Here is a 72,089-nt window from a genome sequence, read left to right as displayed (position 1 = left end):
AGTTAAAGAATTACTGTAAAGAAAAGAGTAGCTATATAAAACCACAGTTTATACTGAATCATCCAAAACAAATCTGCAAGAGTAACTCAAGCTTGCTATAATTTAAATGTGTTTTACAACAAAACATGCTCTGGATATTATTTATACCTACAGTGAAATTGGGTAGTAAACATAAATATTATTACCAAAGGTAGTAACAACTGGATCATCACTGAAGTCCTGAGGGTGGTAAAACTTTGTAAAAGCCATTGGATGTTCTTCTGACTGAGCTCTTGAAGCAGGCAGCTTCTGTTGCGTAGTTGTTGAAGGGAGATCAGGGCCTTATTTTTTTATTTCACCCATTTCTTAATTTTAGAATGTCTCTCTTTGGAGTAAAGACCCAATATATAGGGCAAAATGACAGATTGCGATGGATGGTCTCCTTCAGGAAAACAAACTTTTGGGGGGTTTTAGGGTTGTTGTTTGGTTTTTTTTGTTTGTTTTTTTTTTTTTTTTTTTGCAAGGCAAGTTTTATCATATTGCAAAAATTCTTCCAGACAGATGCAGACTTTCTTGAGAGATAATCTGATGATCCTGGCTCTGGCTTTCCTCTTTTAAATACAGCTCAGTTGATGAGTCAGCTGTTCCAAGGTCTCTTTTGACATCTGTTTTGACTTAGAAATTAATGTAAATTACAGATATGATTTTGGTTCATTCTTCCTTTTTCCTGCTGTTTTTAAAATAATACATTTCTAGTAAGAAAGGAAGCAAGAGAGAGGCCATTTGATTAGCAAATGTCAGTGAAAGATGTAATTATTTACTTCTGCCAGAACAACTTAATTTGTCTTCCTGTTGGCTTCAAAGGAGCATTTGGCTACTTTTGTTTTCATAGAGAGTAATTGTCGGGGTTGTTTTGTTGGCTCAGCTGGACAACTGTGCAATAAATGAGAGAAGATTCAATGAATTCTCCATTTCCAAAAAGTCAGACATTCAGAGAAACTATCTGAGGCATTTGTATATCCTTGTAATTGGAAACCATATCTTTATACTTAAGGAAAAGCAACTGTTCTCACACTACTTAACAAAAGCAGCATGATGAGGATTAGCTGTCACCACACCACTGACTGTGGAGATCCTACCACCAGAAGAGCTCCATGAGGTGTCATGGTCATATTTCAGGCACAATGCCTTCCGAAAGCAGCACTTGGTGGTCACATGTCAATGGCACAAGGCCTTTGTGTTGGCATACCTGCATGAAGAAGGAGCAGACAGAATACAAGAGGTCGGATCTGTCAGTGTTGCTCGTTCTGTGAAGCCATTCCAGAATTGGAGACTCTTGAATGGAGAAACTCCACTCTCAGCAAGGAGCTAATTCCCATTTCAGTTTTGAAAAAGGGGCATATACAGCTGTGAAAATATAAAGTCAAACAATGGAAAACTTGTTTGTTCTGATCTTCTCACAAGTCTTACTTGTCTTTCCAAAATACAATATGTGTCTCATAGCCATAGTGCAAGTTTCATCCACAAACTTCAGCATTTGCATGACATGTATTTATGCTAGTATCCCGGTTTAGCAGTAGCAGTCATTTTTTCTCCTTCTTAGTAGCTTTTGCAGCGCTGTGGTTTTGACTTTCGACCTAGGAACAGAGCTGATAACACCGATGTTTACCCTGACCAAGGACTTTGTGAGTCTCATGCTCTGCCAGGGAGGAGGAGAAGCCGGGAGGAAGCAGGGACAGGACACCTGACCCAAACTAGCCAAAGAGGTATTCCATACCACAGCACGTCATGCCCGGGATGTAGAACTGAGAGTCGCCCGGAGGGGCTGGAACTCTGCTGGATGGGGGGTGAGGTATTGGTATCGGTGGGCGGGTGGTGAGGTATCATATTCTCTTCCCTTGTTATTTCTCTTATCATTATTATTACTGGTGGCAGCAGTAGTGATTTGTGTTATACCTTAGTTACTGAACTGTTTTTATCTCAACCCGTGGGAGTTACATTCTTTCGATTCTCCTCCCCATCCCTCTGGGGGGGGGGGGGGGGGGGGGGTGAGTAGAAACTGCATGGCTCACTTGCCGACTGGCTTAAACCACGACAGCTAGAATGTCATTGTGGGTAAAGAAAATGAGTAACATGAATAAGTATAAGAGTCAGAATCTCAAAAGAAACTGATTTGTGATGCTATTGTACACTTCTCTACAACATTCCCCAATAGAATTAGAAACTGGAAAGACCACTGCATGTATTTCTCTTTTCATTCCCACTCATTTCTTTGTGGATGATTTCTATTGAAGTTATTTGTGCTAAGCACATCTGTTTTATTTAATACTTGAAAACTGGCAAATCTTAGAAGTTTCTATTCTTCTGGACAAGTACATATAACCACAATGATTGTTCTACGATTTAAAATAACTTAGAACTGCAAATTCAGGAACAAGACAAGAAGATGATGTTGCAGCACTAATTTCCATGGTCATACATCTTGCAGAAGTACCATAAGCTTGTTTGTAGTAATCTTTATTTTGGAAGTAGATGAAAGAAAAAACAGGAGTATTAACTACAGATCACCCAGGAGATAAAGAACATGTTCATAATGCATAAATGAAAAAATACCGACCGATAGTTAACAAATTCTTATGTGCATCACATCATTATTTATGGATAATAAACTGTTCTATTAGTTGCTAAGCATTTAGTTGGCAGCAGATGAAAAAGAGGTCTGCTGTTGATTCTGGCACAGAAACCTAACATTACTCAGCAACATAATTATGAGCATTGTAAATACCGCATATGGAAAAACCTACAAGCGGCTCTTTGGGTGTGCAAGTGATTAAAATTCCATGTACTTCATTGTGTAAGGTCAACTGTAAACACTCATTAAACTTGAGTCTATGTCATATATCTCAGCTGCTTAGCCCTTACTTCTTGCTTCTATCTCTTTTTATTTTTCTGAGAGAGAATCTTTAACATAGTCCTCTGGTTATAAGGTCAACTACAGATCCCCAAATGACCTTCTGGCTCACTTTACCTGCTTAGATGGCAATGGTCCTGTCTAGGACGTGAAATGGAGTGTGCTTTCAGCTGAATAAAAGTCATGGCAGCAAAGGCCTTTTGTATCTTGGTCACATAAATGTCTGTGTATAGTATTTGTGTCTTTGAACATCATTTTGAAACAGAAGATGATAGATTTCTGTGAATGTAGAAGGGTTATGTTAACACTGGGGTTTTTTTAACTTGGAAAATGAAAGGAAACTAGTGGATGGTGTAAAAGAAGATAATTCCTTACTTTTTTTGTATTTACCCCCTTAAGGGAAAAAATGCACTCAATTTTGGCAGGTCTGGGACTTCAACCTTATCTAGAAGCCTGGACACCCTGGTACAAAGCAGCCACCAGCAGCCTCAGAGCATAGAAAGACCCATCCAAAAGCACCTGGGCTGTGAGTCAGTGACAAATTCTGTCATTAGTTTGTAACATGTCATTGCTTATATGACAAATTGGCTATAAATATATCTTCACCTGAAAACTAATTTTATTTTGGGTATTAATCTCTAAATGGAGTGGGTTTATAGATGAACAAAGAGCTATTTCTTTTTGATTGAAAGTCTGTGTTAAAAGAAAACAAGCTCAAATTCTCTGAAGGGAAGAGGTATGTTTAGGACATCTGTAAAGGCCATCCCAAGCCCTGGCAAAGCTCCTGTCGTACCTTGTGCAGCAATGCCCACTACCTGAAAACCTCATCTCCACCCCACTCCAAAGAAGGTAGCAGCATTTGTTATAGAAGAGTACAAGAAGTGGCCATACCACAATAATGACAGACTCACAGTAATGAACAACAACAAGATACATTCCTCATTACATCTTTTCATTCATTAAAAAAAAAAACATTCACACATAAAAAAAAAAAAAAAAAAAAAAAAGAAAACCAAAATAGTAGCAAGTTAATTTAAGGTAGGCTTTTGGTTAACACAAGCAAATAACACTTAGTGTGCTTATTTAACTAGGATTAGTTGTAACTTTGATAGTGTTCATTGTAATCAAATGTTGGCTTAAATTAATCTAAAGTACTTGAAATCCAAGGGTTTTATTTGTGGAGGTTTTAGTGTGAGTGTTCAGTTTATATCCAGGATCTATGAGTGATGATTAGATTGAGAAACACATATGAAAAGTGGAGTCAAGTCAAGAAATAAGGGTCCTGAATTAATTTTAAGCCTACAGTCACAGTATCAGAAAAAAAGCAGGTTTAGTTCTGATGTAACTGATAGGGAATGGGCTGCTACACCGGAACATGAACCCATTAAACTAGGTAGAGACGTGCAGAACCAGGGAAAAGTGACTTGATCTGCTGTAGCCCATAGGAGCTAGATAGCTCAGGCATAGGAGTAGGGGAAATACTGTGTCACTGTTTATTAGTCAAATATTCTGTCTCTGGCAATGGCTAACACTATATGCTTCAGAGAAAGGACACTTATAATAGGGGATCACTACGCTTCAAAGAAAGCTTCTTTCCTGTAATGAAGGATGAGTTGCCATCATTCAGCAGTAAACCTGTATTATGCAAGTATACATATTTAACTCATGCTGCAGATTATTATTCTATTATTAGCAATGGAGTAGCATAACAGGAGACAATAATCACTATATATAGCTGGATTTAGTTTTGAACTTCACATACAGGGCCCATTGCCTTATACACATGAGAATATTCAGGTGTTCTAGATCATATAAAATGTGCTGATCACAAAAAGAGGAACATGTCTAGTGTTATGACAGCAGCTAAATAAGCCACACGCTTTATGGCTCCGTTACCTTTAACTGAATTCACCCTGACATCAACTGAGCATGTGGCCTGGCTAATAATGAGGTTTCAGACTTTCACCTCCTCCTTTTCCCTCTCTTAATACCTGCAAAACTTGTTAAACAAAATGTGCATTCATTTCCCTTCTCAACATGTGCCTAATATTCCATCTTTCTGGTGAGTTTCTTCAGCATCTAGTGGAGGGGCAGATTTGGTAAGGGGTGGAGAATGGGAAAGCCACTGCCTATCCTTCCTGGTGATCCTTACCCAGAAGCGAGCAGGAAGTTTCACTGTGCTTTGCAACCAGGGCACCCATGTGGTGGTGACAGCAAGAGGGATCTGGGTCCTGCCCCTTGTCTAAGATCTGCTGTCTCCTGCAGTAGTTGATAAAGGGCAGGACCTGCCCTTGCCTACTTTTCCTCAGCTGAGTGGGCTCCAGGGAGGCGCTCTGGGCTGAGCCTACAGGGATATGGGGTGGAGGAGTGCCTGCTTTCTGCAGCTTGCTTGGATTCTTTTGGCAGCCCAGCCTGAGATTCTTCATCCATCATTCAAGAGAATATTCACTCACAGGATGGTAATTGTTCTTAACAGCTTCACTTTCCATGACAGAAGATGCCAGGGGCAGCAGGAGGGTGCTGTGGGGTTGTGGGTGACAGCCAGGCTGTCAGGGCATCAAGGGAGCACTGCCCCCCTTTGTGTAACGGGGAGAGCAGGGCAGGGCTGGTGCTGGGGATGGGGATCCCAGCGAGGTCCCAATATTGGGGCAGGTTGAGGAGGTGACAGGACTATGGTGGAGCACAGGTCCATGACATGTGGGGCAAGACCAAGGGTATAAGCTCTCCCCTTAAATGCTCTCCCAAGCAAGGTGAGGAGAGGCCAGCTGAGGGTCTTTCTCCCATGGCTGATCCACACTGCGGTGTACCAGGACTGGCCCTGCGCGCAGGAAGCCAAAGCTCTTGGGAGAGATAAAATGCTATTTGATGTACCTCAGTGTGTTGGGTTTGCATCTGATCCATGCCTTTGGTGCTGCAGGGCAAGGCTCCCCATGCCACAGTTATCCTTGCTCCTTCTGCACTTGCTGAGCTTTTCCAGGGGCAATGTGGTGGCTGGAGGCTGGCAGGACAGTCCCCTATCACCTTCCCTTTTCCCACACATCTGTGCCCAGCCAGGCATTATTTGCTCTGGAATATTTCTTTTGCAAAATGCTGTCATTGAAGTGACACTGGTTGACAGACACTGCAGTAGGTATTGCAGGGTAACTCAGGGAATATCACTGAGATCTTCAGTAAATGTCTTCTTGTTAAGCAAAGTAGTATCAGGAAAGGAAAGGATAATACAAGAATAACTGAAGATTAGAGAAAAAGAAAGACAAAGCCCCTGAGCTTTTTATAATATGGAATTAACCAGGAAACAGTCTTTTTCAATAATAGTCTCCTACTGTACAACTAAATTGTGAAAATACTGCCATCATCTGGATGATTAAAAATATAATTTTTCTTGTTACTATTCAGAAAAAACATTTAAGAAAGCAATAGAGCAAATTTCTCCCTATGTAAAAAATATGCCAAATCACAGCAATGAATAAACCATTAGTTTTAGAGATAGAGGACTGTGGCTGTACCTGGGATGGTCTATGTATGTAATGACATGAGGCTTATGGGCTGATTCATGTAGTTGTGTGTTGGGTACTGTTTGGGGAGGGGGGCGGGGGCACATAACAATCAAGGAGCTGAAAAAGTGCTTGTATGTCCTAAAGGCTTTTACAGATCTTGTCTATTTTTGAGAGAAATTCAAAACAAAGGGCATGAAGCTTCATAGTTTTTCTCAATGTAAACTTTCTTTGTAATCATGTTTTTTTGAACTTGGAATCTAATTCTTAAATGCCATTTCCTCCACACTCCTTTTCTTCCTATATTTATTACTTCCACAGATAGCCAGATTTGTAGGTGTGCACACATTTGAAAATTACTAGTATTAAATCCTGTCACAGACTCAAATCTCATACCAACTTTGGGGTGTAAAACTTGTAAAAACTAGGTTTTCGAATATTTTTAGGTATTGCAAAACTTGGTTCTGCTGATTATTTCTGCATTTGGCAGAAGGCAGTGGTTTAATTCAATTTTAAAATATGAATGATCCTTTCATGCATGTACTTGAGCAAGTTTGTTAAATGAACTGAACCTTGACTGATACCTTAAATTAACAAGGTCACAAATGACTTAAAGACAGGAAATTTCCTTTTTTTTTTTTTTTTGTCTGTTAGAGAAAAGCACAACCTTCCCACATTGAAAAAGACAGACTTATTAATTCCTTAACATTTGAAGTCAATCCAAATGGCAAAGTGAAAAGATAGATAAAACCCAGAAACTCCATATTTTATGTTCATTCTTACTAATCTAGAAAATATATGGCTTTCCAAGAAAGGCAGTGAAAATGTCCTGGGAATACTAAACAGATAAACTGTGTAGTTTCAGAACAAATCCTTTGGATTTGTTGCAATATTGTGCATTCACAGGGAAGTTGTAAAATTATTGTTCCACAAACAGAAATAAATCATCCTGGATGGTGTTTCATTGATGTTATAAGTTTTAAAGTAGTCATTAGGAAGTTTGAGTTCTGCCAAAGTGCAGGGATAAAATTGTTTCAAGTACTGATGCTGGAAAGGATGGAGCACTTGAGGTTGTGAAAGAAGGAAAGCTAAAGGGAGATGGTAAAAGAGCAAGGACGCTTAAGGCATCCATGAGGAAGGGGAATTCTTACTTAGGCTCCAGTTCAGTACTGGTGTCTGTTACTCCAAGAAGGTGAAGCAGAAGCAACCTGCCTCTGAGAGCCTTCCTAAATATTGTCCTGTCTGTCTGAACCCACTTTGCTAGGCCTTATGAAAAAATAAGCTCAATGCATATGTTTACTTAATTAAAGTGTGCTTCCAATGCAGAGGAGTGGTTTGACTGCTCAGTGTACTGAATTGATAGGCAAAATTCATTTGAATACAGTGAGTGCATATTTTAGTGAACTTAATTAAAGGCTTTCAATGCAGGCAAAGTGGTTTTATATCCTTTCTCTTTATAGTTCACTTAAAATATTCCAGAAAAAAAAAAAAATCTGACTTTATGTGTCTGTATGCTTTTGTCTTGTCTTGCTAGGCCCCCATAGCATCTCACTCCCTCAGCTCGCTCCCAATGGACTAAAATTAATTTAGAAGTTAATGTACTGCTTTGAACAAAAGGAGCCCTGAAAGTACTTAAACCTGTACAGATTTATTTCTGATGCTATGTAGAGTATATGGGTATATTTATGAGTTTGCATGCCTGATTATAAATCCTACAGTTGGAAAATTATGCCCTTCAAATGGCACTTGCATTTTTCTGCAGAAAGATGTATTGGTTAAACAATTAGATATCTGTTCTGAGGACTAGGAATGAAACATGAAGAGCCAGATTTCTGACATAAAATTCCGTTTAACTGGTAGAGTTTTGTTGGTTCATATCGGTAGTTAAGTAGCTTGTCTTAGAATTATTTGATAATTATTTAGGGTATCTTTTCAATAATATGCTAATTCTTGTAATAGAAAAGTAATAGGAAAGCATGCACCTCCTATCTGGCAGTCAGATCTCTCATTATTTTGTCCTTAAATCCTTACAGGTCGTCAGCGAAAAGGCAGGATACCCCTCACTGCCAAAAGTCCAGGCTAGACCAATAGCAAACATAAGTCACATTTTCCTGAATGTTTGTTAGAAATATGTGAAATAAACTGCTGGTTATTTCCTTTTCTGCTGGACAGATGTGTTTACAAACTACTAGCAAAATAAGCTGAGTTGGCAGCAAGTTTACCATGAAGGCAAAATAGCGAATGCACGTAGAGCTATCTTAGAGAACTTTGAAGGCACTACAGGAGAGAATGGAGAAAGTTGCATTTCTGAGTTCATTTAAGTTTTGAACAGATAATATAGACTTCGAATTATTTGTGCGTTTACTCTCTATGTATATTTTCTATGAATTTTTCAAAGTGGTATCCTGTTAATATCTAGGCAGCATGTAGGCAGACTGAGCCAAAAAGACAGGGAGAAAAGGGATTGAATAAGAATGCTTTAATTCTTGTAAAGAATTTATGTTTTCTCCTCATTATGAAGGATAAAGTTACAGTAGGAGAAATAAAAAAAAATATTAAAAGAAGAAGAAAACCAGAAGCAAATTCACAAAAATTCATTCAGAACAATGAATGAGATGGAGGTAGATGGAGTATATAGCGCCAAAGACAGACAAAAATATGACAGTGGCTCATCTACAATTGAGCAGGCTGGTATGACATTAAAAAATATAAAGCTATAATGAATGAAAAAATCATTAGGAAGATACTTTGTTTGACATGCCCCACACTACCACTGGTGAATCACACCATGAGAACTGAGAGGAAACCAACCACATAAAAATCCCAACGTACTAAAAGACAAAGTCTCTTCAGACTTCTGTATTAAACTGGATTTTTCTGTGTCACATCTTCTTTGTTATAATGATAGTTGCAGTAAAACGTTATTCAGAGAACTGAAATACCCAGATGCACAATAAACTGAAATAGAAAATTGCATACAGAATCTCCCTATCTTATCTTTCTACATTAAAGAAATCTTGAACAGATAGTATTGTCATCTTTCATTGAGGTCAGATAGAACATAAATGAATTATATTTATGATGCTGAAAATCAGCCCTTGCTATGATACTAATTATTTGCAGAATAAGTATGTTTTGCCACTGAGAAAAGCAAGGATTATACCTACTAATTTTTTTTTGTTTGTTTGATGTTTTTTTGTTTTGTTGTGTATGCCATGTACTTCTTACACAGTGGAGATAAAAAAGCCCATTACACTCATAACTGTCCTTTAAATTCATATTTTTTGCCATAAGGATATTGCTATTTCTTGTGGTAAGAACTACATTTCTAAGTGGTCAATAGTGTTTCTTTTTGTTGAGTAGTAGACTAGACATTTTCAATAAGCTTCATTTTAAAACATTTTGAAATTGAAGCAAAGTTCTGTAGTACAGCAAGTAGTCTGCTTTATAAGGAGTTCACTGGCAATAAAAGCTTTAAGAGAGACATTTCAAAGTTGCACACTAAAAGCAACTAATTCCAGTATTGCCTTAGAGAACTGAGGTTTTGTTTAATAGCCTAGGTTGACGGTTTCAGCCACAATTGGAAGTGTTTTCCTGACTTTCATAACAATTGTAAACTACTTCAGGAAATGGTTCATTTTTGAGCAGGTGATCAAAAATGTTTATACAGAAATGTATTGCAGAGTCCACAAAATATTGTCTGTTGGCAAAATAGAAGGTGGTCAGTAAACCAAAGGCTTTAGGCACTTTAGTGAATCCCATGTCCAAGAGAAAGAGCCTCAAAATGTCTACCTCATGGGTTGGCACCTGGCAAGACTCATACACATGCCCAAAACAGCTGTCCCACTGTCATGCTCTGAGGCACTCAGACTTGTCTCTAACACAATCTTTCTTGGAAAATGTGATTTAAACGTCTGTCTGCCTATCTGCTGTGTTTGGGAGCAGTTCAGGAGGTGAGCTTGGGCTATTCCTAATGATTGCTACCTTGGGTTAAACCACCACAGTTCCTTCCAAAATCTTCTTGTCACATCCAATTTTATTTGAAGCAGTATCTCTGTAGCTTGTACTGTGTTATATAACTTTTTAATTAGTAGCTTTCTTCATTAGCTCACCCATGCAGAAGTGAGGTCTCTCTTAGTGCAGAAGATGTCCAAAACCTTACTCCATACTTCATGAAAGTGTCAACCTGTTAAACAAAAAGGCAGTTAGGATTCAAGTATTCTCTGGACAATTTGTTAAGCCCTTCCAGAGGAGAAAGCAAATTCCTCTGGCTATGGAGCTGAAGCACTCTAAAGGCATTTTAAAAGGGATAGAATTTAATATATATATATATATTTTATGTTTCTTCCATATTCAATTTCACTCTGAAGTTTTAACTCCAAAGTGTGTCAATCTGTTAAAGGTCTAATAGAATGTTAGTTTCAGCACTTCAGCCTAGAAAGTATATCTTAAAACCCTTCTGTCTGATTCTGGAAGAGCCTGTGGCCTATAGTCAAGAATTATAGTAAAGAGGTCAGATGCTACTGAAGACTCTTTAAGCTAAACTTTATTCACCTCGCTTTTGCTACCTAGGCTCAATCTGGTATCTCCCATATCTCTTCATATCTCCCATAGGAAGATAGGCTGAGAAAGTTGGGGCTGTTCAGCCTGGAGAAGAGAAGGCTGCGAGGAGATCTCATAGCAGCCTTCCAGTGTCTGAAGGGGGCCTACAAGGATGCTGGGGATGGACTCTTCATCAGGGACTGTAGTGACAGGACAAGGGGTAACGGGTTAAAACTTAAACAGGGGAGGTTTAGATTGGATCTAAGGAAGAAATTCTTTCCTGTGAGGGTGGTGAGGCACTGGAATGGGTTGCCCAGGGAGGCTGTGAGTGCTCCATCCCTGGCGGTGTTCAAGGCCAGGTTGGATGAGGCCTTGGGTGACATGGTTTAGTGTGGGGTGTTCCTGCCCATGGCAGGGGGGTTGGAACTGGAAGATCTTAAGGTCATTTCCAACCCTAACTATTCTATGATTCTGTGTGTCCTTAGAGCATATTTACTACTGCCAGTCCTGCACAAAAAGATGGTAGCTGCAGTGCCTGTGCCCCTTTTTTCCCATGACTCATTTTTAGAGCTGTCGTGGTTTAAGCCCAGGCCGTAAATCAGAACCACGCAGTCTACTTCCCCCCACACACCTTTCTTCCCTCCGCTCCTGGAGGGACGGGGAGGAGAATCAAAAGAATGCAACTCCCACGGGTTGAGATAAGAACAGTTTAATAACTAAGGTATAACACAAATCACCACTGCTACCACCAATAGTAATAATGATAAAGGAAATAACAAGGAAGAGAATACAACCGCTCACCGACCGGTACCTCACCCCCACCCTCCAGTAACCCAGCCCTTCCCGGAACTCTCAGTTCTACATCCTGGGCATGACGTGCTGTGGTATGGAATACCTCTTTGGCTAGTTTGGGTCAGGTGTCCTGTCCCTGCTTCCTCCCACCTTCTCCTCCTCCCTGGCAGAGCATGAGAGTCACAAAGTCCTTGATCAGTCTAAACATCGGTGTTATCAGCTTTGTTCCCAGGCCAAAAGTCAAAACCACAGTGCTGCACCAGCTACTAAGAAGGAGGAAAACTGACTGCTGCTGCTGAACCCAGGACAAGAGCTTTTACCAAAATATGACAGTTCTAAACCCGCAGTATTCTTGAGCGCATCTGAACCAATTCCTTCTCATTCTCTAAATGAAACTCACTTCATAGGTTGCAGGATATACTGGAAATAATCCAATTTCAAATGGTACTTAAACCATTAGTAGCAAATTTTCACAACAACTTTGCCTTCTCTCTGTTAGGAGAAATGCTAGTAACAGGGCTTAATCTCCACATATATTATATGGAAAATCTGCTTTGTAACTCCAGTGGGAACGTACCATCAATGTAGATGTTGCCCTTTGACTTTTATGCTGTAGAACCACAAGATGTATGGATCAACAAGAAGCTGATCTCTTCAGAAAATCTGATATACTTTTAGTGAACTTTTATAAAGGTCCTACTGCGTGCTAATGAAGTGACAGGAGGCAATTCATCCTGCACAGTCTGACACTCTTGAGACCAAAAAAACTCAAAAGTGTAAGGCACTTTCTAAATCTCTAAAATAACAAGCATGAAAAAATGAATCACTCAGGTCAAAAGAAATTGGAAATTGGGAGGAAGTAACTGTTCTTCCCAGTTCCTAAGGAAGCATAGAGAAGTCTTTCTACTAGAAAATGTATCAACACTGGAGAACTTTACCTCATCTACTGGTCTTAAGTTTTGGCATCTCCTTATCTTTGTGCATTTGGTATGTTGTAAACCTTGCTGTGATTAAATCCTACTGTGGGTAATCCTTTGACATCAAATTACAGAAAATCATTCTGCTTAATCATTTTGAAAGTCAGGCATGTTTAAAAAGACAGACACTATGAAAACTAAAACATTAGAGACATTGAAGAACTTTAGGTTGGAGATAATATCTCTTTTTATTTAGATGCAACTATAGACTAGCTCTGGTCCAAAATCTATCTCCTTTCTCAGCACATTTCATAAAATCAGACTGTCAGCCAATAAAACTGTACCGCAATTTTGTGAAGCCTATGGAAGCAAGAGGAGGTTTGACACAAATAAAAAAACCTGAGGTTTAATCTGCATTTCTGAGAAAGATTCTTCAGGTGAAAGAAGAAAGCAGTTAATTGCATCAGCTTAGGGCTGATTTGCACAATGAGGATCAGTTACTGAGGTATGCACCCAGACCCACACAAGCATGCTGGCCTTCTGATGGTATTTCCTACCTGGGGCAATACATCCAACTCATGCAGGTTCATGGGGTGCTGATGACTTGCCTCTGGCTACCTCCATGTGGGTTGAGCAGGCACCTTAACAATAAAAGAGTGTTAATAAATAATAGATTGTGCATAATTAATATTGTGCATAAATAATAAGGTGTTCAGTCTTCCTCTCTACAACAAGTAGAAGGTGGGAAAGCAAAGTATGAACCACAGGGGATGTATTTCTGCTTTTCTGTTTTCACAGACAGCAGTATAACTTGTGTCTAGAAGTTTGACAGATCTTATATGGATGTCCCGTTTGGATGGAAGTGTTCCATACTTGCATTTTACTGCCTGTGCACTTAATATTGATAAGAGTTTTGCTATGTTGGAATGCATACATAGGTTTGCAAAAAGATGAGAGTGTTCAGAGGGTAGGCCTATGGAAGTGAAAACATGGAAGGAGACTTAACAACTAAATAGACAGCTAGATTAAAGGGTGGCATCTTTTCACTGTGTTCCTACCTCTACTAATGCAAGCTCTGCCTCACTTCCACTCAAACGTGTGCGCAGCAGTAGGTCAGTCTCCTGCAAATGGGCTGTGTCAAAATAACATATACTAAAAGGAACACAGGAACATTTAGTACCTTATTCCACCATTACCCATTAGTGCATCACACCTGGCACTAATGTAAATATTATAGTCTCACAGTATTTAAACAGACATTTCGAACTATAAATATGACAAGAGAGAAAATAGGCAACCAGATGTATAGAGCAATGACTTATTCTCCTCATTCAGAGGCTGACTCTCAAACAACAGGTGTTTTCTCTTGTTTGTTTTTCTATAGATATGTAAAAAAAAAAGTAAATTAAGTTGATAAAAGAATAGTTTGGTTGTCTGAGTGGTGGACGGAAATGTAGTACTAGGGTGAAACACTCTTTTTCCTTCTATGGCTTTACGCAAGTTTTTTGACCTCTCTGCCCTCTGACAGTCAATCTGTGATGAAAATAACACCTCCTTTATTCACTATAATATTTTAAATACTTGATGTTTGCAGATTATTTAGAATGTCAAGCATGAATACAATTCCCCATGAGGGGCAAAAGATAGTAGCCTCCCACTGCTGTAATTTCTGGGGTGAACCTGTGTCCTGCTTCCACCCATGTTTACAACAGGGTCATCATTTTCTCTTTTCATTTGGTCACTCCTGATCTCTTTGGTTTGGAAACAGTGACATTTCCTGAATTGTTTTGTGTCTCATCTACATCTGAATGACTAATTCAGCTACTTTAGACATGTTTTTCCAGTACAATTAGTATTTAGGTAAATTCCTTTTCTTATTTCAAATGTAGGAAAACAGTAGTAACTATTTTTGCAAACATGTAATTCAAACCCAGTTTTAATCTTACAAGAGATATGTTTTTCCAGTTTTGCAGTCTACATTCTTGGGGTTTTTGTTGTGTTTTGGGGGGTTTTTTTGAATAATAAATTCAGAAAACTTGGTTTATAATCATAAAATTGAGGGGTTGGGGAGAGAGAGATAAAACCAGGATATTTCCATTTTGAAGGAGGAGTGATCTTTACACTCAGTTTGATTATTTCCCAGATTTCACCTTGACAGGGTGGAGGGTCAAGAAACTGAAGTATCTGAAGCATGTTTTACTTGCTGAAGGAAAACCACAGGACCAAAGCATTTTTCCTTAACCTTATTGCTTTTTGGGTTTCCTAATGCAAATTTTCTCTGTGAGTACTGACTTTTGAATACATGAATTCGTATGATCATAGAACAAGTGGTTGTGCCAGACTGAGGCTTATCTTCGGAAGGCAGTTGTTAGAAAACCAGTGACTGTAAGTCATCTGCAGGGAACTCAAGTGCCTGTAACTCCAATAACATAATATCTTTCCCACAGTGGAGATGAATCATAGAATCATAGAATCATAGAATCATAGAGTAGTTAGGGTTGGACAGGATCTTGCCATGGGCAGGAACAGCCCCACACTAAACCATGCCACCCAAGGCCTCATCCAACCCGGCCTTGAACACCACCAAGGATGGAGCACTCAACCTCCCTGGGCAACCCATTCCAGTGCCTCACCACCATCACAGGAAAGAATTTCTTCCTTAGATCCAATCTAAACTTCCCTGTTTAAGTTTGAACCCGTTACCCCTTGTCCTGTCACTACAATCCCTGATGAATAGTCCATCCCCAGCATCCTTGTAGGCCCCCCTTCAGACACTGGAAGGCTGCTATGAGATCTCCACGCAGCCTTCTCTTCTCCAGGCTGAACAGCCCCAACTTTCTCAGGCTCTCTTCATACGGGAGGTTCTCCAGTCCCCTGATCATCCTCGTGGCCCTCCTCTGGACTTGTTCCAACAGTTCCATGTCCTTTTTATGTTGAGGACACCAGAACTGCACACAATACTCCAAGTGAGGTCTCCCGAGAGCAGAGTAGAGAGGCAGGATCACCTCCTTCGACCTGCTGGTCACACTCCTTTTGATGCAGCCCAGGATACGATTGGCCTTCTGGGCTGCGAGCGCACACTGAAGCCGGCTCATGTTCATTTTCTCATCGATCAACACCCCCAAGTCCTTCTCCTCAGGGCTGCTCTGAATCTCTTCTCTGCCCAACTTGTAGCTGTGCCTGGGATTGCTCCGACCAAGGTGTAGGACCTTGCACTTGGCATGGTTAAACTTCATAAGGTTGGCATCAGCCCACCTCACAAGCGTGTCGAGGTCCCTCTGGATGGCATCCCTTCCCTCCAGCGTATCAACCAAACCACACAGCTTGGTGTCATCGGCAAACTTGCTGAGGGGGCACTCAATCCCACTGTCCATGTCACCACTGACAAAGATGTTGAACAAGACCGGTCCCAACACCGATCCCTGAGGGACACCACTCGTTACCGGTCTCCAGCCGGACATCGAGCCATTGACCACAACTCTTTGCGTGCGGCCATCCAGCCAGTTCTTTATCCACTGAGTGGTCCACTCATCAAATTGATGTCTCTCCAATTTAGAGACAAGGATGTCATGTGGGACAGTGTTGATGAAGGTCAGGTTGTGATGGTTTAGAGCTCCTTATACCTATGGAATTCATAGCCAGTTTGTTATCTGCATTGTAGTGTTTTTCACTACTAACAGTTGCAGAGATAGCAAAATACAGGAAAAAGTCTGGCCTGTGGAATGCATCAAAGACAGAAAGATCCATGTGCAATCAAAACTAGACCAACCATCCAGGAAATTCTAAGAATACTGGAACGAACCGGTACCAGTGGCAGACTATTAGTATTCACAATATTATAAATGTACTTATCTGGCTAGTGCCATGTATTGAGTACTTACATATTGCTAGACCAGTACATATTTTTCATTCATTTTAATTGATATTTTTACCCCAGTTATGCAAATTACCTAACTGTGTTTATTTTTGTACTTTGTTGAACCTGGGTCATAAGGTTGAACAGCAAATTATCATCGGATAGACTTGCTACTTTTTGCTTTATATTAGAAAGTCAAATTGAGAGGGAAAAAACCCAAAACACCTTTTCAGAACAGATGAGGAAAAAATGGCACTTACATAATTTACATTCTATTTATCACATGATCTCATGAGAAATACATGTAAGTGTTTTCTACCCAAATCTTGAGAAACCAGACAGTTTTGTGATGGTGGGTCACTGAACACTTGGTGACAGTGGGAAGCTTCATGATTTCATAGTCACTGCAGCTAAATAATTTTCAATTGCATTAATAATCAGTTGCTCACTACCATTACCTAAACATGTCAGCAGCTTGCACAAATACATGTTCATCTGAGTTGCAAATCATGTGTAGTATTTTTCCATCCAAAAGTCTGCATGAGCTCAGTCTCTATAATGCCAGGCTTGATAGCACTGAAAAAGGACATTCTCTTCTAAATCATAGAACATGCACAAAAGATGACACGCTATGTTATCCTAGGTTGTATTCGAATTTTCAATAAAACAAGATTTAATGGCCAGAGTTACTTTCAATTTACTGTAAAAAGTATAATGAATGTTACATTTGCCCATATCAATACCTCAGAATCAGCATTTAAATTACTAAAATTACTTAGGCTACCTAGTGGAAAACATTGTAACATAAAACTAAATTCTCAACTACTTTGAAATGCAGAATGCAAAACCTGGAAGTAAGAATGCATTTTGAATCTCCTAATGCTGAATCTTCAAATGTTTTTCCAGGCAATACATGAAAGTGATGAAAAAAGTTAATAGCTAAAGTTCTGTGGCTTATTCTTTATTATGCTGACTGAATAATGTATGAGACAAAGACCAATATTTAGTAGACCAAATATTAGGAACCTAAATCCAGTCTTAAATCCAGCGACTTCACTTTGAAGCCAGTGTGATGTTGGGTCTTCATAGATTTGGGCTTTGAACTTTTTACCATTTGTGAGTCATGAGCCAAATTTAGCAAGGGATGCCAAGAATAATAAAGGCTTCTACAGATTCATTGGCCTGAAAATGAAGATTAAAGAAAATCATTAAAAAAAGCAGAACTGGTGACAACCACCATGGAGAAGGCAGAGGAACTCAACAATTTTCAATGCTAATTTTTCTTCCCACATCTTTCAAGCCCCTGAACCTCAAGACAGGGACAGGGCAAAGGAGTCCCTCCCACTGTAAGAGAAGATCAGCTTCCAGACCACCTGATGAACCCCAGCATACAAAAGTCCATAGGAGTCCTGAAGGAATCATCTGGTGTAGCTGCCAAGCCACTCTCAATCATATTTCAGAAGTCATGTCAGTCAAGCCAAGCCCCAGTGACTGGGGAAAGGGAAACCTCACACCCTTTTTTAAAAAGGGTGAAAGGAAGGACTCTAGGAACTACCAATCAGTCAGTCCCTGGTCAGTGCCTGGGAAGATCAAGGAAGACGTGTCAAAATACATCAAAGACAGAGAAACAATTAGAGACAGCCAAAGGCAAATCATGCCTGACTAATGAAGTGGCCTTCTACAGTGGAGTGACAAATAAAGAGGTACAGATGTCATCTATGTAGACTTCTGTGAGGCCATTGATACTGTCTTATAAAGGAGCTTTATTAGAAAGACAGAGACTTTTACCAAGGTCTGTAGTAACAGGACAAGGAGCAATGTTTTTAAGGTGAAAGAGGGTAGATTTAGGTAGCAAATAAGGAGGAAATTTGTTAAAATGAGGGTGGTGAGACACTGAAACAGGTTTCCCAAAACAGCTGAAGGTGCTCCATGGTTGGAAGAGTTCAGAATGAGGTTGGACAGGGCTTTGAGTAACCTGATCTAACCCACCATGGCGGGGGGTGGGACTAACTGATTTTTAAAGGTCCCTTCTAAGCCAAAACAAGTTATGATTCTATGAATATGTAAAAGGGCACAAAGGGTATACGAGCCTCTGTAGAAGAATAGAAAGTCAACATATTATGAGAATTCCACAGGCAATCACTCAGATCCCATTTCAGCCAATCTATGACTGTTTTTATCACCTGAGGATCTCCTTATCATACCTATATTACATCTTACATTTACTTGACTACATAATTATGATCCCCACTCTCACAGGCAGAATGGCCTAAATATAGAGCTGGTATCATCCTATTTTTATGCAAACAAACGTGTGATGTCTCTAAGGGTCCTTTCTGGCCTCAAACTCAGTTACACCAAGGCTTCCTAACCTTTTTTGGGGCATCACTGCCTGTGGTAGCAGCAACAAGCACCACCAGTGGTGGAAGAGCCAGCATTCTAAGCTCCATGATGTGCTATGTGCAATTTTTGAGTGGCTGAGTGCTTCTAGTTCTACACATAACCACAATTTGTATTACATTATCTGACAACAGTGCATCTCAAAGGCTACAACATGCACAGATTGTTGTGTGCCTAAGTTAGGACATGGGAACATACAGCGACTCAATAAGTCTCTCAGAACATGCCATGGATTTTAATGGATCCCTATCATTTTCCCGTTCAGGCAATGGTATTGACTTTAAGGCCAGCATGGCACAGTTAAAAGAGTGAGGAATGAAACAAGCATTTGTAGACTTTTCTGAAAACAGTTATTTTTTTGTAAAACTAGCTCTTCATCTGCTTGATGGATTTATGTACCTAAGAGGGACAATATCCCTGGTCCTAAGGGCTACCAACCATAATCACTGTGTAGTGAGGAGTCACGACATGCACACTGAAAAAGTATGCAGAAAGATTAGCAGGCTGGGGTCATCAGTCATAGGTGAGAGATGTTTAGAACTTCCCTGAGTTTAAATATTTCAGGTCCAGGTGTTTTGGGGATCTTTTGATATGCCAATGTCTTACTGTAGGATTAGCCAGAGGAAACAATGACAGTCTTAAAAGCCTTCACAAGTCAGAGGTGCTGAATGACTTGTGTACATCACCCTAGAGAGTCTCTGGAAGAGCAGACGACTGAACTCAGATCATGTCAATGATAAGCATATGTGTGAATCAACAGATCATTTTTGATATCTTAGGTTGCCTCTTTAAAGTTCTGATATATAGAAGAGTTCAGGTTTCAGTGTGCTATTCAGGATATAGTGACATCATGAACCCATGGAAATATTGTAAACGTGCACAAGACTTTCAGTTTTATAAACCTAAACCATAAGTCATATGTACGTAATGCACTGTGGAAAAATGTAATATGGTTTCAGCTTGAAAACATAAATATAACAGATTTAGATAGGAAAAACCCCCAAACAAACCCCAAAACAAAAAACAACTCAACAACAGTTTTTGATCGAAGAAAAAGTTTTAGGCAGAATTGAGCCAGTAAAACGTTGCTTATTTTCCGCTGCTATGCCACACACTGAATGAACTGGGTAAAGCATTGTGTGTTACTGTGGAGATCTTTAATTAGTCAATTAACAAATTATATAAAAAATATATATGATTATATTATTTTTTAAGTTTCTAAACTAGAAACTGGGACTACTTCTATGGCTCAGGACAGTAAAAATCACTAACCTTAAAATGGATTTGTTTCTACCCACAGAGACCCAGGTTAGCTGTATTCTCCCTTTGCTCCTACTACCTATTACATCTTACTGTGATCTGGATTGTGAAGCACGTGAAGCAACATCTGTATTATGCATGGGGCCAGGAAGCTGTGATTGCAACATCTGGATGCTACCTCTGAACAAAGAGCAATTGCTTGCTGAATCTGGTTACAGTACAGTTGAATACTGCCTACATTGAACCTCATACTATAATTGCATCATCAAATCTCAGGTCCCCCTGTTCTCAAGCATCTACTCCTCAGTAGCCTGACCTGATTGATTCACAACTCAGCATATAATTACTTCATTTTATCTTGATTTTTTTCTGGCAGAATGTGCCACCATCTTCCCTAGCATGCAGCAACACAATTGATGGTGAAATTGCACAACACAGTCCTGTTTGTAGCTGGAGGTTTTGGTTAGCTATTAATTTATCAAATCATAGTTTTTCAGCTACACTTTTCTGCTGCTTTCTTCTTACAAAATTAATCTTGATTGTATATTATCTTTCTCTTCTTGAGAGTTTCTGCTTCTGCCTTTACGGAGAATTTTAAGAAGAGCCTTTTTTATTTCCTTAGACAGTCTTATAACGCAGTTGTGGATGCCCCATCCTTGTAAGTGTTTAAGGCCAGGTTGGATGGGGCTTTGAGCAACCTGGTCTAGTAGAAGGTGCTCCTGCACATTGCAGGGTGGTTGGAGCTAGATGGTTTTTAAGGTCACTTCCAACCCAAATCATTCTATGATTCTATGCATTTGGAGCTGAATGCTGTCAGGTACATACAGCTGTATAACATACTATACATTTGGGACCTATTTTTTAACACAAAAATATGTAGCTAAATGTAAACTTATAAATGCATATGTATAACTCTTGCTTTGGATGTTAAATCTTGAACCATTTTAATCTCTGGTGAACACACATATGTCAATACATTTTTTGTTAACCAACTATAGCAAATACAGTTCTCATTATCTGGTGAGAATTTCAGCCACAGGTTCTGGTGGATCCATCTTAGTTTTCTTCTGAAAAAGTAACAGCCACAGAACGCATGTATTGGCATCATCTTGCACAAAATCAAGATGCTTAAAATGGATTTAATATAGAACAACTGAGCCCATTTGCTAGGGCAAATTGTATTGAGAAAGAATTTATGAGATTAACTGTGGAGGTGGGCTGCCTGGACCTATTTTTAAAGAATTCTATGAGGATTCTGTCAGTTATATCATTCTTTCTAAGTGGTTATTTCACATTTTCAATATTTCACAGCCAAGGTCTTACTCTTGAAACTGGACTTGAAATTGAGGTTATTTTCTTCTGTTACTCCTCCTATTCTTTTCTAATTACCTCAGTCTATTTTCCCCTTTTCATTCAGTTTGTTGAACTCCTAAATGCCATCTATAATAGCTATGCTGCTTTAACTAATAAAACATTCCATTGAACTCAGGTGTGTAAGCTTTATTGCCCCAAAGTCGATAATGGGTTTGAGATCATCTCAACGTTGTGGCATAAGCAGATTGATGGCCTTATGCAATTGCATGTCAGGTTTTCTCTTCTGTCATTAAAGAAGTGCAGAAACAAACTGTGTGTGTATACTAAATCATTAATACTGTATATCATTAGCTGTGATCTGCTTCTTGCTGTGTTGTTTCAAACAAGGTATTTTTTAATTTAGAATGTATAGGGAAGTAAACAATGTCACAATGTACCATGTTTGCAAGAAAGCTATTAATATACAAGCTGATATTTACAGTTCTAACACGATCCATGTAATAAAGTTTCTACTAATATTATAAACACAAAAAAGTGACCCAGTGTAAATATTGAAACTGCAGTGATCCTCGTCCAGCTTAGGCTAGTGTATATGGAGCTGGCAGAGGCAGACAGGACTTCAAGTCTTTTAGCCAGCTTCTGAAACAGGCAAGGCATGACCTAGCTCTTATGGAGAAGACATACAGCCCATTTTTCCATCATGTGATGTCTCAGTTACTCTAGGCCAGTTGAAAGGCTAGCAGCATTTTCAGACTTTCATCTTGTATAGGCAAGACTCTTAGATAAAGCATCTTACAAATCTTTCTAACACATCCCTATTTTAGATAAAGCATCTTACAAATCTTTCTAACACATCCCTATTTTAGATAAAGCATCTTACAAATCTTTCTAACACATCCCTATTTTTCAGCAGCTCTCAGTTGTATTTTAATTTTTCACGGCAAGATGTTTTTGGCTGGAGTGACTGATTATCTTGGTGTAGTTTAAACAGTACTTTTAAAGAAACAATTTTTTTTAATGGCTTATGACTCTCAATAAACAGAATGAGTCATATTAACGGATGTGGTATTGCTTGTTACCAGATGTAAGCATACTGCTATCATCTTGTGACTTCGTATGCAACCTAATTGACCAGCATATGGCTATCATTTTATTTGTTGCTCTGTTTAAGTAATGCAATCATTATGGATGTTCCAAACACACATTTGGAAGTTTAATGCAGTGGGCAAAGCTGACAAATGTTGTAAAACGGTAAATCATTTCAGAGGGTCTGAAAGAGTTATGAACCACATTTTAATGGAGTATTTACTGCTGTGGGAATCTTTCAAATGTCCAAATAGGAAGTAAAGTAAATCAGCTACTGTCATGGATGTAAGAATACCACAAAAAGTCAATCCCGTTGGCTATAAAAAACGATATGGACATACAAATCAATCTGTTTATTGCCAAAGCGTTATCAGCCGGGCTTAAACCATGACAACAATATAGGAGAAGTAATGACCAAGAATTCCTCTTTCCTTCTCCCCTGACTGCTTCCCTCTCTTTCCTGCCTTTTGCCTGCCTCCATTTCCCTTGGCATCCCACCCCTTCTTCCTTCCCTTTCTTCCCTCCCCTTTTCCCCTGGCATAAGCTTTAGGCTATCTTTATTTCTTGTTACAGAAATATCTGGAATTATACATATAAACTCAGGTTCTCTATGTGCTTGTGAAAGACAGAAAGTGTTAGGTTTCCATATTATGGCTGAACCATTAGGTTTTCCCTGTTAGTTTTGTGTAATTCACATGTCATTTCATAGAGTTTATAAAATGAAAGGATTATCACAGTTATTTCAGTGAGCTTTTATCTAAAAAATCCAGTGTCATTTTAAAGACAATGACTACTAGGATGAACTATGACAGGCCCTACTAGTTTTTCTAGCCACTAAAATATTACTCTTGGCAAAATCTGCAGAGTTTTTTATTGTTAATAATTACTTAATACATTTTTCCATTATTAGGATTTCCATAAAATCTACAGGTTTTGATAGCAAATATAATGGCTTGCTATATTGGAAACAGCTCCTTTTTCTTATGATAAAGTATAACTGAAGCTTTTCTGAAGTCCTGCTTTCTCATAATATTTCATACAGATTAATGCACATTATTTTCTGTATGTTCTTACATAAAACTGAGAACATTTGTAAAGACCAGATAGAAATATGTTGATTGATTGCTGGTTTTAATTCCTGAATATAAAAGCAGAATGTGTTTGACTCTCAATGTAATATACTCAAGGAAAGCATAAGAGCTGGTTAGACTTAAGAGGGAAAGAAATTCTTAATAGCTCATACTTGTTTAGCACTGAATATATGATATTAGACAAAATCAGCTATTTGTCAGGTACTGAGACAACTACAGAATTGAAGAATAAGGCCTAGTTGCTTTAATCTCTTAGTTTTGAAATCAAATGGACACATTTTCCATTGAAGGCACCCCATTATGCTTTTCTGGGTTGGTAAAACTGCAGAAAATGCAGCAGATGTGGCTGTTAAGTACCTAGTATTTGACAATCTTGTGCTAGGAACGGAGTGGCTCAATGACATCCCTCTTTCCTAGGGCATTGCAAAATGTGCTAATGTTCTTGGTGCTGAACTAGTAACTCAAAGACTGGTACAGCCAGTGAATTACTGGAACAATTTTGACATTCTTCTAATATGCCAGAAATTGCAGTTGAGAAGAAATGAAGGATTTTGAAATTTTTTGAAAGATATCTTCTGGTTTGGCAAGAATAGATGAGGTGATTCACAATTATTTTTATTGAAGTAGTTCTGTCAAAGTGTTAGAATTCTTTAAATTACATACTAATGACTTAAATATACTGGATAATAGACTACAGTGTCATCCCATTGAAGTTCAGCTGTATCTATAGTTATCAGAATTTTCACTAAGTAAAAATAGATATGTATCCAAGAAGCAATGGTGTAATGCATTGTTCTCAATGTGATAGTAACTTTTTATTTTAATTAAATGAAGTGATGATGAAGTTATATATATAAAAATAAAGTCATTTCATGAAAGCCACACATTCATTCAGAAGACAGCACAGTGCAAACACTAAGCTTGAACTTAATACAGGTTTTATCTTTTGATACATATTCCCCATTATTTTAGCAACATTAATCTTGCTTCTTGCCTTAAAATACAGTGCAGTATATCTGTTCCAAAGAACAGAAACAGAGTCATTAGAGAAAATGTTGAAGAAAAATTGAGAAATTATACAAAGAATATTCAACTGTATGTATTTGGAAAATATTTCTGATTAAAATATTCTAATTGTGAACCTGCCAAATGGTTTCACCTTTTACTGTGCCGCATATCTGATGTGTTTCCATATTATGGCTGAACTGTGCATACTTTTTCCCATCTTCAGTTTATAATTAAAGCACAATCTGCTTTTTTACATATATAAAACTTTCATTCTCTTTGATTTCTCTGCTGGTTTTGATACTGTAATACCATTTCTTTTTTTTCTCTGATACAGTGTACTTTGATGTGCTTTTCTGCTTTTCTCTGTATGTGTTATCACCAGCTGCCACATGACTTATGGAGAGCTGCTGGTTCCTTCCCAAATTCTCTCTGACTTGTATCACTCCAAAAAGTAAACTTTTCACAAGTGGTCTTCCTAATCCCTTAGTGTCAATTAAAAAAAAAATAAATTCTTAAAACTTGATAAATAATTCAGGTTTGTGGTATTAAACACCTATTTCCCCTTTATTTGATCGGGGCCTATTTTAATGTAGCACTTACTGACTTTTAAATGTTAAAGAATGCTTTCAATACATTTATGACAAGGTTTACAAAAGATGCTGCAAAGCTTATTTCCACACTGTACGCAGCCTCTGGCTGACACAGGTGCATCCTGGAGGTCTTCCTTCGTCATGTTATACTGTTTTTTCTTTGCTCTTTCCTTAAGAGAATTATCTAGGAACTAGGGACTTAAATGTCCTTGAAGCATGGGTCCCAGTGGTTCTCAGCCCTCATGCTTGATTTGTGAATCCCTACCCCTGGAGTAGTATGAGAAAAAAATGCAACCTAGCCATCAGGAAAAGAGAGAGGGAGATGTCTTTGGAACACTGTTAGTCTACGCCTGAGTAGTCAAAAGCATGACTTCACTCTCAGAGCAACAGAAATGGTTACAATGGGTTCATTAGCCTCATCAAATGTTCTGAAATTAAGTCCTAATGTACACCTGGAATTCTTGTAAATGCTGTAACTTCTGCAGCTGCCTATTTTAATATTCACAGAAAATAAATCCTACAAATTGCCAATTTGAAACCAGTAAAAACAAACAGGAACAGTTCCCAAGAGGCTGTTAGAATCTGGGGAAGAAGATGAAAGAATAGTTTGGTTTTGCTAAGTCTGACAAAATCATGGTGGCAAAGGGGCACCTTTGAGAGAGTGTCCTTTTAAAAATAATTTCAAAGGATAGATACCATGGTGAGGGAATAATAGCTTAAAACAGAAAACAGTGTTAACCAAGAGGAAATGGTTTATGAATAAATTTAGTTTGGAAATTGCAGAAACATTCCTAACTATGAAAGTAATAAGGTATTGGAGAAGCCTTTAAGCAGGAGCAATAGGAGCAAGAATCTTAACTGGCTTTACGATAGAATTTGTTCACCTGCTTAATGGCATGGTGTGACCACTCTGGTTATCAGATGACTGAATTTAGTGATCATCCCTTTTTAAAAACCATTCATTTCAAAGTTTCCCCACAAAATATGACATGGTGAGTCGAAAAAAATTAGGTTTTCTGACTGAGAACCACTATTCAATATGAACAGAATTCCACCCATCTCCATATCAATGAAACAGAGTGCTCTATTGTCTTGTTGCCTGCTGTAACAAGAGCCTGTGCAACACATTTCATTCTTCAAGCACTGCATGGCAGCGCTGGAAAATAACTCAAACTGCACTGGTATGTTCACAGAATCTATCAAGACTACTCTTTCTCAGGTTCCATATTTTTCAAAGATACTTATGTTGTGCTATAAAGCTTCAACTGCTAATCAAACTATTTTTGTGTATGTATCTGCTTTCTGTTTACTGAGATAGAGACTCCATATCAAAGACGACAGATAATTAGAATTACATAGTGATGTGAGACAACTTCTGTAGGGAGAAATGTCTAAGTTGCTTGATTGTTGTGTGGTTAGATTTTCTGCCTGTCTCCTTAAGTCACTAAGGTATCTGGTTATGAACAGTGCTAGCACGGCTGAGTTACAGTGCTTGATGTGTTTCAGCAGGTTAGGGAAAGATGAGCTGCAGAATCAGATGCTCCATCCTTGTCAAATGTCAATCTAGAAGCTTTAATCTAAATTTTTTTATCGAAAAAATAATTTAGATAAGACTTTATCTAAATTTAGAATAAGTATTTTATTCTAAATACTTTGGTTTTGTCCAGCTTCTATGCTATCAAAATGATAGTAAAGCTTGAAAATGTGCCTCTCTGAACCACAGATTGAACCCCTCATTTGAAAATCAGAAAGGCTCATAGACTCTGAAAGAAGAAGATGAAATCAGACAGCTCTTACGTTTGTGATGCTGCTTGAAGAATATGAGTTACTTTCCCCAGATTGCACAATTATGTATCTTAAGATATGTGGTAAGACAATTGGATTGATACACAATAACACAAGAAAACATTGTTCTGTACCAAAATGCTGTCCACGGTCTAATGCAGATGAGGCCAAGGAGTCATTTGAGAATTCATCCAAATGAACCGAGCAATTCTGTGGCACTTTGAAAATAAAGTTCAGAAAAAAATGTATGATTTATATTTCAAAAGGAAAGCACATGCGACTCACGCTGCCCTGTATTGCATTAGGTATTGATCACAATCAGCTACTTTTTGTATGGCAATTCTAATTTTTGAAACATTTATTAGTAAAGTGAATCTTTATAAGTAGACAATATTCCTCTTCAATGATGTTTAGATTTTCCATTAAAAGCAATTAGTTCACTGCAAATAGGTAAACAAGTACCCTCCAGTGACTACCTAACAGTCTGAAAATACTCTAAGATATTGCATTAGGAAAAAACTTCTGGTACTGAAGGTACATTTGCAGGCAGAAATTAAAATGGATGGGGTTGGATTAGATGTATTAAAAACAGAAAGCTTCAAGGATCACTTGATGAATACCAATGCTCCTCCCACACTGAGCAATGCACACCTACCTCTTTTAAATAAGCGTCTGTCTACACAGAGCAAGCCATCAGATGACACAACTGATGGCTTCACACGTCAGCTTCACAAGAACTTACTGATATAAGCATCAGATAAGGATTTAAGTAGTCCTATCTTTGCGTTCTTTATATATGTGTTGCTTCAGAGAGAAATCACCTGCAAACTTCTTGAATGGTAAGTGTAATATAGTTTCCATGAAGCTCAGATTCTTCCGCTCAAATTTTTGTTTGTCCTAATATTTTTTTTTTATTTTTATTTTTTTTTTTTTTTTTTTGCTTTTAGGGAGATTTCTACAAGGTAGAATGAATATTTGGGATTCATATTTAATGTATATTTGCCATAATTTCAGTTAATTGAAGAACTGTATGATACATAGTAAATTTTAATAAAATATTTTTTAAAAGTAGGAAAAAACAAGTAATATACAAATAATATGACATCCTTTCATGTTCAATATTACTTTACATTTCTTTTTATTGCCAAAACATTTTTACAATCTAGTTTTTCTTTTGGCCACCAGCCATTGTCTTTTTTCCCCAGTAGATCCATATGAAAAAGCATTCTAAGTATTGCATCTACCTTATTGGTAGATATTAACTCTATTTCTAAGTAAGGTTTGTAAAAATTAAATATTTCATTATATTTGCTTAAACTAAAATAAACTATTATTATGGAGGGTCTGGTCATAGTTTGGTATCTACTAAAAAATTAAATAGAAAATATATTTCAAACAAATACACATATCTATTGTATCTAATAAGCATACATAACTTAGTGACGTCTGAATGAATTTGATACGACCACCAGTCTTCAGTTAGGACAAGAATGTCCAGAACTTGAGGAAATCATCTCGAAAGTCAACAAGTTTAACGACAAGGTAATATATGCAATATTGTACTTAAGTTAACATTATTTTGACCTTTTATTTTCTTTCCTGAATTATATTTTTTTAATCTAACTAATTTAAAAAGAAACTATATATTTCCATATTTTACAAATTCAGGTACATAAGCATCATGTTCACTCAATTACACATGTAACCATTTTCAAAATAAAGTTTTCTTTCACCTTAAAATAAGTATATACTTGACTTGCCCTATAGAACATAGATTTAAATATTTCTTATTTTTAAGAAGCCTTTTTTTCCCTAACCTGATAGAAATGTAGTTTATTATATCAAAAGTTCTGTTTCTCAGTTTCAGTGCAATTCACTATGATGGTGGTCAGACATATGGAAAGGCTGTCCAGAGAAGTTTTGGTTGCTCAATCCTTGGAATTATTCAGGGCCAGGTTGGACAGGGCTTTTGGCAACCTGTTTCTAGAAGAAGGTGTCCTTGCCTGTGGTAGGGGTGTTGGAAATAGCTGACCTTCAAAGCCCCTTCCAACCCAAACCATCCTATGGTTCTATGATAATAATGAATGCGTGGAAACATTCAATAGAATGATAAATAAAGCAGTTAATGTAGCTGTAATAATGACTTATTCCTAGTTATTTTGCCTTTCTTTTGCTGTATATGGTAAATTCATTTATATTCTTAAAGAGTTTTATGAATTACTAAGACGCATTTTGATAGGTTTTCCTTCATACAGTCATTTTTAAGAACTGCCAGCTTTAAAGATGTCTATCAATAACAGGTCAACATCAATAACCACCAGTGAGGTTAGACTGTGTCTCTGAAATAACAGAAGTCATTCAAAACTCTTTCCAACTTTTTAGAGAAGAGTGAGTAGGAGTTCATGATTAAGACATCTTTATAGAGGACAGATTTTACCAGATAGGATGTCCAGAAACAAAAAAGGTTTCTAAGTAGGCAGACTAATGAATGAAAAACACTGTCGCAATAAGGGTAGTGACAGGCACAGCAGTATATAGACTGTGTAGGGGAAATCTACAGATGGATGTTAGGACAGCAATGGTGACACAAAATACGCAGCTGTTGAGAAAAGACCAAGTAGCACTAAGAAATAATGATTTCTGAACGTATTCTTGGTCAACAAGAAAGTGCAAAAATTACACCGCAGGTAGGATTTAGGCTTTGAAATCTAAAAGTGTCTTGCCTAAAACAAATCCTTGCCTAACCTTATATGTATAAATATCCCAATGCACCTGTATCTAGCTGAAGATGTCCATGCTCATTGAAGGAGGTCTGGACTACATGTTCGTTAGAGGTCCCTTCCAACCCAAACTATTCTATGCTTCTATGTATTTCATTGATTCTCAAGGTTTTTAGAGTTGGTACAACTGCAGGTATAGCTTCACAATATCCAAACTGAAATAAATCTATCCATAATAAACAGTGCAATGCATATATACCAATCCTCAGTCTGATTGGACTTGATGGACGAGAAGGTTTCTGAAGCCTAATAATTCAGCTTTTCCTAAAATCCATAGTTAGGGGAAGCCCAGGATTGAGATCCCTGCTTCACAGATGGTTTTGGGTTTGGTCAGTGGTAGCCAAGAGTAAAACCACAAAACCAGTCCTGGAAGCAGGAACAAGAAGGTAAGTTCTCCAGTGTGGTAGAGAACTAGATTTCAGCACTTTGACCCTGACAGTCTTTGGCTATACATTGGCACAGCTTCAACAGGAGGAGAAGAGAGCATCACTACCAGAAAAGTAGCTGCCATTTGATTGCCATGATTGTTTTTATTAAGTAGACAGAGTACGTTCTAATATCTAGTTTGAGGGAGACATACGATGCCTGGCATGTAAGAGTTCCTCCACTTGTTTAAAGGTAGTTTGCAAAAGGTGGCTCAGCTTTCAGATTCACAGGGGGATTTCTGTCTGAAATGGGTACCTAATGTACCTAAGTCACCCTTACCGGTACAAACTCCACTCTGAAGTATCCAACTTTCACAGAGACGGGGATTTCATTCACTTTTGCTACCATTCACCTAAACATTTCTAGATCCAGCTTATATATTTGGATATACTTAACCCCTTAGTCTAGGAGTTACCTTGCAGCCAGTAGTAGCTGTAATTAATTGCTGGGCTGTACTGGAGACCTTTGGAAGCCTCCTTATGAAGAATATGCTCATGGAGTGTCACCTCCCTTACTTACTATAATTGATATTAACCATAAGATCAATTTATACTTCCTTTCAAAGCATAGATTGTAGTCTATGGGCCTCAATTTAAATTTCTTCTTTTCTAAAGCATTGAGAAGGACTCAAAAATCTATAAGCTATTGTTTCATATCTGATTATCATTTGAATAATAAAAAGATTCTGCAGTGTAGCAGAATGAAATATTGTTTTCTAAATTACTTTTTTTGGGGGGGCATGTAATATACCTGTCAACAACTTAAATCCTTCCGCTGAGCACAGCAGCATGTTCCTTACTACAGCAAAATATCAAGAAGAAAAAAAGCAATAAAAAATCCATTAGATATAAGTATAAAATATTAGTTAAATCAACCTTGCTGGTTTGAAAAAGCAGTAGCAACTTTCTCCGTGGTAAGCACAAGCATGTTTTCCAAAACATGTAGGAGACAATGCATTCTTGCTTGTATAGGCAGTAGCTCAGATTAATTTCTGGATGACTGTAATCAATATCTGAAGAAGCATCTGAATTAAACTGACAACCCCAAATCCTACATATCATTTTACACATCATAATTTGTAACACTGTTGCCAAATAAATCACTTCCAGAGCAAAGTATCATGCAGCACATCCTTTTCATTACTGCCATTTGCTTGAATTTACAGTTCCTAGGCCTGCAAAATTAACAAAACTGCAGTACTGTATTACTAAAGCTACAGGACTGGAATGGTAATATGGCATATTTACTGTATATACAATTTAATTATTAAACAATCATATTTTAAATGAAATGCTGCTCTATGATTACCTTTAGTGAATATTGTTTGTACTAATGGATCCATTATTCTACCATTAGCAAGGTCATGTTTGAAATAAAATGGTAGAAATGTATTTTAACCCACTCTTGGGAAAAACAGCTATAAGAAAAGTTACTCTTTGACTGCTTATGTGAATTATTTCCTTATGTCAGATCATTATGCAGAAATAAAAGCTGTGGTCAGCCCACTTAAAATTCCATTTGATTCCTTCTGGGAGTGGAAAACATTTGTATTATTTTTCATGCTCTGAACACTATTCTGAACATTTACTAGAAGGCTGAAAGCTAACAGTAATTTTAAAGGAAGGGAGTAGTGTTATCAGATTCAAGAAAATAGGCAAAACTATGGTTGATCAAGGATCATGACTTCTATTGTTTCACAGCATTGCTCTAACTGCAGTTTAGGGTAGTTTAAGAAAAAATCAATGAGAGATTTACTGATGCTTACTGATGTTTCAGTGATACCTCTGTTTCCAGGTAAGGATTCTTGCAGAATAGAGGATTTATTTTCTTTAGATGATATCTAGACTGTCACTTGTTGAGTTTAATTTCTCAGAAAGAGACTAAGGGCAACAGAAAGGTCAAGGCCAAGCAGGAATTGAAAGGGACCTCACCATGAATAATCTCACCCACTGCGGCTGTTTCTAATTGAAGTACTAAGAAAAAGGTTTAGAAATAGAGGGCTCCTCCAGTGACTTAATCCCAAATCACATAATTGGACTCTCTGCACTAATGGCTAGGTTTTTTGCTATAGCAAAAATGACCCTGTTTCTTTTGGTCACAATTAATGATGACATAAGAGTAAAAATGTATCTTAATGTACTGCTGTTGAATGCATGCCTATGAATACCTATGGCAAATCCACCCAGTTAGTCCGAGGACTATTTAGTCTTATGATCTCTAGACTTAAGGTTGTGTAACTTAAGGAACTTGCTATGAATTAGTCTGGAGTTACAGGCTCTAGGATCAAAACAACAAACACAGTGTTCACAGACAGAAGTCTGGTGTTGCACACATGCCAGTGAAACTCCCTAAGGAACTGGCAAGTGTAAAGGTATAAATGATGGCAGTGATAAGTGGATTTGCTAAAGTTCTTCAACAAAGTCTCTCCTCGTAGTCTCTTAAGGAAATTAAACTGGCATAAGACAGGCAGGAAGGATTTCCTGAATCTAGTTAGAGGATAAATAAATGAAATAGGAATACATCTTGACAAAGCAAGGACCCCTTAAAATCAGTGTTGGGATCAATGGTGCGAAGACATTCTAGTGATCTGAAAGGCGGTATTGGTTTTTCAGAATGACCAAAAATGCAGATGACTGTGGGAGATCCTGCAAGATTTGGTGATACAGTAATGAAAAGTCAGATGAAATTCAGTGTTGATAAAATGCTAGGTGGCTGCAAAGAGGAAGCATAACCCTAACTACCTTCACGAGTATAGCATGAGTGCTCTTCATTTATACTATTGCCATTCTGAAAAGGGATTGTGGTGGAGCTGCAAAAAAATCTCAGGAAACATAGTTCAGTGGCACTCAAAACATAAAATAAAACAAAAAGTAAGCAGATACCTTTGTGTTTAAGACAGGGATAAAGAAAAATTTAACAATTAGTACTATAGCTTGAATATATCTTGTCATCCCATTCCAAAAGGAAACAGAAAATATGTAGAATAGCAGGATGAGGATGTTCAGAAATAAAAATTGGCATCCTTTGGGAGGAAAACCATATGAATGAAGACTCATCAGCAAGCAAAGAGCTGGAAGAACTTTGTGCAATTACGAGTACTAACAGAGATAAAAAAAATTGGGGAACAACTCTCCATTTCTCAAAATAAAAACACCAGGAAGCACTAAGTGAAATTAATGGTAAAAGAAAGCTTTTTTCACAAACACATGATGAAATTATGGCATTTAGTGCCACAGGATGTTGTGGTATGGACAGCATAAACAGGTTCAAATTGGGCATGAATGAAGTAATGGAGAATTGCCAGCTGACAGCTAATAAACAGGATGTACTGGATGCAACACCTGGTTCTGGTGGTTCTTAAGCTGCTGATTACCATAAACCATGAAAACACAGGCGGAAAGTCATCCTCTGTGCCTCCTGTTGCTTTGCCTAAGCATCTGCCCCAACTGCTACCTGACCTTTGGCAAGGCTGTTCTTATCACATTAAATAAACTGTTAGTTCTCCCAGTCACAAATGTTTCCCTTAAAGACCAAGCAGGAATGACTCAGTTAAAGTCACTTTAGATATTAACCCTCTGAAACACTTTGTGCTGCTTCTTTCTATGCTCTGCCTACAGCCTTCCTATGCTGCTCCAAACTGACGGCAAAACAAATTCTACAAGAAAATTTTATACTGTAAAATAAATGTTGAGAAGTTAATTGTTGATATCTCAAATAGCTGTCTTCAAGCTCTGAGGCCGGCGCAGGCCAGCCCTGCTGCCGGGGCAGTACAGCTTTTCTCCTAGGACACTACGAAGAGCCTGACTTCGCCACTCCGGTTTTGCATCGCATTTATTGATTTCAGTTTGTTGCACGCTGTGCAACATCTCCAGGGACCGCAGTTTCTGCTGGAAACCCTCGAAAACCCTGCGGCGATCGCTGAGCCCTCTCCCGCTGTTAACCCTGTCAGCGGCCGCCGCTGCCCCCAACCGGCGCCCCCCAGGGTCTACTCTGTGCGGTGGCCTCCGAGGGGACCGGCAGGGACCTGCCCTTCGTAGGGTGCCCGCCCCGGCGGGAAGCGGCTCCCCCTCCGGGCGCTTTGCCCGCCTCCTGCCGCCTCCGCCGGTGCGGCGGGGTGGCCAGGCGCGGACTCGGCACCGGCAGTCACTCGGTCTCTCGCCTCGCAGGTCTCCGGAGCGGGCGGGGCGAGCGCTGCTCGGAGCCGAGCGGGCGGGCGCCATGAAGCGCTCTCTGCTGCGGCTCTGCCAGTCGCGGGAGAAGGCGGCCGTGTCCAGCTCCTACCAGGGCGTCGTCTGCGAGGCGGATGCCGCCTCCGTCGCCTCGCAGGATGTCTTCAAGGTGCGTGCGGAGGGGCGCGGGGCGGGAGGCAGGTGTGAGGGGACAGTCTCGGGGAGCCGAGCTCCTGAGGCACCCAGGCAGGCGTGGGACAAGGTGATGCCTAACACTGGGGCTCTTGTGAGAGCGCTGGGACAGGGAGGGATGAAGGTGGAGGGTGAGATGTACGAGGGTGAGGCGGGGTTCTGGAAGTAGCTGCGCAGGTTGTGTCCCAGACACCCTTTCCTCCAGGAGACCCTTTCCCCTCACTCATCAGTGGAGCATTGAGGGAAGAGCTGTGAGGGGTGGGAGACAGGCTGGGAGCCACTCTGGCCGTGGGGCATGGAGAGTCAGGACCGGTGGTAGCCAGAACACAGGAGGGGAGCAGGAAAAGGAGGATGTGGGGTGATGAGTGCAGGTGGCTACTATGGGGCTCACATCCCCCCTGGGTACAGCTCCCCAGAAAGAGCCCTTAGAGGATGGTCCAGAAGTCACGATGGGAATGAATATTCCATCTAGCAAAAACGTCCCGAAAGGAAAGTTTAGAAGCACTGGAACAGTTATGAAGTTAAAAAGAACCAGTAGCACAACCTGCAAATGAGAAGTTGTTGCCAGGAAGGATATAACATCTTCCCTTTTCCATAGAGAACAGGACAAGAAGTGATGTATTTATATTGCAGATAGGGTGACCTAGACCAAACATTAAGGAAACCTTTTTTAAGGGTAAGAATAATAAAGCAAAAGAAGAGGTTGCTTATTGGATGGATGACTTGGGTAACTTTGGAGACTTTTTAAAAGCAGACTAAACGAATTTGACAAAGTATGTGGATGGGTTTAAAGACCTCTTGAGGTCGTTTTCAGTCATGTTTAATGTTTGCTAGCTATAGTCCTGAGCAACACCTCTTGTCACTCCAGTGGATGACCTGCTGCTACAGAGCTTTTCAGGTGAAAGGCAAAGAAGCTGTTGCTGTTTAAAATAGCTTGCTTTGTTGCTTTGAACCAACCAAGGTACTGGGAACACCCAGCTGATTTCTTTCTTTACTATTTTGTTAATGAAGCACTGCAATATTGGCTGAAAAATCTTATTTTTGTTGATAGAAATTATCAACGTGCCCTATTTCGGCCACATTGTGTCTTACATTGACAAAAAATTCCAATGTAAAGAGTGGTGAAATGTGGTCAAAATGAATAGAAAGATTTGGAATTTGTTACCATTAAAATTAAGTTCGGAAGTTAGAAGGAACAGAAGATGATAAGCTCTGTAATAAGAAGATGAAACGGAAGATGATAGGCTCTAATTTTCTTCACTTGCTTTTTGATGTGTATACAATGTATAGGTATTTGTGTATGTAATTGGCGTATTTTTTTTATGACAGTTGAGTCATCTTAAGTTCCCTTTCCACAATGATATTGCCTGTTTTCCATTAGCTTTCTCTGATTGCACTTTTGAAGGGGATGCTACCCCTGTATTTGGCCCCAGTGTTGCATTTGTAGCATTATTGACATTACTGAGTTCAATGGGACTATTAAACTGAAGGAAGTTAAACATGTGCTAAATGTATGAATGGGCTGCTCCATAACGTATGCTTGTTTAATGACAGCAAAAACTGTTGAGTCTTTGTGGTTCAGGGGCACAAAGTTTTCCTTTTCTTTTGCAGATGAGGAGGGGCCAGTGATTTTAGGGGATTTCCTTTTTTTGCCCTTTGCTTGCTTACATATCTTTGAGAAGCTTTATATTACTTTTGATACCTTTTTTATCTTTTTTTTTTTTTTGCCTCCCAAGTTTGTTGAATTGTTTTTCTTTTTTATTAGCTCTTAACTTTTTAATACTTGCTTATAAATTCCTGCCCATTCTACTGCAGTCACTTTTTTTCCCATCACTTCTTTTCGTATACAAGTATAGATTTTGAAACACTAACAAAAATATTCAGAGATCCTCATAAAATAAGAATCAGCAGGCCTTCTATAGTTGGTTTAGGTTGCAAAGCACGCTACCCAGGGAGGTATTAGGGTATCAGTGGGCTGCGCTGTCAGAGGGGTTTTTATTGTATTATACTAGGAAGACTCAGGGTTGTTTCAGACTGAGATAATAGCCCATGGGATGCTCTTAGGATACTGCAGAAATTGAAGAATTTAGTGGTTACTCTGACATAAAGAACAACAAAGAAACCTAGTGGCTGAACTTGACAGCCCAGGACATAATATTAGTCTCTAGAAAAACCTAGACAAAGAATTTATCAAGATTATTAATTTTTCCTCTGTGTTGAATTCATTTGACGTGGTCATACCTGGAGAGAGTATAAAACAGTAAGTTATAAATTTGCTTGTTTGAGATTTATCATAGCAGAGGGAGAATCTTGAACTCACTACAGAAGATAAAATTATGTATTCAAGAAAATTCCAATCTTTTGTTTATTTTGTGCTGTTTCTTATTTGGGCCAGGCTTTGCAGTCAATTAAATCAGTCTGAGTTTCACTGTTGGTTCAGTGTGATCAGGATTTGTATACTTCTGTATGAAACTAAACACCTGGGAGAGAATTATTGATGGTAACATGCACACTGTAAAACCTTATAGCATTGCTAACATCTTGCCTATTAGAAGAATGGGAAAATTAGACTATTTTTGTCCAATATAGGTTATTTCAGATGGAAGTGCTTGTAGGCTACGGAGCTTCATTAAGAAGAATCGTTCTGGGCTTACCAAAGTGGATGAATTAAATGCCACCCCACTGCATCATGCTGCAGAAGGAGGACAAATAGAATTAATGCAGTTGATTATAGATGATTCTTCCTGTGAAGGTAACACATGTTTTATGAACTGTTTTATTTAGCAGAATAAAAAAGTTCAACAATCAAAGTGTTAAACCAGCTGAAGCAGAACTAAAATTAGGTGTTTCACCCCTCCCTTCTTTCTAACCAATACCATGTATTCAGCATGATATTTAATCCATTTAATACAATGCACTGTGTGAGATGCAATCGTGCAATCTTTCGCTTTTTCTCTTCAAAGAGATACAGTAGTAGCACAGAGCTAAACCTGCATTGAAGACACTATTATTTTTGTTTTCAGTGCAATTGGAACATCTGATGGGTTTGGTTTGGTTTGGTTTGGTTTTCTCTCCTTTGACCTAGTATTAAACGTGATGGATTCGTCTGGAAATACCCCACTGCACTGGGCCACAAAGAAAAACCAGGTTGAAAGTGTTAGTTTGCTTCTGAGCAGAGGAGCCAATCCAAACATTCTCAACTCCAATATGATGGCACCTCTGCATATGGCTGTGCAGTCCCTGCATAATGAAATTGTTAAGGTAAGTCCAAAGTCCATGTAGACTTGATAAGTGCCTCGACACTGGCTGCGTGCAGACTTGAAGACCTTGGTTATATATGCTGTATCTCCTCACATGCTTTGTTTAGAAAGCAGGATGTGTAACATATCATGCTTATTGAAATGTTTGTGTCTTTAGCACAGCAAATAAAAAGTAACTTACTGATCCTTATCAATACTGATATTTGTGCTGTGATAGTAGTTGTTATATTTTATGGAAAATTCTTTTTAAGTTTTCCGATTTGTCAAGACAAGGAATTTTCTTTAAATAGGTTCTTTTAGCATCAGAATTTCATGTAGGCATGTGTCATTTCAAATATTTATGCTCTGATTTATTTTATTTTTTTTTACAATTGAGTAGCGAATCATACAAGTATCAACATTTACTTGAAACTAGCATACTCTTTTATTGAAAAACAGGTTAAAATTAGTCAGAAAGCACAGTTCTTAAAAACAACATTTTAATAATAATTTGAATAATAGCAGAACTCAAGCTGCAATTAAAAATCACAAAAATATTTTGTGAAGACATTACTAAGGTGTCCATTTTGAACCTTCTAAAATAGCAACAGCACTGAGATTTTAAGCAGCATATCTTTATCATAATTTGTCTAAGTGCAATGAGAATATTTTTACTCCATATATGGCATTTGGATAGAATTTTAGAATTTATAAAGCTCTTGTATTTAATAAGCGAATACAACTTTAGAACAACATCACTTGCTTTTCCCTTTAAAGTTGTACCTTTTTCTAGTTCATTCAAACAAAAGAAAGAAAAACATATCCCTGTATTCAAGACTTAAAATCCTTTAGAGATTTTCAGTGCTAAAATATGTCACTGTCTTCACATCCTTTACAAAATCTGTATTTATTATGAGTTAAGAACAAGAAAATCTGAAATACAATGACATTCTTAAGATAAGCTTTATATCAAGTTCTGGGTTTGGGTTATTTTAAGCTCTGCTTTTGACTCTCATTTTTCCCCCACTCTGTTGCTTATTCAGGCTGATTCTCCTTTGGTTTCTATTGTTAAATGGACTGAGAGTGATTAAAATGTGCCACTTCCTCCTGTACAGAAAAATTAATTGGAATTACTGAAAGACAAATAAGTATGTAGGTAGAGGACTAATTTCTCATTTCCAGAACCTTTGCTTCTCAAAAAATGCTAGAAGCAGTCACAGAGGTACTTGGTGATGCTCATAGCTTAGTAACAGCCGTTAACATAAGGACTGAAGCAGGGTTCCTGTCTTCAAGCCCTGTCTCCCTTGATCTTATATAACTGTCCAATAGATGAATAAGGGAACAGCATCCACAACATTGCCACTTTCCAGAGAATACAGAATATTACAAGACATTATAACGAACTTGAGTTGAAAATCCCCACCTGCAATTTGCTACAGAAAAGATTTTCTCCTAGCATTGGGGAAATTGTTAAATAAAACTTTAAGAAACTCTGCATCTATATGCAGTGTTTAACACTGCTGCTGGTCTATCTGAATTAAAGAATTTTGCTTTGCTTTGTCTGTTCTCACCTGAATTTTTCACCTGTGTATTTTTTCATTCTCCTGTATTTTGTCTCTCTTTTGTGTCTATGTGTTGTGGGCTGTTGCTATGAAAAAAACAAACCCAAGTTGCAAGAGTGCTATGGGTGACAAACAACAAAAATAATGAAGGAGGCGTTTTTGTTGTGTTTGGCTTATGTTTGACTGAATGTTTTCTTAAACATTTAGATTTTAGTCCAGCATAGCAGTACAGATGTTAATTTGGAAGGCGAAGCAGGGAACACACCTATAACTGTAGCATGTTACAAGGACAATCCTGAAGCACTGACGCTCCTGGTAAGTATAACTGTCCATCATCTTTTATTGTGAGTCTGTTTCTCTTGATGCATTGTTACTCTGTTTCTGCGATCTGTCTGTTCAGTGGAGGAAGGTTAATCCTGGACCTAGTATTCAAGTTACCTTGCATAGGATACTAAGAAACTTTACTCTTTTAACAGTGTATATATCTGCATATATATATATATCACAGAAATATATCTGAATAGCAAACTTAAGAAAAACTTCACAGATTTTGAAGGTCATGAGAACACAAAATGAATCACGTATATGTACAGATGTATGGATATAACATGCAAAAGATGTTTGTATATAAGCTTCACAATGCATATACAACATAAAAAAAAAGGAGACAGCTACCCAGGAGAATATATCTGTAATAATATGTTCATTAGTCAGAATCTTCTGTATGTCATTAAGCTATATCCAAGCATTATTTTTCAGATTGAAAATGGAGGGAAAATATGTAAACCGAACAAAACAGGATGCATGCCTATCCACGCAGCTGCCTTTTCAGGTGCAAAAACATGTATGGAAATTCTCTTAAAAAAAGGTAAATTGCGTTGCTCCCAAGCAGCCAGTAACAGCCATTATTTATAGTAGCATTACCAATTTAGTGCTTTAATTCTCAAAGAACTATGAAAACAAACACTTATAACTGTGATTAAACTGAGAAAAAGTTAATGCAATTATTCCTATGGGCTTGTGACTTCTGTAGCATTGCAGCAGCAGCTTAACTGCTTTCCTAAATGCATATCCATCTATTGTTTAATGATAGAGGTGAAAGGTTCATATTTTGAGGGGGAAGAACATTATTCTACAGTTAATGTGCTTTTTTTGAAAGCATTTATTATCTTCTGTTATCTCATTCTTGCTTAAAAAAATTCCATTTATTTTCATCTCTCAGGTGAAGAATTGGGTCACTCTGCTAAAACCCACATCAATTTTACCAATAATGGAAAGTGCAGTCCACTTCATTTGGCAGTTCAAAGTGGGGACCTTGAAATGATTAAAATGTGCATTGAATTTGGAGCCCAAATCGATCTAAAACAGGTAAAACCTGGAGTGGAGAAAAATATAATTTTAATAAAACCTAGGTATTTCTAAATCTCTGAGTGGTATGAAGAAAAGATGAACAGATAATCATTGCTCGTTGTCTCCTTCAACCTAGGGAGAAGCAAAGGAAAACAAACCTCTGGTGCAAATCAGGCAAAATGTCAGGTTTCATTACACAGGTTGCATAGGATGTTGTGAATATGGAATGTTTTTATAGGTTCAAAGTGCATTTGGGCAGATCCATAAAACAAAAGTCAATCTTCAGCTACAAGCTCAGGAGTGTTGCATCCCAACTAGAAGGAAGTGCAGCAGGAGGGCCGGGAGACCTCCTTGGATGGATAAGGAGATGCTCAGGAAAATTCAAAGGAAAAAAAAAACTTCTAAAAGGTGGAAGCAGGGACAGGCAGCCTGGGAAGAATACAGGGATGTTGTCCAGGAAGCTAGGGACCAGGTGAGGAAGGCTAAGGCCCAGTTAGAATTGAACTTGGCTAGGGATGTTAAGGATAAGAGGAAGGGATTCTATAGGTACGTAGCGAGTAAAAGACAGACTAGGGACAATTTAGGCCCCCTTCGGAAGATATCGGGAGAACTGGCTACCCTGGATTTGGAGAAGGCTGAGGTTCTTAATGACTTCTTTGCCTCGGTCTTCACTGGCAAAGGCTGTGACTGCACCACCAATGCAAGTGTTGGAAGGTGGACGCAGGGACTGTAAGAATGAAGACCCTAGGCCCACTGTAGGAGAGGATTTGGTTCGAGACCATCTTAAGAACTTAAACGTACACAAGTCCATGAGAGCTGACGAAATCCATCCGTGGGTCCTGAAGGAGCTGGCGAATGAAGTTGCTAAGCCACTGGCCATCATATTTGAAAAATCATGGCAGTCAGGTGAAGTTCCCGATGACTGGAAAAAGGGAAATATAACCCCCATTTTCAAGAAGGGGAAAATGGATGACCCGGGGAATTACAGACCAGTCAGTCTCACCTCTGTGCCTGGCAAAATCTTGGAGCAGATTCTGCTGGAAGGCATGCTAAGGCACAGGAAAAACAACAAGGTGGTTGGTGACAGCCAGCATGGCTTCACTGAGGAGAGATCCTGCCTGACCAATTTGGGGGCCTTCTATGATGGGGCTATGAAACTGATGGACAGGGGCAGAGCAGTTGACGTCATCTACCTGGACTTGTGTCCAAAAAAAGCATTTGACGTTGTCCTACATGACATCCTTGTCTCTAAATTGGAGAGACATCAATTTGATGGATGGACCACTTGGTGGATAAAGAACTGGCTGGCTGGCCGCATGCAAAGAGTTGTGGTCAATGGCTCAAAATCCAGCTGGAGACCAGTAATGAGTGGTGTCCCTCAGAGATCGGTGTTGGGACCGGTCTTGTTCAACATCTTTGTCAGTGGTGACATGGACAGTGGGATTGAGTGCCCCCTCAGCAAGTTTGCCGATGACACCAAGCTGTGTGGTTCGGTTGATACGCTGGAGGGAAGGGATGCCATCCAGAGGGACCTTGACACGCTTGTGAGGTGGGCTGATGCCAACCTTATGAAGTTTAACCATGCCAAGTGCAAGGTCCTACCCCTGGGTCGGAGCAATCCCAGGCACAGCTATAGGTTGGGCAGAGAAGAGATTCAGAGCAGCCCTGTGGAGAAGGACTTGGGGGTGTTGGTCGATGAGAAAATGAACATGAGCCAGCTTTAGTGTGCGCTCGCAGCCCAGAAAGCCAACCGTATCCTGGGCTGTATCAAGAGGAGAGTGACCAGCAGGTCGAAGGAGGTGATCCTTCCTCTCCACTCTGCTCTCGGGAGACCTCACTTGGAGTATTGTGTGCAGTTCTGGTGTCCTCAACATAAAAAGGACATGGAACTGTTGGAACAAGTCCAGAGGAGGGCCACGAGGATGATCAGGGGACTGGAGCACCTCCTGTATGGAGACAGGCTGAGAAAGTTGGGGCTGTTCAGCCTGGAGAAGAGAAGGCTGCGCAGAGACCTCATAGCAGTTTTCCAGTATCTGAAGGGGGGCTATAGGGGTGCTGGGGATGGACTATTCATTAGGGACTGTAGTGATAGGACAAGGGGTAATGGGTTCAAACTTAAACAGGGGAAGTTTAGATTGGATATAAGGAAGAAATTCTTTACTGTGAGGATGGTGAGGCACTGGAATGGGTTGCCCAGGGAGGTTGTGATTGCTCCATCCTTAGCAGTGTTCAAGGCCGGGTTGAACAGAGCCGTGGGTAGCATGGTTTAGTGTGAGGTGTCCCTGCCCATGGCAGGGGTGTTGGAACTAGATGTTCTTCAGGTCCTTTCCAACCCTAACTATTCTATGATTCTATGATTCATACACAGACAGAATCGGGGAGAGCACTCTGGAGAATGGTACATCCTTCTTCACAAGCTCTTCTTTACTTTGCAACTGCTATTATTCCTTCTCAGAAATGGGATCCTCAGTCTGATTCTTTCTCATCATTCTTGTTCATCCTTAGCCTTCCCCTGGCCTTTACAGTTTCTTCTTCGTAAAGGAGCACAAATTCATGATAATACTGCTGCTACTGTGATAGTGTTGGTGTAATGGCCTGTGCCCGGATTTAGGATAAATAAACATTTTGAAAATATCTATCATTAGTTAAATTGTTTTCAGGGCCAAAACCAGCTCATGACAGTGAAGATGGCTAAACATGGTTTTGCCGCCTTCTATTGGTTTGATTCTGTGAACACAGATTTTGAAAAGATAATTTATGCTGCTGACTTTGTGATGGGTAAAATTGTTTTGAGAATGCTCATTGTGGAAAAGCCAATTCCAATGCATTCACTGAAATGCTGCTGTTCTAAAAAAGTGAAAGCCAAAACCCTCAGGCATGTATCAAAGCTAGTTTGTACCATTTAGCTAATTGAAATCATGTTTTGGCAACTATGGTTCTAATAATTTATTTATTGCTTAATTTTATGACTGTCTAGCTTTTAATAGTTTAATATCATATAAGACCAAGTTATTTTTAACCTGAAAAAAAAAATTATTTAAGAATGACTTCCAAGAAAGATTCCATTTAAGGAAGTCAAAAACATTGTAAAATAACACGTTTTCTGTATTACATAAATTTTTTTGATTATTCATTTGTACTGATCTACCTGTGCTTTGTTGTAGTTTTCCTTTGTTTCATCTGTCATATTAAAGGTCATGGTGTGTCTATTTATTAATTCAACTACAAAAGATTGCTAGGAGTGTAATTATCTCATATCTTAAAGTCTTTTCAGAGTTCCACTACTTCAGTTACAGACTAAAGTTTCATTACTTGCATAGAAATTTAGGCATTCGGGAATTATGACTCCTGAGCTAGATCACTAGAGTGTTTAATAGATTGGAGGTTAGGTTTTTGGGGTTTAAATATTTAAGTGTTGTTTTATTTTCCCATTTACAGAATGAAAAATGCACAGCACTTCATTTTGCTGCCACTCAAGGAGCAACTGAGATTGTAAAGTTAATGATGTCATCTTATGCTGGTGAGGAATCCATTATTGACGCTGTCGATGGGAATAAGGAAACTCTGCTTCACAGGTAGGAGGCTACCAGTCTGCCAGACTTCACTATAAATTGTGACCCATGATATTATTATTCTCAGCATCCAATTATATGTTACATAGTATACTTTGGAACATTCTCTTACATGGGGGATAGCTTTAGTACAATATGAAAGAGTCAGTAATTTGGTCAGAATCTTCAAGATTTTGGTGCTGATATCAAAATCAGAACAGTTCAAGTTACTTTGGAACCATGTCAAGGAATGGTCACTAGCAGTTTGTATTAAAAATTTACTCCACTAAAATAGTAGGTGAACAAGTTAATGGAATTTTTGACAGCTTCTGAGGTAGTGGAGCAAATGCCCTCATGTAATGGGGTTTCATTCTCCATAAAATAAATAAAGAATAATATAAACAATTTTAATTTTTTTTTCTTTTTTTTTTTTTTTTTCCCCCCCAAATATGTGACTATTATACCAGTAGTAGTCGTAGTCGGGTATATGTATATATGTGTATACATAGTCATATACCCTATGACTATAAAGTTGCAGATGGCATTTGAATATGTAATAATCCTCTAGACTTCTAGTTTTTCACAGTCCGTTTGAAACCAGAGCACTAAACTGTGGAGAAGTGTCCTCAGTCTTCTGTAGTGGAAAGGCGCTTAGTTAAATGTGCTGGCTACCAACTGTATGGATGATAGTATATTTCCACATCTATATATTTTTGCAAGAAAGATATGTCTCACTGCATTTAAGTGTAATAATTTTACAGTGTTATTCTGTGTGTTGTTTTACAACATAAAATAATTAGTATGAAGTCAGAGATAGTGGAGATGATTGTTCTTTGGACACAGTATAAGGTGGAATGATTTAAAGATAATTGAAGAAATTACATGGCGATTGTGTTGTAAAGTTAAAATAAGTTTTGAGTACAGTTGGAAATGCCACCGTGATAGAACATGACTGAAAACAAAGTGATAACAGAATGCCGAAGAAAATTGTATAGACACAACACTACTTAATAGATAACTGGCTGTCATATCCATGAAAATGATTGTCCTTGGAAAAACCTTGAAAACAGAATGACATTCTTTTAATCCCTGTGTCTGTGAAACGGGGAAAAAAAAAATCAAGAATAATCAGAAAGGTAGAAAGTCACACAAATTTCTCAGAATATAAATAAATTGAATAGGAATATTAACTTGTGGAGAAGTGAGGGAGCAGTGCAGCATAGGCAGGACTTAATCCTTTCACAGACTTACTGTTATGTTTCCATCTAAATATTTTATAAAATGAGTTTGCTTTCTCTTCAGTCATCTTGGAATTTGAGAGTTTGTGAAGCATTCAGTATTTATGCCTGGCTGGTAGAGAGGTCTACTACAGATAATGGAGGCATCTCTACTTGTTTGGAACCACAACATGATTTTTAAAATGCATTTTTTGAGTAATCAGTTCTAACTATAGTACACCCAGGGTTATTACCTCTTATAGTGCTAAAGGAACTGTTATCTTTGAGATACAGCACAACCTTGGAACCGTCCTTCTATGTTGCTTATTGAATCAAAATATTTAATAGAGATCTGACTTCTGAAAACAGATCTGACTGTTATACCTGAGATACACTTCCTGCTTTGACCATTTTTTCCCTGTAATATATTATTCAGTGTCTTATTGTAGAATAAAATCTGAGAATTTTTTATGTGTATAGACAGCTTTAAAATTCTTTTGGTAAATAATTGTCACCGAGATTTATATCAATATATTATATTTTTGCATATTTTTTCAAGTAAACTTGCCCTCCACAGTCAGAATACTTGTTTAGTCATTGCCATTTTAACCCCACTCTAGCATTATTACACAAAATGTATAGTAAGTTATTTTTGAAGACTGGGTCAATGAAATGGATTGAGGCTGTAGATCTGCCTGGAACAGAGTCTGAAGTGTATGGAGTTCCATATTGACATTGTGTGGTACAGCAAAAGATCTGACATATGAAATGGCTGGATTTGTTAAAAAACTGATAAAATACCTGTTGACCCACCAATGAGGTCTTTGTTTCCCACAGTGAGTTTTCATTGTATTAGCTGAACAGAACTTAGTTTAAAAATGAACTGCATTATAAAAACCAAATCAACTTATTAAAATTGATCAGGTAATAAAGATATCTCACTGTCTTTTAGTTTGAAATGTATTTCTTTGAAAATATGAGAAAATGCACAATGGAGAAGAATGCTGCTTTTTGCCTGGAAACTTTATTGTCTCTTCTAATGTTACTGTATTTTTGCATTTTTCCTACAGGACAGCATTGTTTGATCATTATGAACTGGCAGAGTATTTGATTTCAATGGTAAATATTTAGTCAATTAACATGTTTATAGAGATTATTGCTAGCTATTACTACAGGTCTGCATAGAGAAATTCATAAAGGAAAATGTGTTCTCAGGTATAGGTTATTTAGATATATATAATTTCATAATGCATAATTGACAGTTGCAATACAGTGGTAGTTGTGGCTCCTTATTAACATTCTACAGTTACAGAGGTTTAAAAACTTGCATCTTTTATTGCCATTTTACTTATTCAGAAAGGTTTCATAAACATCTTTTATCAAATATGACAATCTGGTTTAGTCATCCTCACTTTTAGAATATGAAATGCAGAATATATGCTAAATATGTATTGAATTTCGTCTGATTTTCCCAGCAAGAAATCCTTTCTTTAAAGTATGCAAAAAGATTAAAAGATTAATATGTAGAAAGATTTAAAGGCTGTCCTGGGATCATATAGCCATCTATTGAGGTTTGTGCATGATCTAGAAATAATTTTTACTCTGTGTAGTTTGGTTATATTTCTCCACTGAATAATTATGAGGGAGAAAGAAGAAATGTAACCAGGAATGCTACTGGCTACGATCCAACTGTCCATTTGTAGAAATTAAACTAAGACTCATAATCATTATATACCCCACTCTGCTAAAGAAATTTTCAGAAGTTATTAGACTTTCATTTTATTTATATTTAGGTATTTTTACTTTATTTCATGACAATTATATTAAGACAAATTCTCTTCTACATACAGTTCTTTTTTTCTCAGAAGCTCCATTGTAGTGATTGTATTTAGTCAGAACTAGATATTATGCTTATTTTTAATTCAAATGTGAAATTGTGAGGTTTGATGGCTTAAACTTGCCTGACAAAACAACTTCTCTGAAGTTATTACCTGAGAAATACAGGCACAAGCATAAGGTATCACCTATGCTGTGGTGTACACGAGAGTGATAAAGAAAAGGTGGAGCAATGTTACTACTGAAAAGGAATAGCAAATTCCAGTTCAAAATGGCTTTCTGGTTTTGATAAAGAACATCATTCATTTATTTTATACATTAAATATCCACTTTTCATGCACATCAGCTTTAAATGATTACTTCCTTTATCTTACCTTTGGTACTTTTGTTTCTGAAAAGAAAAGCCATTGTAAACAAATACAGTGTTACATCTAGCTCTTCTACACAGAGAAGATTATCTATGGTAAGAAGAATTGTCCAGGCACACTATGTATGCATGCTATTTACATTTAAATTACACCAATTTTTTGTAAGTTATAGGTCAGTGTGCTACACAGGAAAAAGCAGAGAATCAAACTCTGCAGATAAGACTTTGCAAAACCTTATAACTTTAAAGAAATGCTACTTACAGATTGGTTTGCACATTGAGTATTTTAAGCTCAATGACTTGGGCAATAATGTCAAAAGTGGACATTGTCACATTTGACAGGTGCACAGTATCTGATTTGTGCATGCAAAGGTGATTAAAGATGATGTTATTAACTGGAAATTGCAGCCCTGTATTCACTGAAATGAATGAGCCTCTTGGCTAAAAAAGGTCCTTGTTTCTTTGATGAATAAGAACATTTTTAAGAGGTTGTCTGACCCTGTATAAAGGTAACTGGGGTAAGGGTCCTCCATGTGTTACTCTCAAACATTTCATCAGCATACATTGGAAGCTTCCTGTTCTCTGTGGTAATCACTGTACATTTATTAAATGTTTCTTATTACTACATTACAGGTTTTACCATGCTAGAAAGTAAATATTACTCTTGATTATGATTAATTCTCCAATTATGACTGGACCCAAAGGTGATTCAAGTTAATGGAAAAACTCCCATTGATTTTTTTTTTCTTTTAATGATCTTTGGATACTATCTGAAATAAAATATGGGGTTTTGTGTACTTTTGTCAATTCATCGAGTTTGACTTGCAACTCAATACCTGGAAATATGTACCTAAATCATCATAAAATAGGCATACCATCATGCATTTACTTGTATATTCATACTGCCTTGTTGGTGTGTTTGTTTAGATAGATATATTTATGTTCACAGTATTTTACTGATATGATCATAATGATATTGTGACCATAGTGACGATCCTGTCCTGACAGTATGCACCTTGTGCAAAAATAGACAAAACAGCAAAACTGAGCTTTTGCCAGAATATCACATTCCAGTCCTTGTGCTTCCTTTAATGAGAGAGGTCACATCAAAAACCTTGAGTTTGGAGAATAAAAATGTGTCTTCTGTTGATACAGCTACTTTGTAGTCAAAATTAATTTGGCTTATACAGTTCATGATGAAGAATAGAAAAGGAAGATAGATCAAGCTATACAGATTAAGATACACTAACCTCTGAATGCATTACTTGTTGAACAGTATTCATAAAGTGTAGAGGTTCAGAAGGGTCTTGTTCTGGTAATTAATAGGTAGACCACATCATTCAAAATGACTGCAAATTTTGTATTTTTCCAGAGCTTCAATCCCAGTATTTTCCAGTTAGAATTATATATTTTGAGTATTTAAATGTATGGAAAGGCATCCTAACAAAAGATCATGAGTTGTGATAAACTTGAAATTCTTTATTGCAGGGGGCTAATATTGATAGTGTTGACATAGAGGGTCGATCCCCGCTTCTGTTGGCCACTTCCTGTGCGTCATGGAAAATTGTGAATTTACTGCTCTCAAAAGGTAAAAAGGAATATACACATACAATACATTTCCTTTGAGCAGGGTTCATACATGTTAAAACTGTGTTTAACTTTCCTCTCAATTTCAATTCCGTACTTCAGCGTACAGTCCAGGAGCAGCTGAGCTAAACAGCTGCACAGTGCTGGTATCCCCTGAAATAAAGGGAGAATTAGTGTGATGATTTCACCCTTTTTAATACAGAGTGAAGAGGCTGTAGAAAAATGTGTATGCCATATGTCATGCTTCTCCATATGTCAAGGTAGAGATGGCACTGGCCCTCCATCTCTGCATTCCTTAGCAGTTCACAAAGTAAGCAGAGCTGTGGAATAAATGCACTACATATAGTCATGTTTTATAGCAACAATCAGTCTTTAAATGTTAAAGTGCATATTTCAAGCATTACCTGTGGTTTTATATAATCACAGTCACCTTGAAAATGTTTGAGCTGTCTTTTAATGACTATACTTCTGGTGAAAGCTAGTTATTGTTACTATATTATTCTCTTCTTAATAGTAATAAAGCGGATTTGTTTATAAGCCTTGTAATGACTTTTGAAGCTATAACAGGATTACAACTTTAAAAGATTAGAAGACGTGGTCATCTGCATCTTTAAATTACCTTGTGGTTTGTGGGTGCTCAATATCTCTGAATATAAGGGCCACACATAAATCTTAGTTCTACAGTAAAATACAAAATGTATATACACATAACTATGAAATCTGCATGTCAGTGTGGGGTGTGTTTAAATGAAATTATATGTTATAATGCTGGCTTGAATAATTGTTACTTCGTAGATTTATAAACACATTTGTTCAACGTTTGTTCCTTTCTCTTAAATGTCATCAGTTAGTGTCAGAAGCCAGCAGTTCTGAAGTTGCTGGTATTTATTTCCATATTTATCTAGGAGCAAATGTATCATTAAAAGATCATCTTGGTCGGAATTTCTTGCATTTGACGGTATTGCAGCCTGGAGGATTACAGCATCTAAATGAGAAATTTTTGCAGGTACAGTAAGCATCATTTTATCTCTTTCTGCTACCTTTACTGGAAAATGTAAAGACAAAAAGCAACTACAATTTCTTTTGGAGTGTTTGTAAAAGTTTGTGGTGTTTTTTAAGTTGCCCAGTATCGCAGAAAATAGTTTGCAGAGGTACGTATCTCTCATGAAAACATTTCAAAGCCAATAATACAGTTTTCTTATTGCCAGGCAAAGGAATAACAATCCCATAAATTATTTTGCTGTTGGGGATTGAATAGCTCAAGAGGTAGGCAATAAAATATAGAACTTCTCACTTCTATTTTCCCAGCTTGCATGCAGTAAAGCTAGGGGATGTGCTCATTTGTATTCAGTCAAGCTCTAGCACTGAAATAGTTTACAGCATGTTCTGCAGGAGCTTTCTGTAGACTGGACTGTAATGAAATCTTGGATTTAGTTTTAGAAAGGATTTCAAACATGGATTTGTATTTGGCTATGCTGAGATGAAGCACTCACATTGCTAGAGCTGAAGCTCATTTGTAAGAATAAATTTGCTAGCCTCCAGAGCTCCAGAAACAACCTTTTAAATGTGGATCAAGTGTAACTGATCATATAACATTTGCTGAAATCTGTAAACAACTTTGATTAGTAATGCAGAATGGATTTAACCTCCCTTTTCAGCAGATGTAGAGAATTAATTTTAAACCAGAGTGACAATTATCAGTTGTCTGCATTGACTCTACAATTATTGATCATACTAAAAATTCAGACAAAGGAGTGGAGCAGACTTGGGGCAGAGATTGTTAATTGCTTTAAGAAAGGCTATACATAGGATAGTGTTATACAAGGTATGGAGCAAAATGAGAGAAATTAAGATGAGAAAGAGAAATGTGGGAAATAAAATTACACTGTAAACCAGTGAACTGATGGGTTTTGACAGCCAGAAGTTTTGCTACTGAACACACACTACAGACTACCCTTGCATTCTGTACAAGCCTTTTGCTGAGAGCATTGAGTATTATGGTTGAATGGCAGTAAAGAAGAATCTCCTGCATTACACTTGTGCTGTGGATGGTTGCAAGGAGGGCTGCAAAGTGGCAAACTGCTGTGTTCTTCAAAGAGTAGTTGTTTGAAAAAATGGTGACCCACAAATCAGCAGACATTAAATGTTCATTGTTGCTAAATCTACTTTTCCTAAAGTTTATTTCTTGTTCTTTAGATACCACTTTTAAATATTGCTGCTATTGTTACAAACTATTAGAAGCTGTGCAGCATAAATTATATAAATATAATTCTGTGCTTTTGGGTTTTTTGGGGGGTTAACAGATGGAACACATTAAAAATCTTGTAGTGGATGAAGATAATGAAGGATGCACTCCCTTGCATTATGCATGCAGACAAGGTGTGGCCCTTTCTGTAAATAATTTACTCAGCCTCAACGTTTCCATCTACTCTAAAAGCAGAGACAAGAAGTCACCATTACACTTTGCTGCCAGGTTAGTACCTCAGTCTAGACAATGGAATCAATGCCATTTTTTCCTCTATATTTTTTTACATTAATTTCTATGTTTATCTTTCAAAGCTATGGGCGCATCAATACATGTCAGCGACTTATAAGAGATATGAAAGACACAAGACTTTTGAATGAAGGTGATAAGAAAGGGATGACTCCTCTTCATTTGGCAGCCCAGAATGGTCATGAGAAGGTAGTTCAGTTTCTTCTGAAGAGAGGGGCCCTTTTTCTCTGGTAGGTATATTAATTTCTATTCATTAAGGCAAAAAAGAATCATCACCCTATATTTTATGTCCATTTGCTGGGAAGTTAGATAAATATAAATGCAATCTATAGAAATATTTAATATATTAGTATACAGAAATATAAACATACAATATAAGAGCATATTTATAAAATATTTTATAAAACTAAGCTTATTGTGCCTTGCTTCAGCCTGACACACAGAATCTTGGCTAGCTATAAAGCAAGGCTTCTAATGCTAGGGAAACTGAGGTTTCTCTAAATCAAACTGAGAAGAATATTGAACCTTTTGATGGAAAAAATATTAGTTTGGAAATATTATCACGTCAGCTTCACTTACAGGCCTGAACAGGGGTTCTTAGGGTTAGTGTATCACAAGTAATTTGCCTTGCAGTCCGAGTCCTGATTTCAGATCAGTGGTCCTCAGACCATTGGCAGCTCCACAAAAGCTTCCAGGGTCATACCTGTAAAGCCAGGAGCTGAAGCTACCAAAAATTTAGAGTCCTGTTTCAAAGGTACAGTCTAGAGCTTCAGCTTATAAGTCCTGTGCTTCCAGGTCCACTGCAGCTCCAACTTGGAGCTAGGGGCCTAAGCATTCCGAGAAAATACTATACTTAATAGACCTGTCATATATGCATTGCATGCATTGTTTGTGACTGCAGAGGTCTCACTAAATGGACTACTTTCAAACCCTTTGTTCGCCCAGTGTTCTTAGCTGGACTAGTTCGCCTAACAAGGGTAGAGATGATTGTGTGTATATATATGTATGAGTATATATATTTATGTACTTATGTACGTATGTATTTAAGATTCATTTAGGAGGCATTTACATTTACTTAAAACTGATAAAAAGTTTTCCATTTATAATTTCTAATTTTATACTGCCACATATAAGTGATTATAAAGGCTGGACAGCCCTGCACCATGCTGCCTTCGGAGGATACACTCGCACAATGCAGATCATTTTGGATACTAATGTGAAGTGTACTGACAGAGTGGATGAGGAAGGGGTATGTTTTCACATGGCATTATTTGTTTCTTGTCTGCTATTACTTCTAGACCAAACGTAAATGGTATGCTGTTAGTAGTTTTCCACTGTGCATTGCATGTGCAATATTTCATTTCCTCTGGCATATTTAAAGTCTATCTGTTTTACCACTGCTAAAGCTTATTACTTAGATTAATATATAATTGCCAAAATTGTTATTCAATTGTTAGAAATGGGAGTCAAAAAATAAAGCAGATAGCCTAATGGAAAACATAAAATACTGAGAATGTTAGGCACATCCCTCTTGCCTGCTTTACAGTAGAAGAGTATTTTAACAATCTAGTACAAATGTTGGTAACATAAATTTGAAGAGCTTATGCAGATTTAGAAAAAAAGTCCAATATCAGCTATAGCTTGTTTGAATAGACTGCTTGAAATCCATCTGTTCTGCACAGCAACGTCCAACAGATACAGCTTTTGGAAGTCTGGACAAATGCAGTGTCTTTGGGTCAAGACAGAATCCATTTCCTGGATTGGAGACCCCTTCTATGGACCTGCCTGACAATTCCATATCAGAAAACATAGGGGGATCATTTTAAGGAACTGTTCAGTTTCCAACATAGAAAGTGCTGCTAATTTCTCTGAGAATTGGTGTTGGAAACATTTAGGCTTATTAGATTAGGAACAAATCTTGCCAGGAAGTTAATGAGAAGCCAATGCTTAGCTCTTACTTTCCTTCAAAAAAATCTGAGAATGCTTTCAAAAGTCGGCTTCAGTGGGACTTGGTTCCTCATTACTTTACTTTTATAAAAACACCAAAGGAAAAAAAAATGTTGTCCTTATAAAACTGTGCCTGCAGATTTGATTGTATGAGCACATCTGGATATAGTTGGATGTTTTTCTTCCTGATTTTCAAATATTGGTGTTCTCTACCTGTAGGTGACATAATTTTTTACCTATCTATGACTTGCAGTTTGTTAGTTATAGAACTAAAAGGTATTAATGAATTGGCTTTTCTTACCCACAGATGAGTTTCTTCTTCAGATTTAGCACTGCTGTATATGTAGATGTAGCATAAAGAACTTGTCTATAATCTCTGTCAGATTTTTTGTAACAATATTCTACTTTTTAGTGTTGCTAGTAAAAGTATTCAGAACTTGCAACTGAGAACAGTATGTGGCTTTTCAGTGTGTGAAAGGACTGAAATACATATTTTATTTTTTTAAATGATTCTCATTGATGCATTGCTGTCCTACTTTCCTGTGCAGAACACAGCTTTGCACCTGGCTGCAAGAGAAGGACACGCAAAAGCAGTAAGGTTACTTCTTGACTATGGTGCAAAAATTCTGTTCAACAAAGCACTAGCTTCTTTTTTCCATGAAGCAATACACAATAGGAGAAAAGATGTAGTGTCTGTTGTAATTTTGCACAAAAGGTGAGATACCCAGAAAATGCTTTTTGAATTTCTGTTATTTTATTTTGTTTTTAACTGAGATTAAGTTCTGAAGACCTGTAGCTTAATAAGTACATATTTTAAAACTCCAGAGACTATATACTGTTCTAGTGAGAGCAAATAAAAAATGGCATAATTGTAATGGACGTCAGATATGTGGCATGTTGTTTTTCATATTAGACTGAGTATTCATAATCTGTTAAAAAAATCCAAACAAAACAAACCAATATTTAGAAGTTATAAATAAATAAATAATCTTTCCCGTGTCTTCCCTCTTACGTACATAAATCTGGCCTTTCACAAAATGCTTCAATGCATAAAATTTTAATCAAAATGTGAGTACATGTGATACCAAAATTGTTGGTTTAAATGTTGCAAATACTTTTAAAAATAGCCCCACTTCAGGAATGAAAGTGTTGCACCATTGCCTAATGATCGCATCTCTTGGTAACAGTAGCAGGAACACTGCCAGTATTTTACTTTATTTGTTATTACTCACCTAATTTTATAATCCGAGATTCCAGCTTTAGTTCAAGTTTCATATTTTTTTCTAAGGTCTTAGCATAGCTGAAACATCTCTGTTTAACTAATAACAGAATTAAACATTAATCATTCTTAGAGAAGCATCCAGAATGTTACACAATTACTCCCCAAACAGCTGATTTTCCAATTAATGGTATGCAAACTTGTTACATGTTGTGATTTGCAAGATAATATCATAAATAAAAGTCAAATAGTCTAAAAGTAGGTGAATTGAAAGAGAAGCAACTAATTCATTTTCCATTATCTTAACTCATTTTTGCAGATGGGAAGAAGCTGTTGTGACATTCTCTCACTATTCTAGTGCCAATAAGTGTCCTTTGATAGAAATGGTTGAGTATCTTCCTGATTCATTTAAAGTAAGTTTTCTGCACATATTAAAGAAATTACTACACAAAACCCCCTTAGTTACATTATGTTGCTTGACATTGTTTTTTTAATGCTGTCCTCACTCATATGTATTATTGTAAAATAGAAACACTATAAATTCACAAGTTGATTTAACCATATTTTAGTGATAATTTCAGTTTGTTCAGTTTAATTTCTTTAATATTAGGAAAGTTCTCAGTTTCCTGAGGTCAGTGGAGTTATAAGAATGTGAAAGTAGTATAAAAGTAATGAAAGTCAGAAGATAACTGAGTTCAAAATGATTCGAGGTATTTTTACCTTCTGAGCTGTTAAATGATGCTACAGAAATGCTTTTTATTAAAATAGCAAATGACTTGGTTTGTATATATTAATAACCACTTCACATTTGATACTTGTAAAGTAGCATGTAGTCTTGTAAACTTCATAGTTTCATTATTTAACTCCTACATGGACGTTTATGTCTTCAAAACATACACCATAAAATCTGACTGAATCATCACTTCTGTGTATTTGATTGCTGTATTTGAAGGTCATTTTCTTCAGGTAGAAACATATTCTTTCTTATGAAAATTATCTGCATCACATTAATTCACTTTTCTGTTCATCTGCAAAGCTGGTTTTGGACAACTGCATAATTGAGTCTTCAGAGGAAAAGACAAGTCGAGACTTCTATGTAAGTGGATGAAAAAAATTTATGAAGACAGTACATTTTATGGTCTTAGGTTGGAATATGCCACAGTATGCCAGGCTGCATGTTAGCAGTGGTGTATTATCTGGATGATAATAATAAAGTTAGAAAATCATCAGCTTGGCTTTTAGCTACTAATACTGGGCTAAATTAAAAGTCCTCTTAAATATTTTCTATTGTTGCAACTATAGTTCTGTACTTGGTAAATTGAAATCAGTCAATATTTTAACTTTATTTATGAATAATTCAGTAGTTATTCACCAATGACTGTATTTGAATCTGTGCTTTTAATATATATTTGGCAAAAAACTCCTCAGTATTAGGATAACTTAAAAATAACTTCATTGGGTTGTAGCAATCTTCAACTATGAGTCTGATTTTGATTCTCAGCAAGCCACTGATTTAATTCTCTTTATTGCCTCTGTGACACTGAAATTAATACATTTTTTACTTGAAAGTTTGGGAAACACTCAGTATGTATAGTTCAGTAGTTGTGTCAGGTTCATATGAAGATACACACTTGCAGATAATATCAGATCTTAACAGAAAATGCATGAGACTGATCTAAATTTGTCTTCTGGTCTGTAAATGGCTTTGAAGTTCAATTTCTGTAATCTTCATGCTTATGCATTTTAACAAGTACAACATTAAGCTTGAGCAATCTGTACTCTTTATCTTTGCTGTGTCAATTCTTGCAATCAAGCTGAGTATCAGAGGTTCTGGATATTTCAAAGTAACAGTGATTGATAGAAGACATAAGATCTATTTATGCATATCAAAAGCGTGTCTATCATAAGTAGTACAATTGTCATCAATAATTCAGTCATGTTTCTTTTTTTTGTAAATTCTTGACCAAAATCTTTAGTAGATTGCTTTCACTCTATAGCTATGTTACCTTTGAAATCATATTGACAACCTTATCAATGATTACATTGAATTGTGTCTACATTAGTAACAGAAAACATGCAAATTTTCTACTACTCTACATATTCTTTATATTGTGTTATCAAAGTCATATAACTTTTAAATATAAGCTTTTCTACAAAGTCAACAGTAAAACAAATTGCAGGTATGAGAATGACCTTTTTAAACTAATAATTTAAGAAGAACTTTTTATTTTACAATTCAAAATGGGTGTTTAATCATCTTACAATCATAGATGTATATCTTGATGCCACGTGCTCACTGGCAAGCTAACTAGCAATCAGTATACATCGATGTTCTAATTACTTTGACTCAGTATGACTTTTTTGTTTCTAAAGGATAACCTGTCTAAAATTAAACACATTAGCTCAGTCTTAGATATCAGTTTCATTTAAATGCTGGTGTGTGTTTATTATTCAGATTGAATATAACTTCCGATATCTTCAGTGTCCCTTGACACTTAACAAGAAACTAAAAGATGATGAAGACATTTTCTATGAACCACTTACCACTTTAAACGTAAGTTCTATATTTTACTCTGACATAATTCCATGCTTTCTTCTCTAGATAAAATCAAGAGATTTGAATTTTTCATGATAATATTTCTTCTTTAAAGCTCATAACTCTGTATGTTTGAAGTATATTGGAATGAAATATGGGCAGAAGTTCTTACAGTCTAAGTTAAAAATAACATTTCTTTTAGGTTTAGATAAAATTCTTAGTTTATTTAAACAACTGTAAATGTTTCAAGAGAACATGCTGTACATGCAGGTAATAATACATCAAAGAAAACCATACTCCAGTCATTGTAGTGAACGTGTAGTGGAATGTAAGGCATTGAAAAAATTGACAAAACTTGTTTTTTCACATGCTAATTGCAAAATACTTCCTGTGCCTAAAACAAACAGTCAGTCTGTCCTCTCATTCTTTGTCAGAAAATGTTTACAGAACAGAATTTCTGGCTTAATTTGATTACTTTTTGGGCTTCCTGTTAGCAATTAGACTTGGTACTAATAATAAATAGATATTTTCTCATTAAATGTAACTAGAAAAGCTTGGTAATCTCAGAGTTATATTTGGCAATAATCTGTACAACTTTTTGAAGCTCTAAATAAACTAACAGAACAGCAGGAAAGAAGCTGGATGCTTCAGCAAACAGAGAAGGCAAAATAGTAACAGCTTGGGGCCAGTGTGCATAAACAAATGAACTTTGCAGTATCTTACAGACATTTTAATTTTCATTAGGCTGATATTCAAGGAAAGAAGGTGGCTTACCCAGTTTTGTAAGGACTGTTACTTAGCTAGCTAGATGAGATAAACTTGATCCTTCTGCATTCTTGTTTTGTAGGCCATGGTACGTCACAATCGCATGGAACTGCTCAGTCATCCCGTGTGTAAAGAATATTTGCTTATGAAATGGTAGGTGTATTTTACATAAATATCATATTGCATGTAAGGATGAAGGTTATTGTGCCTGGAAATTGTTTACTAAGATGTACATATCTATAGCATTAACTGAAATTAATATCTTTTCTGTATAACCTCTCATGAGCATAATTAGAATATGCTGATGACTATAATATAAATGTAGCTTAACATTTAGTAATAATTCTTTCATTTTTACAGCAAAGATAACCACTATTGGTGTTTCCATTTTATTACAAAAATATATAGGAGGATTGATGACTTAAAAAGAAAGGAACAGGATTTCAGGAAGGCCAATACACTTCTGTCCACATAAAGCTCAATAAACACATTCATCACAAAAGGACATTTTGAGAAATGTTTATTTCTTCATCTTGAAAACATTGTTGGCTGTTACATTTGAATGCATGCTCTTCTAAACTTATAAAGTGTTGTAACTTTAACGTTCTCACTTTCAAGGATGGCCTATGGGTTTCGAGCACATCTAATGAATTTAGGCATATATTCTCTTGGTCTCATCCCACTGACTCTTCTGGTCACTCACATACAGCCAGGAAGACCTTTGAATGGAACAGATATCTATGAAGCAAGGCCGTTAGAATATGAGGTACTGAGTTTTCTTGGTAGCTACAATATGGTTAGAATTTTTGTTGCAATATGATTATTTAAATAATTTCTAGAATACAATTTAGTAACTATAAGGAATAGACCTGAAGTATATCTTTGTAAGTGGCAACTTCTGTAGGTTCTTATTTCAGTTCTTATTTCTTATTTTTAGTCTTTTCTGAAAATTTTTCATCTGGCACATGGTTACTTCAATGTCTTCCCTAATGTGAATCTTTCTGTAATGTGGAAGAAAAAGGATTAACATGTACTTAATTTTGAAAAGATGGAATCTAGTGGATTCTTTAGTTTCTTATGTCCATTTAATTTTCAACCCAAATAACTGAATATTGCACATTTAAAATTTGACCCAGAAAGAGCAGTCATTAATAAAGTGCTTTTGAGTATTCAAATATATCTTTCTTTGCCCATATTATGTATTACTTTCCCTTGAAGACCCAGTATTTTTCTTCACTAAGCTCATAAAGTATGATGCTAAGACAGAACAATTTATGCCAGTCTGTATATAGGTACCTCGTGTACAACAGTAGTGAACAATGTTGTTGTGATATGCATAGGACAGAAATGATGCTTTAGTTGGGGTCTTAAGGAAAGCAAGCAAGGATGAACCCTGTCTCAGGATAAAACTGCCCTCCATGTATACTTTGGGGCTGCTAAGAAACAAAGCTCAAACTTTTTTTCAGAAGCTGGAACTGGAATAACTGGGACAGCATAGTGAACCAAAGAAGTTAGACTTGTCAGTTCCACCACTATAGGAGAATGGGGTTTTAGAAAAGAAATGCATTGGCATGACTAGTGGATGTCCTTTTTTCATAAGAGTTTCCTTCCTGCAGTTAAACTAAGCAGTATTCTCTTTTTTAAGAAGACTGTATTGTCCCAAAGCTGAACATTTTACTAGACTTCCAGAGAATGAACTGCAAGTTCTGCTATTTATTGAACCTGTGAGTAAAACTCATACATAGCATTACACTCCTGTGTTCATGTGAAGCACAGGAGAGTCAGAGCTCTGTCTCCATGGCATGAAGTATATATTCTGACAAGAGACACCTGTGTCATTAGCCCTGAAATGGTAACATGCTGGTCTTAATGGAGACAAGGTCTTGTGTGGCAAACTCTTCAAATGATTAATTTCAAAATCATGATTTTTATTACTAAATGCAGTTCTTTTGGGAGATAAAAGACATAGACCTGAAATAAGAACTCAAAAAGGATATGCTAGTAGAAATATGAAATCAAATAAACTCAAAGGATATAGAAGATTCACAAGGATACCCTGATACATGAAAAATATCACATACTCATCCCAGTACATGTGGAATTCTCAAAGATTTACAAGCCAGAACTAGTAGAATTGGAAGAATTCATCTCCACTAACTCATCTTTCTGGTGGATGACGGGAGAATGACAGCAGCTGCCTACAGAATACAGAGGGATAACGCAGACAGACCCAGGTCCTCAAATCATCCAAGACTGAATGAAAGAAGAATAGTTGGAAGTGGGTGTCCTGTCTTTCAATGAGTAATGATGCCAGCTGGTAGAAAAGTGGTGCACTGAACAGTATCTGTGAAGGTGCTGGCTGAGAGACTAGAGGAACAGTAGTGTATTTGAAATGTCATGCACAGCAGTGTATATAAAATGTCATGCACTGAAGGAGACAATATCCTAATGACCTAGCAATTGGCATGGAGTGTGTAGAAACTATTTATCATGGAAATGCTCAAAATTTCATACTTGGTTTGAATTATTTAAATGCAATATACATAACATGGATTTCACAATAGGTATTAGTAAAACAGACTTTAGATAGTAATAAGTTTATATGAAGTAACCTAACAAATGTAATGTTTACGTAGTAGGTAGAGCTGAAAAAAGCATTAATTTAATAATTTCTAATTTGTTTTGTTCTCTGATTTTTGTTTCAGAACTCATACTTCACAAGGGTGTGTATGTGTTTAGTTTTAATTATGAGTTTACTGGGAATCTGCAAAGAAATATTTCAGCTGATTCAGCAGGTAAATGCATACAGAAATAACATTAATCAGACAGTGTGTTTGCATAGCAGTTTGTGTGATATTGAAATAAATCTTTTTTTCCCCTTTACAAAGGGAAATACCAATTTATAAAAGATTTAAAAGGAGAAGAGGATTTGAATAGTGTAGTGAGTTCAGTTGTTTAATGATGCATGACTTGTAAATATGTATCTGTCTCTCTGTCTTAAATCCTAGAAATTGAAATATTTGTTGGATTACTCCAATCTACTGGACTGGACAATTTATACGACAAGCATAATTTTTGTGTCTTCTTTATTTATTAATACACCAGCTCATTTGCAGTGGGAATGTGGAGCAATTGCTGTATATTTGTCTTGGATGAACTTCTTGCTTTACCTTCAACGGTAAAAGTTATTAACACTTTACAATAAAATACTTTAAATATTTTCAGATATTTTGCGTACCTTAAACCATGAATGATTGAGTGTGATAGCCGTATATTTTACGGGTATTTTTCAACCTCTACAAGTTTCCAGGTTAGGAATTTTTTAATCTAAGACACTGTAAAGTAGTTTGCAGTGCTTTACATAAAGAGAATAATAGCATGTATTTTGGGAACTGAAGAAACAAGAAGACTTGTTTTAATGTTAAACGAAGCCACCACATATGTCTTTTTAAAAATATATTTCATTATTCTGTAAGGACTTTCACTTAAAAAAAAAAAAAAAAAAAAAAAAAGATGTGAATTACAAGAGGCCAAAGGAAGTCTGTTTTTATAATACCTGGAAGAAGGTAAATTCCTTTATCATTTCACGGATTAAATGGCACACCCTAATTTTCTACACCATATTGTCCATTAAAAGAATTACAAAGGAGGAAATTATTTCTTTAGTTGACACAAGGTCTATTTATTGCTAATGATCTTAACGCTGTCACTGGCACAATAGTATCCAAGAGTTATAGACCGCAGGAGAGCTAGGTGAAGAGAAAAATTGTGTGTGGTGCTTAAGACTAATAAATTAAAATTAAACGTCTCTGTTCCGGAGCATAACTGCCTTGCACAAGGATGAGGTGTGACTGATCAGCCATAAAGTGCTGATTTGGAGCTGTTCAGAAAATAAGGATGACAGTATGTGACAACAGTGCATATATGCTCTTCTGATTCTTAGTGTATATATACTAATCACCTCCATGAGGTCTGGCAGACAAACATGTCATTTGCTGATTAATTTCAGGATCATTTTGCTGTAGTTGGAATGTTTAAGTACAAGTTTTGTAAACAGAGTTAATGTCAGAGTGAGAATCTTTATGATACTGCCTCGGCTGGCAAACCTTGTCCTACACATGGCTGACCTTAGATGACTAATGAATGGGCATGTCCTCCCTGCTGTGTGCTGTATCCAAAATGGAGGTTGAACCTAAATAGTAAAAAGTAAATTCATGATTGACCAACATCCCTTCTTGTGCTAGATGAGATGCTTCCCTGGCCTGCATATTCTTCATTTGTATAGCAGTAGAATCATAGAATCATAGAATAGTTAGGGTTGGAAAGGACCTTAAGATCATCTAGCTCCAACCCCCCTGCCATGGGCAGGGACACCCCACACTAAACCATGCCACTCAAGGCCTCATCCAACCTGGCCTTGAACACTGCCAAGGAGCAGCAATGGAGCACTCACAACCTCCCTGGGCAACCCATTCCAGTGCCTCACCACCCTCACAGTAAAGAATTATTAAGAATAGTATGCATCATTTTTCTAACTCATTCTGGCCATCTCTTCTCAAAGCAACCTGTAGCTCTATTGACTTCAATGGCTTTTGCCTAATAAGTACCTGATAAATAGGACAATATTAGGTTTGCTTTACTTCCTGATTGATCTTTTCAGCCTTCCACATAATATTTCGGGGGAAAATCCTGTGGGGGGATTTTCTCAGTGGCTACCGTTGTAGCAAAACCAGTCATCTGGTCCCTCAATCTAGCAGAGGACATAAATTCCCAAGTTCAGGTTTGGGGGAAAAAGTAACTTAATCTGCTTTATGACAATTCATGTTCTGAGATATAGTTTTTGTGTAAGCCAAGAGCGGGAGAGTTTGCCAGATGACAGGCTGTTGTTGGAAACACTGATGTCTTAAATTTATACTGCTCCACCTTTCTTCCTGAGAAATGTTTTTCTTTTTGTTTGCTTGTTTTCCATACTTTGTAGTGCCATAAAAAGAAAAATCTTTTTATGTCAGGCATGTGACTGGTAGATAGGTCATGATGCCAATTGTCCTTTGTTCTGGTTGCTAATTTGCTTCAAAAAGCAGCAAAAAAAAGGGGTAATTTTCTACTATTAGTATTCCAAGTGCAACAGTTGTAGAATATTGTACTGTCTGTGGCTATAGAGAGAGAACATGTTGCCCACGAAAAATAAGATCTTGAAGAACTACTGCTCTTGTGCATTAAAATATAAGATTATGTGGTTTAGGCTTGCTGTAAATAAGACCACTTGCATTGTTTTGGACGTGAAAGTACAAGACATTTGTACCATCTCAAAATGTCTCAGAGAGGCAAAATGTCTCTTTTCACACATGAAAAATGACATTTCTTATTGCCTTAAGTAACTGTAAGGGATTCTACCTTCAGTATTTAATAGTTTAGTGGTGGACTAAACTACCTGGAATGCCAGATTAATGGTTGGACTCAATGATATTAAAGGTCTTTTCCAACCTAAACTATTCTATGATTCTGTATCTTTTCTGTTTACTTATCATCTAGATTTGAAAACTATGGCATCTATGTTGTGATGTTCTGGGAAATTTTGAGGACATTGATACGGATTGCTGTTGTTTTCTTTTTCCTGATATTGGCCTTTGGACTAAGTTTCTTTGTCCTTTTGGGCTCACAGGTTAGTTAAATGGCATAATTAATTTTTTATTATTATAAATATTTATTTTTACTAAAGAATCTCAAGAGGTTATTTACAGATTTCATCAGTCCGTGTTTTTTCTTGATTTTGGTATTTCTTTTTGCAGCAAACATATAGCACACCTCTGCTTTCTGTAATGAAAACATTTGCAATGATGCTGGGAGACATTAATTACCATGATGCATTCCTTGATCCATTACTAAGCAGTGAATTGCCATATCCTTTCCTGAGTTACACGGTTCTCATTATATTTACCTTGCTTATTCCAATCCTTCTTATGAACTTGCTAGTAAGTAAACTATTTATTAATATGTAGAAGTGGTTAAGCACAGGTTTATACACAGTTTTAGCATATGGAATTACTTTAGTGCTGATTCGTGACGTTCATTTACTATGTAACAAATTGATATTTTCAGTAACATGTTAGAAAGTTGCCTTTCCCTGGACTCCTTTTCCCTCCAGTTTACTGTTCTATTTTCGCACAGTTAACTGTTGCAGGGTTATGTTGCGTGTCTTTAGGTAGTAACCATGATGGAATTTGAATTGGAGTGGCAATATATTATTATGAGGTCTTGATAAAGAAAATTAGGGAACAATGATTTTTGTTCAATCTCTTGCTGAATTATAACCTAGAGCTAACAATATTTTTTTAATTAAGAAGCCAAACTCCAGATCTTTACTGAACACAAAGCAATAGTCAACAGTAGTATTAAAGCTAACTAATAAGCTTGACCTGGACAAAAAGAATCAGAAAACCTGGAAATGGAGATGAAAGGGGAAAATATGTGATACATTTTCAGCCATGTTCCATTCAGCATCAATTATTATTTTTTTTTTTTAGGAAATCAAGTTTTTATATGAGCTGAGCAATAAAAATAAAACAATTCCATTTTTTAAGTTTTTTGCTTAAATTTATTTTGCTTAAAATTTAAAAATAAAAAAATATAATAATAAAATTATATAATATAATAATATATAAAATATATAATATATATATAATATATATATATTATTATATATTATATATATATTATATTATATATTATATTTATATATTTATATATAAATATATATTTATATAATAATATATATATTATTATATATATTATATATATTATATATTATATGTATATTATATATATATTATATATTTTATATATTATTATATTATATAATTATATATAATTATATTATATATTATATATATATTATATATATTATTATATATATTATTATATATATATAATATATATTATTATATTATTATATATTATTATAATATATTATTATATATTATATATATTATATATATTATATTATATAATTATATTATATATATATATAAATATATAATATATAATATATATATAATATATAAAAATATATAATATATAAAAAATATAATAATAAAAATAAAAAATATAATTTTGCTTAAAATTGCTGCCACGATTCTTTCCAATGAAGAGGTGAACAAATTTTTTATGTAACAGCAATAGTGAAGAATCAAAAAAAGAAATGTTATTCTAGACAAATCTTTAAAGTAGCTCTTTAGTGCCTTACAAGAAGATGGATAGTTGGCGTTAAAAAGCTTTCTACATTTCTTGATATGGATTTCCTAAATATGCACATAAGGGGTGTGTTTCCAAATTCAAGTGAAATAAAATAAATTTAACTTCAGAGTCATTTTGGATTTAAATATGAATAAGAAATATAATTGAAATCACAGACTACAATAAAAATAGATAATTACATCTTTCTTGGCATTTTTAGATTGGTTTGGCTGTTGGGGACATAGCTGAAGTACAGAAATATGCTGCACTCAAAAGGATTGCAATGCAGGTAAGTAGCATACCACAGAAGCACTATGAGAAGTAGATATCACTGTTAGAACACCACTTATTTAATTAATTGATTTAAATTGCTTTGCCATCAGAGTGCTCAGGTAGGATGTTGTCTTGCAATTTCAGATAGAACTATGAAATCATTACTATTAATGTTCTGTATGTTTGACAGAATTATGATTGTCTGCAATAGGCTTATACTATACATCCTGTTCTTCTAGATGCATATGATCCATATTTCTGTACCAATTTGGTAGCATCTCCTGAACAAGCACTCATGTGTAACATACCTGTTTCTACCCAAGGGAAGACTTTTCTCGCAGACATTCCACTGGCATCTTAATCTATACTGACTCTGTCCTAATCTAGTAAAAGGATGTAGTACAATTAAAGAGAGAAAGACTACTCTTCCATTATGATTTGGTCTTAAAACCTGTGGCTATAATAGGCATTTTGTCTTGACTGTTTCTGCCCTGTAATTCTATACTGTGACCCACAGTGTACTAAGGAGCTATTTGAGCCATTGCACAGAAGTTTGCTCAGTTTTGAAACCAGTTTAAAGAGTGCACATCTATGTATAATAATTAATCCTGTTAAGATAATCAATACTGCTAAGACTAGAGGATTTTAGTGTCTGAGCTGGACTGTTGCAATATTATACAGCAACATAGATACTCTGAGACTTGACATCTAATAATAGTGATTTGAATATAATGACATGATGGTTATTTTCATATGATAATATGTCTTTATCTTAAGAGAACATATCTTATTTTAAATGCAAAAATACATTTAGGTTAATCTTCACACCAACTTAGAGAAGAAGCTACCATTTTGGTTCTTAAGTCGGGTGGACCAGGAATCAATTACTGTATATCCGAACAGACCAAGATACTGTGGATTTATGGTAAGATGGTGAATTTTAGAGTAAAGAATTCTTACTAAAATGTGGTAAAATTGACTTAACTTTGTACACAGATTGCTGGGAACATCACCTTAATAAGTCTCAATCATTAACTGACATCATCATGATAAGGTCTTAACTATTGTCAGTGAAAATGATAAATCAGTTTTAGTGCATCCTAACTTATTCAGATATAATTAGTGTTTGAATTCTCCATGATCTGTGACTTTATTAAGCAAGACAAGCTACTGAAGTTATTCAGACAGAAAACAGAGTTACTTCCTTTTGGCATTTCTTCTTTTGTTTGTTTGCTTTAGATTTCAGCTGTTGTTGGTAGACGAATTTTCTGATTAAACCAATTTTGTAAAACAAATGTTTAATATATGAAAAATAACTTCATAACTGAAACTCTTTTCGACTTTAACACTGTGTGGAGACTGTTACTGTTCACTTATTTGGGATTTTTAATTTATTGTCAGACTATATTGTCTGATTTCACTTTGGTTCCATGTTTTGTTTAGAGTGTGTTCCAGTATTGCTTTGGGTGTGAGGACTCTACCACAGATGCACAGAACACTGATACAACATTAGAACTGGAAGTTCTGAAGCAGAAATACAGGTATTTATTGTGTTATTTTCCTGCTGTAAAAATAAACAAGATTACAAATATAGTGCTATTTTTAAAAGTGTTCTAAAGATCCATACTGTACCTAAAAAGTAAAATTCAGTGTATCTGGTGTCCTTAAGTAAGCTTTCTCACTATGGTAACTTAGTATTTTGTATTCTGCAATGTATTTACCTTCAAAATACTTGTGTGGTAGAGAAATATTTTTATCCCATGGCAGAGAAAGATGACAGGCTTGTTTGTTCATTAAAGTAAACTGAAGTAATGTGGAAAATGCATTTTCATTTCAGAATTAAAAGTTTGTGTATGGAGGTTTTCAAGGGTTATTTTAAACTCACAATTGATGTAATTCCAATTGGTTTGCAAATACACACAATCTTTCCACTGGTCCCATGGTAAATCTGCCTCAGATTGTTTCCCCAAAAATGGATTGGTGTCCTGGTTCATCTTTGAACAGATCATCTGTTTCAAAAAGCTGGGGAAGGAATTCTCTGTACTTATTTTTCTTATTCATCTTACCAATATATCCGTTAAGAATCACTTCAGAAAAACTGGGGAAATCTATTCTTTCTCACTCTGTCTCATTCTCGCCTGTTCTTTTTCTCTCTCCTTTTATTCACAACCCCCCCCCCCCTTTTTTTTCTTTTAATCTATTAAATCTTTTTCTTGCTGCATAGATTCTGATTAAGTTTTTTTGGGATTAAGTACTCAACGAGAATTGAAGGGGAGTGAAAATACACACTACAGATGTAGGCAAACCATGGAATTTAGCAAGTCTTTTGAATCAGTAATTTTAATGATTTAGATGTCTTTTGGAACCAAATGACAAAGCCTGTTGTAAGCTGTATGCATATTATTTTCTATTTTCTTTTTCTTTTTTTTTTTTTTAGGCTCAAAGATATATCAACACTGTTGGAAAAGCAGCATGACCTCATTAAATTAATTATCCAAAAAATGGAGATAGTGTCAGAGGCTGAGGATGAAGACAGCAATGATTTGTTTCAGCACAAGTTTAGGAAAAGGCAGTTAGAACACAAGAATAGTAAATGGGATACAGTGTTAAAAGCTGTTAAAACAAATGTGCCCAACCCAAGCACAGAAAAGAACAATAGCTTCTTTTAGACATGGCTGTAATATCATGTTGTATTATCATTCTGGTTTACTTTAGGGTCACTTTTTTTCTCTTATTGTCTGTGCATAATGTTAACGTGATGCATCATGTATTCAAATATAAAAAAGGCCAGATCCAAAACAAAGGATGCAGGTGCTCAAAACAGTATTTAAGGGGACTTAAGATGTCTACATCCAAAACTGTGATCCTAAAAGTGGCTGGCTAATCAGGAAAGTGCCTAACTCACCAGATGCCAACCTTGCTGTCCTGACAGTTCCCAAGGCTTCTGCCTAGATCTGTTTCTGGATTTGGTCCTAATACTCTTAGGTCTGTACTTAATTACAGTATTTTCTGTATTTTTAGAATTTCCGAATTTTTAGAAATTTAAATTCTAATAATTTACTATTCAGATGTTTTGGGAAAGCCAATGGGCTTTACATAGCTTAAAGAGAAAAGTAAGTAACAAGTAAGAAACTAACTTGACAGATTTCCTTGGAAGATTTGCTGAGTAAGGACTGCAGGATCAGGCCTGAAAGGTAAGAAATAAAAAGATCATGGAATTGTAATGGAAGAGAAGGACAGTCTTCTGTAGATAACTATACAAAGTTCTCAGAGGGATCATTTATACTAGCATGCATACAGCAGCAATGACATTAAATATTAGACATTTATAACTTGCTGCCCTTATACTGCTAATGTGATTTTGGTGTTCTTGATAACCTAAAACTGACCTTGCTACTTTAATCTGCACTTTGGTTTTATTATTTATTTACTGGATATTCAGTGCATTATGTAATATACAGTAATATGTCAAATAAACATGAATTAAGCTGTGTTTAAGTACCTGAGTATAATTGTTTCAAACCCAGTGCTAATAAACTGGTTATGACTATATGTGGTTGTGACAATCTGTGGTCTGCTTTTGAATTCAGACATTCTTTCTAAGAACTTAATATATGTTAATTCTTCATGTAAAGAACAATTATGATTCCTATTTATTTAAAAGGTAGCCATGAGAAGACTATTCACATTGAACAGAACTTGTCCAATATTCAGAAAACACAGGAAGATGCACTGTGTATTAGTGAGACTTGTGCCTTAAAACTGCCATGGGTGGCAGTGCTGCTCAGTAAGAAAAAAGCTTTCTAACCCAAGTGTTGTATCCCAGTTTTGAGGCTAAATCCTTGTCTTGTAAAATAGAGAAAGGGGGAGGTTGTTGCTGGTTTTGCCTATTCAATTACAGTTACTAAGGTGAGCAGTTGATTAATATCAAGTGATAGAGCGTTTGGAGTTTGTTTCTCTTCACTAGCCAGATTCATTGATACCTGTGAATCCTGTGGCATAAATCCACACCACTTGTAATAGAAGATGTTTGCTGTTAAAACTGGAGTCCTGTTCTGGGTTTGTCTCCCAGAATCTGCACAGGCATTTTGCATTTAAGTGTGACTGTAATAGATCAGTTAAGTAAGTTTGAGGCAGAAAATAAGCAATTGGCTACTCCATTCAAATGGCAAATTGGGGGCATGGACATAATGCACCGCTGCATGACTGTGCCCACAGATACGCTCCTGGGTGCCCTAGAGGCCTCATCCTGAAGTCTGCCTCTGGACCACATCTGCTGTTGAGGTCTGGTGTGTACCACCACTTTCACACACCCAGGTGGAAAGAAGTGCTTTCCACAGACAGTGGAGCATAATGGTGTCTCCAGTTTTCTCTTGACAATGAGGGGATAGGGAATGTGTGCTGCAAAGCACGCTGTGTCTGCCCCGCATGCTGCAGGAGGAGAAGCTGTAGGTTCAGCTTCAGTGCTAAGCCTAGTGTGACACAGTGAGTCAGGGAGAGAACCAGTAAGGACAGTAAGAATCAAGAAAATAAAATTGAAGGTAACTGTAGTCACTGAAATTGCACTGTAGCCTCTAACCTCACATTCCTGTGAATAAATTGGGTAGACTTCTGAGCTACTGTGCATCTGCAGCTCCCTCTGTCAATGGAAACAAGAATGTCCATGTTCTTGGGATAAGGCCAAGCTTGAAAAAGTAGACTCTTTTTTTTCTTTTAATGGCAGAAAAGTAATTTTAAATTCCTGGCAATCTGTACCATTAACACTAGATGGCAGTGAGCGATAACATTTTTTAGTAGGTAAATTGAGCTTAAATGCATAGTTTTAATTACAAGGAACAGCAGTACAGTTACAGCAGAAGCAAGGTAGTCAGCATTCAAGTTTTAAAGACTGAGCCTTTCAAGCCCCGTTAAACAGAACTCTGACCCATTTATACACAGCAACTCTTCAGCCTTTCTGAGCATTTAATTCACAATTTGAGAAACATTTTCCTTCCTCCCCTCCCTCCCCCGTCCCCCTCGTGCTTTGCTTCTTTCATTCATTTAGCAGCTGTCATTATGGTGAAAAATACAGATGACCATATCCACCCTTCCCACATACACATCTGAAGCTGACCCTAATGCTGTTGCATAGCTTGCCTACATGGTTTTGGTTTATTTTCTTTTCTGTGACTTAGCTGTAGCAGGTTCACAGCCTATCAAAATTCTTAGCAACTGCTCTTCCACAGATTAGTGTGTCTGGACAGCTTGGACATCCAGTGTGGGTCTAAATCCAGTGTAGGATCAGGTTTAAGAAGGCAATGAACATCATCACATACAGAAGTGAATTTGGCAGTACCAGCACTTCTGCCAAACTCCACCGTGTGTTATAGCACCGTTTGAAAGGTAAATGCATTTAGGGATTTAATGAAAAATTGTCAAATATACATTGTTTACTGGGTAGTTTGCACACAAGTAGGTAGTTTAATAGATGTGGTTCTGGGCAACCTGATCTAGTTAATGGAGTCCCTGTTAATTGCAGAGGGCTTAGACTAGATGACCTTTGGAAATCCCTTCCAACCCAAACTATTCTATGCTTCTATGATTCTATGCTAGAGCCTACCAATGCATTGGTTTAGGTGGTTGCTCCTAGGTTTGATATGCATTATCAGGCTACTACCATCAGGATAGATGGGCAGAGAACTGGTCATTTCCATTGTGGTGGCAGCAGGACTATACAAATTGAGGGTAGAAGAAAATTTTATGGTGGTTGGGAGATAGAGAGCACCAGTTCATTCAGCCACCCTTGGGTGCCTGCAGAGCAGAACTCTCATGATGCTGTGCAGAAAGGAAATTGGCCCGTTGCTGGAAGAAAGCACAGAAGTTTAAAAAAGGTGTTTCCTGCAGTTTAGGGTAAAAATTAAGCTAGAACCTGGCCTTTCAGCTTCACGAGGGGGCAGTTCTCAGCAGATGCAGAAAGAACAGTAGATAGAAAAGTTAAGCCACCTGTATGTTGATTAATATGCAAAGAAAACCCAATTTTGGTCAACAATTTTTATTTGGAAAGACAGAAGGTATTTTATCATTAGCTAATTATTACAACATTGAATTATTTATTTAACTTTCTATGGAAATCATCAGGGTAAGATTATTTAATTACCATGTGGTAGAAATATCTGATAGATTCTGAGAAATATAAAGCATAAGAAACTTTATGCAAGTAGCCAGATTTTTCTTTAGGTTGATGCCATTTTACCCCTCTCTGTCAGTAAAAGGAACCAAAGTAACCACTTAGGCTGTTATATTTTTACATTGACTGCTTTGAAGGGGTCTCAGTGTGGGCAG

The 72,089-nt window shown here is 36.9% G+C and overlaps 1 protein-coding gene across 1 annotated transcript; it reads left to right on the top strand.

Annotated features, from left to right (window-relative positions):
• Positions 1-34,449: 34,449 nt before the first annotated feature.
• Positions 34,450-68,584, top strand: TRPA1 (transient receptor potential cation channel subfamily A member 1; the record flags this gene model as incomplete). Its single annotated transcript, XM_080611452.1, has 27 exons — positions 34,450-34,569; positions 37,182-37,344; positions 37,678-37,853; positions 39,601-39,708; positions 40,153-40,261; positions 40,616-40,761; positions 44,182-44,318; positions 46,582-46,630; positions 49,203-49,302; positions 50,207-50,307; positions 51,605-51,774; positions 51,861-52,025; positions 52,930-53,044; positions 54,291-54,457; positions 55,281-55,374; positions 55,998-56,057; positions 57,417-57,515; positions 58,345-58,415; positions 58,881-59,028; positions 60,968-61,057; positions 61,271-61,440; positions 63,795-63,924; positions 64,052-64,234; positions 65,716-65,784; positions 66,583-66,693; positions 67,212-67,309; positions 68,206-68,584. The coding sequence occupies 27 exons, from the start codon at positions 34,450-34,452 to the stop codon at positions 68,435-68,437; spliced, it is 3,381 nt and encodes a 1,126-aa protein (XP_080467578.1). The 3' UTR covers positions 68,438-68,584.
• Between the last annotated feature and the right edge of the window lie 3,505 nt (positions 68,585-72,089).

Source organism: Psittacula echo, assembly GCF_963264785.1.
Source record: "Psittacula echo genome assembly, chromosome: 2".
Lineage (NCBI taxonomy): Eukaryota > Metazoa > Chordata > Aves > Psittaciformes > Psittacidae > Psittacula > Psittacula echo.
The sequence above is the reverse complement of the archived record's forward strand: the minus strand, read 5'-3'. Positions and strand labels throughout refer to the sequence as shown.